The sequence below is a fragment of the Nerophis ophidion genome, linkage group LG16, assembly GCF_033978795.1.
Source record: "Nerophis ophidion isolate RoL-2023_Sa linkage group LG16, RoL_Noph_v1.0, whole genome shotgun sequence".
In the NCBI taxonomy this organism is placed as follows: Eukaryota; Metazoa; Chordata; class Actinopteri; order Syngnathiformes; family Syngnathidae; genus Nerophis; species Nerophis ophidion.
In genome coordinates, this window is record NC_084626.1 from 8,210,348 (window position 1) to 8,264,823 (window position 54,476).

General features: G+C 40.3%; 2 protein-coding genes across 5 annotated transcripts; both read left to right on the forward strand.

Annotated features, from left to right (window-relative positions):
- The first annotated feature begins 6,763 nt into the window (after positions 1 to 6,763).
- emc3 (ER membrane protein complex subunit 3) lies at positions 6,764 to 20,479 on the forward strand. Of its 3 annotated transcripts, none has more exons than XM_061922674.1 (10): positions 6,764 to 6,919; positions 7,148 to 7,231; positions 7,389 to 7,561; positions 14,369 to 14,426; positions 14,765 to 14,858; positions 16,888 to 16,992; positions 17,071 to 17,152; positions 17,216 to 17,295; positions 17,368 to 17,450; positions 19,954 to 20,479. In XM_061922674.1, exons 3-10 carry the CDS (start codon positions 7,407 to 7,409, stop codon positions 20,080 to 20,082), a joined length of 786 nt encoding a protein of 261 aa, XP_061778658.1. In that variant the 5' UTR covers positions 6,764 to 6,919; positions 7,148 to 7,231; positions 7,389 to 7,406; the 3' UTR covers positions 20,083 to 20,479. The 3 variants fall into 3 exon arrangements, with proteins under 3 accessions (XP_061778658.1, XP_061778660.1, XP_061778659.1); XM_061922676.1 differs by having other exon boundaries at positions 7,148 to 7,222; XM_061922675.1 differs by lacking the exon at positions 7,148 to 7,231 and having other exon boundaries at positions 6,768 to 6,919.
- Positions 20,480 to 21,172: 693 nt separating this feature from the next.
- Positions 21,173 to 38,161, forward strand: LOC133570040 (uncharacterized). 2 transcript variants are annotated; one of them, XR_009810033.1, is made up of 3 exons: positions 21,173 to 21,444; positions 25,782 to 25,928; positions 34,561 to 38,161. XR_009810033.1 is itself a non-coding variant. In XM_061922677.1 (2 exons), the coding sequence occupies exon 2, from the start codon at positions 23,183 to 23,185 to the stop codon at positions 24,359 to 24,361; it is 1,179 nt and encodes a 392-aa protein (XP_061778661.1). In that variant the 5' UTR covers positions 21,173 to 21,444; positions 22,421 to 23,182; the 3' UTR covers positions 24,362 to 24,480. The 2 variants fall into 2 exon arrangements, 1 of the variants encoding a protein (XP_061778661.1); XM_061922677.1 differs by lacking the exons at positions 25,782 to 25,928; positions 34,561 to 38,161 and adding an exon at positions 22,421 to 24,480.
- The last annotated feature ends 16,315 nt before the right edge of the window (positions 38,162 to 54,476 follow it).

Genomic DNA, 54,476 nt, shown 5'->3' on the forward strand with positions numbered 1-54,476 from the left:
CGGCAGCATGTATATGCTGAATAGTGCAGGGCCAAGGACCAAAACACTGGGGAACTCCACACAGTACCTTAACATAGTCCGAGGTCACATTGTTTTTGGAGACGCACTGCATCATGTTAGTAAGATAAGAGTTAAACCAAGACAGGGCCAAGTCTGACATACCAATTCGTGTTTTGATACGCTCTAATAAAATATTATGATCGACGGTATCGAAAGCAGCGCTATAATCGAGGAGCAGCAATATAGATGACGCATCAGAATCCATCATTAGCAATAGATCATTAGTCATTTTTGCGAGGGTTGTCTCTGTAGAGTGATTTGCCCTGAAACTGGATTGAAAGGTTTCACATAGATTGGTAGACGTTAAGTGTTCATTTAGCTGCTCTGCAACAATTTTTTCGAGGATTTTTGAAATACAGGGAAGGTAGTTTAACATGAGGTCAGGATCGAGGTTAGGTCTTTTAAGGAGAGGATGAATAACCGCTTTTTTGAATGCTAGGGGAACAGTGCCAGAGGAAAGTGATACGTTTATAATATTTAGCACTGATGGACCTAATAATACAAAGAGCTCCTTGATAAGTTTCCCAGGAAGTTGGTCAAGTAAACATGTTGTTTGTTTTATTCCATTTACACGTTGTAACAATTCCTCTAATGTTATTTCCTCAAAACGAGAGCAACTATTTTGGAGGGCAGTATCCGCCGTATATACAATCTAATCTGTGTTAATAGAACCCAGTTGTAGCTGGGACGCATTATCTTTAATCTCCTTTCTAAAGACCCAGTATAACCATTGCACTAGCAATGGTTAAACTGATGAAAATGAGTAAAGCATGCATATGAGCCTAATGTACACCAAAAACTAAAGAGGAGACATTTTACCAAGGTATGCCTATAGGCTACTCGAATGAGGAATTACTTTATCATTTATTTTGGATGTCTCCATACGTTTCACATTGCCATGACAGCTGTGCTAATGTTGGAATCCATTTCCTCAGCGTATCAGCATACTGATACTAGCCACATCCACATCGCTTTTATTTGTGGAAAATATATTTTTGCCCTGTCAATTGGATTACACATCAATTTACAGTCTAACCGGCATATATTTCCCCCATGAGCCTAAATGTCGATGAGTCATTGACTGGACTAACATACTAGGCATAGGAACTATGCACCATCACACTATGCATTCGTTGCACGAACATGCTATCTTTGTTAGACAAGATCATAGACTATATTGGACAATAAAGTTTACATACGAAATGTCCATTTATATTTATTACAATTAATAAACGTAAATGTCTGACTTACCTATCAAGGAGGAAAAATAGCAAGTTTGGCGTCAGATGAAAAAATCTTCTCTGCCTTTAATCGTCTCCATCTTTCGAAGGCATCTCCGATACATATCCTTTTTTTGTTCCTGGCTTTGTCATGAATAAATATAGAATCATAGCAACTCCTTTTAGATTTACTAAGGTCTGTCATGTTTAGTAACTTTACTAGTGGCAGTAGCTTGACCAAGATGGTGGTGTGTAACTGGCAACCTGTCATGATCCGCTACTTGGATCATGTCATATTCTGGTTTATGGTTCCATTTTGTATCACATCTGGTTAGTTTGTCATCCTAAGTTTCTGGTGGCACTTCCTGTTTGTTCCGTTTCCATAGTTACGCATTTGTGTCACCTGCATTTTGTTTTTCACGCTCACCTGCTTTGTGATTATCCCCTCTATTTAAGCCTGCCCTTTTTGTTCATTCGACCTCGGATTCTAGTTTGCTGATCGATGCAACAGGTGACGTCGCTGATTCCTATTGTGGTAAACTTATTTTTGTATTCGTTAGCTTCCACGCTATTCCTTCGTTTGTGTCCCTAGCTCACATGCTAGCGCTTTCAGTTCTTTCTAGCTCCCATGCTAGTTCTGTTGGTTTTGTCTTCAGTGCCTTGTGCGAGTCTTTTTGTTCTTAGTCTGTTTTATAGTAGAAATAAATCATAATATCTTACCTTCACGCTGTGTCCAGTCCGCCTGCATTATAGAGAGAACGCACCCGCATAACCACAATGCCAGCTAAGCGTCACACAACCTGGATGTGAAGTGAAGTGAAGTATATTAATATAGCGTTTTTTTGTAGTGACTCAAAGCGCATAAATGATATAGTGAAACCCAATATTTAAATTACATTTAAACCAGTGTGGGTGGCACTGGGAGCAGGTGGGTAAAGTGTCTTGCCCAAGGACACAATGGCAGTGACTTGGATGGCGGAAGCGGGGATCAAAACTACAACCCTCAAGTAGCTGGCACGGCCACTCTACCAACCGAGCTATACCACCTCTTTGACACACTCACAAACTTTCTAATTGGTCAAACGGTAGAGGGCGGGATATCCGGATTAAAACAATAACAACTACATTAGTTCTGCCTTTCGTGTTGACTGCGATGAGGTTGCAACTTGTCCAGGGTGTACCCCACCTTCTGCCCGATTGTAGCTGGGATAGGCACCAGCGCCCCCCGCGACCCCAGAGGGAGTAAGCCGTAGAAAAACGAATAGATGGATGGTTGCCAGTATGTTTATCCTTTGAAGTCGCTGGATGCCACCTGTTGGTTTATGGGTACAAATCTCCAGTACCCGAATATAAGACGACTATATTTTTCTTGACTAGTTTTTTGAAAATATTCTTAGCGACAAAATCAAAGTGAGTGTTTTTGTGTGAGTGACAGGAAGACAAGCTATTGCTTACTTAAGAAGTCATTTGTTGCAACCATACAGTTGTAAAACCAAAAATACCAGACGCCCTCTTTTTTCATATACTCTTTTTGGGGGCGTGGGGAAATATTTTTTGAAACAATAATAACGACAACAATGGAACATGTACATGTGTTTGTTCACCAGAGAGACGGAATAAAAGCACTGACTTGAGAAATATTTTGTCGCTAACTCCTGGTCTACATCTCTACACCCTGAATTTAAAGTGAACTTCATTTTGGGTGAAACATTTTTAAAAGAAAATATTTAAACCAACACTTTTCTGTGTTAGTGAGAAAAAAAAAAGCTATGACTCGATTGAGAAGAAGCCCTTTGGCGCCACATGTATGAATTTTCAGACCTCCATAGTCCTATATAGTCAAAGTCATCATTTTCAGAGTGTTTTCTAGGGAAAAAATACTGTGTATTTTGGTAATTGTCAGGAACGCCAACGATTTTGTACAAGCAGGTACTCCAAGCATTGGTTTCTAAAATACTTTGTAAACATAAGGGTGATAAAGTTACTGAGATTTAATGACATACTACTTAGGAATTGTCTGTGCAAACGGTATACAAAATGTACATTCTCGAGACAATACTTAAATACCATCCATCCATCTATTTTTCTACTGCTTTTCCCAATTGGGTTGTGGGGGGCTGGAGCCTATCCCAGGAGGAAAGGCAGTGTACAGCCTGGACAAGTTAAGACTTGAATGTTTGTGAGAAAATATATATAATCTCTGGAGCAGGGGTGCCCAAACTTTTTGACTTGGATATATATATGAGCACCATGCCTCCCAATAAGAAGATTCTGGGTTCGATCCACAGCCATATTTCTGTGTGGAGTTTGCATGTTCTCCCCGTGCTGCTTGGGTTCCCTCCGGGTAGGCCGGCTTCCTTCTACTTCTAAAGACATGTACCTGGAGATAGGTTGATTGGTTGATTTTTTTTTTCAAAGCGTGCAAACATTGCCTTACTGACCGCATCCTCAAGTAGGCACGATAATTGTGTTGTGAGTGAATGAGAAGAGGCTGACGTGCACACCCATCATCTAAGCAGAGAGGTGATATGGATGGACCCACCCAGATGGGAACAGTTATGCTCTGTTGGTGGCGTCCCACACCTTCCTATTCCTGTCAGCCCGTGGCTTGCAACATTTTGTTGCCAATGTTGTCATTGGTCCAGTCGTCTTTGGTGTGCTGTTCAGAGTTTCTGCTAGAGATTGAACAATTTCATTAAAATAGTACAAACCCTAAAACCACTGAAGTTGGCACGTTGTGTATATTGTAAATAAAAGCAAATTACAATGATCTGCAAATCCTTTTCAACCTATATTCAATTGAAAAGATTGCAAAGACAAGATACTTAACGTTCAAACTGGAAAACGTAATTTTTTTTTTTAAATATTACCTCATTTGGAATTTGATGACTTCAACATGTTTCATGGCACAAGTGGCAAAAAAGACTGACGAAGTTGAGGAATGCTCATCAAACACTTATTTGGAACATTTTTGTACAATTCAGGATGGATCTGCAATGTGAGATAACTACTTTTTGTACTTGTATTATGTTGTACTTACACTGTTGGTGTAGCCACCTTAAATAATGTATTTTGGTATTTTCCCTAGCCTCACCAACTTGGTCTCTGTATTTCAACAATGACCATTGACAAGGGTCACTTACTCAGTATTACAAGAAGTCAAAGTGAAGCACTTCTTCACCATGAGCACATAAACATAAATCACATATTTGGACGAAAATTCACACGTTTCCAGGTCACAAGCTTCCAAAATGGACATAACTTGCAGTGTTTCCCTCAGGACCGCCATGTGTTTGTTTCTATTGTTGATTTGTCGCTCAGGTTATGACATGATGAAGGAAATGGACATGACATGATGTGCCCCTTAAAATGTGCCCAACATGCATAAATATGATAAATGATAAATAAATGGGTTGTACTTGTATAGCGCTTTTCTACCTTCAAGGTACTCAAAGCGCTTTGACACTACTTCCACATTTACCCATTCACACACACATTCACACACTGATGGAGGGAGCTGCCATGCAAGGCGCCAACCAGCACCCATCAGGAGCAAGGGTGAAGTGTCTTGCTCAGGACACAACGGACGTGACGAGGTTGGTACTAGGTGGGATTTGAAACAGGGACACTCGGGTTGCACACGGCCACTCTTCCACTGCGCCACGCCGTCCCACGAAGAGAGCGTTTTGTATTTTTTCCATTACGCATTGCTGTGGATTTAAATGGGTGTCATTTTACTTATGGTAGTTACTTGGGTGTTTTTTTTTATAATATCCACAAAGTTCAGTGAGCAAGTTGTGTTAATTGTGACTATGTGTTGGTCGCAGTTTGCGCCATGAGTGAGAAAAGTTGTTTGAATTGGGTCATAAAGTAATAGTTGTGCTATGTATATTTCAAAATAAACCTCACGGTCATTGACTTGCTTAATTTTACATTTTTAATTATCTAAATTGAACCTGATTGTAACCCGGGGGGTTAGAAAAATGAGAATCTCATCAAGGGAGACAAATACAAAACAATTCAGCATTTCCCTAATTTACAAGACCCTGAAGAACAGCTGGTGCATTAGTCAGTCCAAAAGGCAAACCTAAATACTCATAATGTCCGGTGAGCGTGTTGAAGGCTGCATTTGAACAACTGTAACACCCAAGAACAGAACAGAAATACGACATTGTCTGATCAAACGCTACAGTCACTCTCATTTGTTTTAATGCTACACTCTAACTCGGGGCTGTCAAACTTGTTTTCATTGAGGGCCACATCGCAGTAATGGCTGCAGCCTTCAGAGGGTCACTTTTTAAAAACGTATTTAAATTGTGCATGCGGGCAATAACCTGGGATAATCATAAAAAGAAAAATAAACTATTATTTGACAGCATTGTTATAAATGTGTACCAGTGATCACCTCATATTACTACATTATTGCTTATGCACTTGTGCTTAAAACAAAGTTGTGTTGTACTTGTGCAATAACAATAAACACCTACCTACCTACCAGTTGATTATTCGATTTTTTTCATGTACAAATTAATGTATACATCATACGTAAAGGTGACAAGCAAATATTCAACTGTTTATTTTTATCTTTACTAACCTATTTGTGTAGGTTAGTAATATTTGGCATGATTAGATAAGAACATTTAGAATATACTCATGTTTTCCTGTCAAAATCAAAATAATTATTTGCATTTAGAAAAAAAAAAAGTATTTTATTAACACACCTGTCTTCGCAGGCCTTCCCGGGTCACATACAATGATGTGGCGGGCCAGATCTGCCCCCCGGGCCTTAAATTTAGCACTTGGTCGAGCTGGTTGGCCGAGCTGTTTGGCCGTCGTGTGAGGAAAAGGAAAAACGGATGTGACGTCATATGCAACCCTCCTATTGGCCTGACTTAGACAAACATTTTAATGGTTGAACGGTTGAAAGACGCGAAAACAGAAGCAGAAATAAAAAAAATGGGACACAATACTCGAAACATTATCAATTACAGTATTTTTTTTTAAATGTTTGAAAGAGCACATCACATAAAGTGAATGCGCTGAACGGTTTGAACGGGATCGATCTGATGAACGATGGGGGAGTGACGGACAATCGCAGACCGGAGCAGGAAGGGAAAAATAATAAAAATAGATTAAAAATGGTGCGGAATAACAATGCCAATAGGCATTCAAGCAAATATAACAGAGCTTTCAAGATCAGTTTTACTTTCGTTCTGAAGGGCAAAGGTCTACTTCGCTTGTGAAACTGATTGTATACGTGCTATCGCCATCTATTGGCCTGGATAATATTACAGTGAATTAGGCTGACACGCCATACACTAAAGTACAACAAAATGGGTACATAAATCTCTTTAACATTTTTGCACTTATTTCGGACAAAAAATGCTAATTTTCTCATAAATCAGTGTTACTGCGGATTCAAAGCTCATACGACCGGGGGGCACATTTCTCCCATCACCGCCGAGGGTCGCTGTGTTCCGGCTGGTAAAACGAGGGAGGGCTTTGCACAGTGGTGCCAGACGATGTTATTTCACACTCAATATAATCAGTATTCCAATCTTTCCAAACTACACGATCATTTGACCCCTTCAGAACATGACCACCAGCAAACACAAAATACAGATGTAAAGTAAAAAAGGGTATGTACGGTACTTTTTTATCAATATACGACAATTGTAAGAATGCAAAAAAAAAAGGTCATTTCACATTGTCTGGCAACGGTGAGTACAGCTAGCAACTAGCAAGATGCGGATGGGCTTTGCGAGGAGAAACCTGTCATCAGCTGCAATTCCATTGGGAGGAGTCGGGCGAAGCTTGTAATTGTTTAGAAAAATATATTTGCCTTCTTAATGCTTTATATTCTTCAGAGCCGAGAAACGTCTCTTGTCGTGGAATTCGCCGCGTCAACGTCACTCGACAATAACGCAACCGTCACCGGGAAGGTTAGAAAGGTAGCCGGCTGGCTAATGCTAGCACATTATTTACGATGCGCTTGCTAGGTTGATGTTCTAGTTCTGCTGTTGCTCCATCAGTTAAACCCAACATTTGTGAGAAACGGCTTCTACATTTCGATTGTGACATCACTGCTTTGTCTTCCGTTCACTATAGTGTCAGGAAACAGACTGAATGGCTGAGCCGGAGCTCCTCCTGGACTCCAACATTCGACTCTGGGTGGTGTTGCCCATTGTCTTCATCACCTTCCTCGTTGGAGTCATTCGTCATTATGTATCCATTCTTCTTCAAAGTGACAAGAAGTTGACTTTAGAGCAGGTGTCGGACAGGTAAGTAAACGTGCACTACTTTAAACACCTGCTGTTCATTTCAGTAGATGCAGAATAGGGCTGCACGGTTTTGAGAAAAACCTGATTGCGAGTTTTTTCTCTCCAAAGTTGCCATTCGATTTGCGAGTTTTATATTTTATTCATATAAATGCATAAAACTGTAATTCAAATAAAGTGAGTGAAGGAAGACATGGTACTTTTAGACTGCCAATCAACATATTGTCTCAAGATACCGCACATTAGAACAATAGGCACTAAATTATTTGAGAAAATATTTGTCTTTTTAGGGGAACTGCAGGGTTTTTGGGAATTCTGTCTTATCGTTTACAATCATAATGAGAGACAAGAAGACAAAAGGTTGATTATTTTCGCTTTCTAACAATAAAAAATCACCTAGTTGTAGGTGGCTAAAAATGCAACTACTGGGAGCAATCAATTCTACCTCTAAATAACTTTAAAATGCATTCCAAAACTGTCATCAATACATTAGTCATGTTTTTTTTAACCTGTACAATAACCAAACTGTATTGACATTGTTATTGTAAGAGCGAACACTGAGGAACTCTTTTTCTAGCGTAGTAACACGTCGGCTTGCTTCTGTAAAAGCTAACTATGGCAAGAGATAAGCTCGCTTCTACGTCAACACAAAACACGTTTGGGTTCGTAATGCACAACACAATGCTATGTGTTGCCAATGTGTACTGACTGAAAAACATGAACAAACATAATAGAGTATCTGTAAATAGGGCTGGGCGATATGGCCTTTTTTTAATATCTCAATATTTTTATACCATATCACGATACACGATATATATCTCAATATTTTGCCTTAGACGTGAATGAACACTTGATGCATATAATCACAGCAGTATGATGAGTCTATGTGTCTACATCAAAACATTCTTGTTCATACTGCATTAATATATGCTCATTTTAAACTTTCATGCAGAGAAGGAAGTCACAACTAAGTAAATTGACCAATACTGTAGTTATGAAACAGTTATTAAGCAGTGGCATAAACACTCATGTCATTTCCAAAACAGAAAGTGCAAGATTGTCAGAGACATTTTAAAAGCCTACTGAAATGAGATTTGCTTATTTAAACAGGGATAGCAGGTCCATTCTGTGTGTCATACTAGATCATTTCGCGATATCGCCATATTTTTGCTGAAAGGAGTTAGTAGAGAACATCGACGATAAAGTTCGCAACTTTTGGTCGCTAATAAAAAAAGCCTTGCCTGTACCGGAAGTAGCAGTGGATGTGCGCGTGATATCACAGTTGTGGAGCTCCGCACATCCTCACATTGTTTACAATCATGGCCACCAGCAGCGAGAGCGATTTGGACTGAGAAAGCAAAGATTTCCTCATTAATTTGAGCGAGGATGAAAGATTCGTGGATGAAGATAAAGAGAGTGAAGGACTAGAAAGAAAAAAAAGACAGGGCAGTGGTAGCGATTCAGATGTTATTAGACACATTTACTAGGATATTTCTGGAAAATCACTTATCTGCTTATAGTGTTACTAGTGTTTTAGTGAGATTATATAGTCGTACCTGAAAGTCGGAGGGGTGTGGCCACGGGTGTGGTGACCGCCAGTGTCTCTGAGGGAAGCCACGTTTCTCGACGAGGCGAAACGAAGGCAGCCGGTCGGGCCGGGCTGAGCTTTTTTCCCCCCTGCTCCACGGTGGGAGCATCCCACGTTCGAGGGCGGCCGGTCCGAGGAGGCAAGAGAGTCTGCAGCTGCCTCTTTGACAGGTGCACGAGGAACGACGCAAGCTCCGCTCATGTCTACGGTAAGAGCCGACTTATTACCAAAATTTACTCACCGAAACCTGCCGGTTGACATGTGGTAGAGAACCATGTTCGCTTGACCGCTCTGTTCCACAGTAAAGCTTCACCTTCGGGAATGTAAACAAGGAAACACCGGCTGTGTTTGTGTTGCTAAAGGCAGCCGCAATACACCGCTTCCCACTGACATCTTTCTTCTTGGACGTCTCCATTATTAATTGAACAAATTGCAAAAGATTCAGCAACACAGATGTCCAGAACACTGTGTAATTATGCGATTAAAGCAGACGACTTATAGCTGGGATCGGGCTGGAACAAAATGTCCGCTAAAATCCGTGACGTCACGTGCACGCGTCATCATACGCGTCATCATATCGCAACGTTTTCAACAGGATACTTTGCGCGAAATTTAAAATTGCAATTTAGTAAACTGAAAAGGCCGTATTGGCATGTGTTGCAATGTTAAGATTTCATCATTGATTTCTAAACTATCAGACTGCGTGGTCGGTAGTAATGGGTTTCAGTAGGCCTTTAAAACAAGCTATTAGTGCACTTATGTGCTTGATGTCATTAAGATGACATATCAAAACAAAACTATATTAAAGTGCACCTTGTGTACAGAACACCACTACAATAGTTTAAAACAAATAAAGTGCACTTTTGTGCATGATTTTGTGGGCGTGTGGCGCCGAATGGAGATGTTGAAATGCGGAATAAGCACTTTTCATTCTCTTATCAGGTGACTTTTCAAATGATGCTACATATTAGCAGTAATGCTACTTTTTGTAACAACGCTTTAGCACCACGCTTGACAAATTACGGTTGTCTGTTCGTCATGTTCCCACTTGAAGGCAAACCACCACCAGACAATGTTTTTCTTGGGAATTGATTCTTCCTTCATTTGTTACCAGACTTGCACCTTCTTTCTCTCGTATTACCACTCCACTAGCATCACAACTAACGTTACCCATGCTGCTACCTCTCCGCTCTGCGAGGGCGTATACGTATGTGACGTTTGACATGACAGTATGTGACATGTGTAAAAAGGTGCGCTTGCTGTCTGTGAGAAGGAGACACAAGAAGGAATGGGAAGAGCCTATAGTGTAATGCGTGAGAACATATACTCGAATATCACGGTATAGTAATTTTCTATATTGCACATAGAGAAACCCGCGATATATCGAGTATATCGATATATCTATCGCCCAGCACTATCTGTAAAGTAGTGGCCCATGTTTCATGTTTTGTTTGTACACAGCTGAGCTAGCCAGACAGCGTATGTTTGAGGGATGGCATGGTATATACATTTCTTATCACAGTTATTGTGACCAAAATTATAAGGGTTATCATTATTATTGTGGTATTTTTACATATGCTCAGCGTTTTTAAAAAGTACTTATACTGAAATATTTTACCAAACACATTCAAAATGATTTCCTTTGTAGAAGAAACCTTATTGAATTGAATGTTCTTATAAAAGAGACACATCCATCCATCCATTTTCTACCGCTTATTCCCTTTCGGGGTCGCGGGGGGCGCTGGCGCCTATCTCAGCTACAATCGGGCGGAAGGCGGGGTACACCCTGGACAAGTCGCCACCTCATCGCAGGGCCAACACAGATAGACAGACAACATTCACACTCACATTCACACACTAGGGCCAATTTAGTGTTGCCAATCAACCTATCCCCAGGTGCATGTCTTTGGAAGTGGGAGGAAGCCGGAGTACCCGGAGGGAACCCACGCATTCACGGGGAGAACATGCAAACTCCACACAGAAAGATCCCGAGCCTGGATTTGAACCCAGGACTGCAGGACCTTCGTATTGTGAGGCAGACGCACTAACCCCTCTGCCACCGTGAAGCCCATAAAAGCAACACAAATATTTTAAATGAAGTAACATGTAAAAAAAAAAAAAAAAAAAAAAAAAAAAAAAACATTTTTAAAGAATTTAAATTACAAAATTAAATTGTGCAAAAAAGCACTTTATGGACATATTTACATTTATTGATTTACTTAACTTTTATTTATCCATCCATCCATCCATTTTCTACCGCTTATTCCCTTTTGAGGTCGCGGGGGGTGCTGGCGCCTATCTCAGCTACAATCGGGCGGAAGGCGGGGTACACCCTGGACAAGTCGCCACCTCATCGCAGGGCCTTTTATTTATCCAAGATAAGAAAATGTTTGTTGGCTCTCTTGAAGTCTGCAGTTAGTAATAATCAATGATAAAGAAAAAAAAAAGCAAACATGATGTGTTTTTGAAATTAATGCACTCCATCTCCATCGTTGGGGTCCCTACGGGTGGGGTGGGTGGTCCCCGCGTCCCTGCGCTGGGTGGTCCTGTGGCGGCCGGCTCTGGTGGGGTGGCCTGGTGTGGGCCGCGCCGTGCTCCCCAGGGGTGAGGGTGGGGCCGGGGGGCCCCGGGTGCTGGTAGGGCGGGGGCGGTCTTCCCGTGCGGCTGCGGGGAGTCTCTGGGTTCCCCCGGGCGGGGCGTCCCGTCTTTCTGACCGTGTGGGGGGTTCTCTCTCGCTGGCTTGGGGTCTGGCCGTCCGCTGCTTCTCTCGTGTCCTGTCCTCTGCCGGGTGCGTCTGTCTGCGGCCTGCTGCCGGCTCTTCCGGGCGGCGCGGTGGGTGTGTGGGGCCGGTGGTCCCCGGTTCCCTGGGCGCCACACCTGCTGTTTGGGTTGGGCTCTCTGGGCTGCTGGGGCCGCACTCTGGCTCCCACGTGCACCGGGAGTCAAATATATTGTAAATACAAACACACATATACTCACAAACACACACACCGTTATTCATACATACAAACGTCCATACATTGGTACCTACGCTCCCACATACATACACAAATACATTACATACCTACATACTCCAAGTCCGTCCATCCACACACACATTCACGGTACAAACATACACATACTGTACATATACATTCACTGTACAAACAAACATACATATACTGTACATATACATTTACTCTACAAACATTCATATACACATTCTGTTCATATACAAGTACATATACATACATATATTCATGCACATAATCATGTTTCATCAAACATATATCAACGTTGTTGCCCTAGGGTAAACTGGGTAACACAAGGCATATTGACAGCGCTTAACCCATTGTTACTATAACAATCTACAAGATTAATATAGGATGGCTCTCTCTTCCCTTTCATCTTTCGGTATTCCTTTTTTTTTTTTTTTTTTTTTTCATTTATTTATTTTTTTTAATTATCTTTCTAGCTATCATTATGTATATGTATTGTTGCATTTGAACAACTGTATTGTTGATAATAGAGGTAAACTATTGGTTTTGTTCATCATAAATAGCGCTTTTTCTATTGGTATTTGTATTGCTCCAGTTTCAGTGTAAAAATGCTCATTGTCATTACTATATTATTATTTATTTCACTAACTGCTTATTTGTTATCACTTTTACGATCGTATTTGTACATATTGTATGTGGTGGTGTTGTTCTATTGTTGTTGTTGTTATTGTTGTATTTGCTGTTGTTGTTTTTGTCTCTCTGTCTAATCCCCCTCCTATCCCCACAATTTCCCCCTGTCTTCCTTTTTTTCTCTTTCTATCCCCTCCTGCTCCGGCCCGGCTGCACCAAATGATAATATAAATACATTTAATAAAGTCAAATTCAAATAAGGCAACAAGAGAAGTATCCTACACTTCTCTTTTGTAAAGTAAATCTGAACAGCCGATATGGGCATCTACATCAACTATATGATTTGCCTGAGAAGCTGGACAGGACAAAAAAAGAAATTAATGCACTGTGTATGCTTAAAATGGCCACAGTACGTAAATATTTTATTTTATTAGAAATGTGGCCGTTGGTACATTACATATATACTTACACCGTGTATATAAGCGCTCCTGTAGGCTCCATTATAAGCAAACTCTTAACCGCATTTATTTAATAATTAAAATGCTAAAAAGATTATAACATCCATTGTCATGTCTCATATAATGGTTGTGAACGATTAACCTTTAAAGCGTTGCAGTTGTTTGACAATGAGCTCTAAGTACCGTATTTCCTTGAATTGCCGCAGAGCATATAGTATGCGCCTGCCTTGAATTACTGCCGTGTCAAACTCGCTTCCCAAAATAATTAGCCCATGCTTAGTATTACCGCCTGGTCAAACTCATGACACTTCCCCTGTCATCATTTTCAAAATTGAGGAGGCTGATTTCAATACCGGTAATTTGAAATCGCATATAGGGAAGAAAGATTAAGAGTTATTCATTATGATTTAAGGTCAAAGCTTACATCACACTCAAATGTTTACTGCATACCTTTGGTAAGTGCCGGAGTGAGAAGAGGTTTTAAAATAATTAGCGCATGCTTACTTTTACCGCATGCCTTTGGTAAGCGCAGGAGTGAGAAGAGGTTTTAAATTAATTAGCACCCTGGCGACAATTCAGGGAAATACGGTATGTGTTTTTACTGCCATCTATTGTCTATTTTTAAATATGTGGTATAAAATGACTAATCATAATTTGTTTTCCAATTTTTGATAAAATAATGTTTTTTATTAAGTCACGGTTACAAAAATCGCTTCAAAAAATGGTGAGGAATTCATATAATCACAATTTGATTCAAGGTTACTAAAAAGCCTCAAAACATTGCAACTATTGCAGCAACACTCCAAAAAAGGAGGCTTTTGAAGACTTAATAATCAGAATGGAATAAAATGGTATGCCAGGGGTGCCAGACTTGATGGGTATTTCTCTTTTAATATGTAATATGTTACAGTATTATAGAGGAACACATACTTATAAACAAGTATTTAGCAAAGACATAAAGAAATATGTACCTTTTCATTCGGCTAACTTTCTGTTAATGTCTATAAAGATGGATATCCCTCAGGTCTGACAGCCATGGTAACCTCATAACTCCCCCTTTACTCTGTGAATTTTAATTTTTCTACTGCAGTTTTCTTTGGGGTTTCTTTGCAGTTGATATCTACTGCAGTATGTGATGATGCACCTCTCATTACAGCCAGGTTCTCCTTCGGAGCAGAATCCTCAGAGAAAATGGCAAATACATTCCGAAACAAGTAAGTAATTTTCATTTGTGCTCCACATAAAGCATGACTAGGCACAGTATAATGATATCAAACCATGCATTTTAGAAGCTATTAATGTACATATTTAACAGTGTAGTTGGAACTATAATATTAACAATTATCTGCCTACATTGTTGCAAATTAAAACTACAATAATCAACCTATTGGTGTTGAGTTTAAACTGCTCAAAAGTGAGAGCAATGTGTGAGGGCTGCATTTTGTGTTGCAATGACTTCTGCAAATGTACCTACTATAATCACAGAAACTTCACTTTGTTGCTGATAATAATAATAACTATTATTATTATTATTTCTCTTTCATTTCCTCAGTCCTTTTTAATGAGGAAGTTTTACTTCAATAATCAAGAAGACGGCTTTTTCAAGAAAACAAAAAGAAAGGTCGTACCACCCTCTCCAATGACTGGTAATTAATATTTAAGTTTATTGAGTGTTGTTGCTTTACTACTGCTATTGCATTCCTCTGATAAAATTGGCCAATAGAACAGTAGACTTGTGTACAATTAGCATATATTAAGTATTAATACCTTATCGACCCAAATACAAGTATTCTCCACCCCTAGAAAAATAAAGCCTGAAAAAGAGTAATCCGCTCACTCACACATATACTGTACACTTTAAAAAATGTTACTTTGATGCAACTTTTAAAAAATCCATCCATCATCTTCCGCTTATCCGAGGCCGGGTCGCGGGGGCAACAGCCTAAGCAGGGAAACCCAGACTTCCCTTTCCCCAGCCACTTCGTCTAGCTCTTCCCGGGGGATCCCGAGGCGTTCCCAGGCCAGCCGGGAGACATAGTCTTCCCAACGTGTCCTGGGTCTTCCCCATGGCCTCCTACCGGTTGGACGTGCCCTAAACACCTCCCTATGGAGGCGTTCGGGTGGCATCCTGACCAGATGCCCGAACCACCTCATCCGGCTCCTCGATGTGAAGGAGCAGCGGCTTTACTTTGAGTTCCTCCCGGATGGCAGAGCTTCTCACCCTATCTCTAAGGGAGATAGGGTGAGACACACGGCGGAGGAAACTCATTTCGGCCGCTTGTACCCGTGATCTTATCCTTTTGGTCATGACCCAAAGCTCATGACCATAGGTGAGGATGGGAACGTAGATCGACCGGTAAATTGAGAGCTTTGCCTTCCGGCTCAGCTCCTTCTTCACCACAACGGATCGGTACAACATCCGCATTACTGAAGACGCCGCACCGATCCGCCTGTCGATCTCACGATCCACTCTTCCCTCACTCGTGAACAAGACTCCTAGGTACTTGAACTCCTCCACTTGGGGCAGGGTCTCCTCCCCAACCCCGAGATGGCATTCCACCCTTTTCCGGGCGAGAACCATGGACTCGGACTTGGAGGTGCTGATTCTCTTTCCGGTCGCTTCACACTTGGCTGCGAACCGATCCAGCGAGAGCTGAAGATCCCGGTCAGATGAAGCCATCAGGACCACATCATCTGCAAAAAGCAGAGACCTAATCCTGCGGTTACCAAACCGGAACCCCTCAACGCCTTGACTGCGCCTAGGAATTCTGTCCATAAAAGTTATGAACAGAATATGTGACAAAGGACAGCCTTTGTCACTGGAAATGTGTTCGACTTACTGCCGGCAATGCGGCCCAAGCTCTGGCACTGATCGTACAGGGAACGGACCGCCACAATAAGACAGTCCGATACCCCATACTCTCTGAGCACTCCCGACAGGACTTCCCGAGGGACACAGTCGAATGCCTTCTCCAAGTCCACAAAGCACATGTAGACTGGTTGGGCAAACTCCCATGCACCCTCAAGAACCCCGCCGAGAGCACAGAGCTGGTCCACAGCTCCACGACCAGGACGAAAACCACACTGTTCCTCCTGAATCCGAGGCTCGACCATCCGGCGCAGCCTCCTCTCCAGCACACCTGAAAAAACCCTACCGGGTTTAAAAAAATGTTGCAACATTTTCCAACTTAGTTTTTTTGATTTTATAAAAATGTGTATAATTAAGTGGGTGATAAGTTGAAGAATGTAGGTTTAATAAACATGAAAGAAGGCAGCAAATTAATTACACCGGACCTAATTAAATGTATTTTACAGGTTGGTAAAACTCAGAATAATTAAGTTGGTGATAAGTTGAAGATGTAACATTTGAAATTTTTTTTCCAAAAATTAGGTTGGAAAAAACTGAAAGAAGACAGCAAATCAAGTACACCACACCTAAATAAAATAAAATAAAATAAGTTGAAAAATGTTACTTTGATTCAAATTAAAACATTGTCGCAACAATGTCCAATAATTTTTCACATTTTTATAAATTTGAAAAAAAAATTAAGTTGGTAATAAGTTAAAGATGAAACCTTGAGAAGCGTGTGATTAAGAGTTATACAAAGAGTTATTTGAATACATTTTGATTGATTGATTGACTGAAGTGCATCTGCTGCTGATTGACTCTGGCAGACCCAAGCATGTTGACGGACATGATGAAAGGAAACGTGACCAACGTGCTTCCCATGATCATGATCGGGGGCTGGATAAACTGGACCTTTTCAGGATTTGTAACAAGTAATGACATGAAATCATTTGACATTCTCAACCATTTCCATATAGGTGTCTACTAAATTTAATGGTTTGTTTATGCAGCTAAGGTCCCCTTTCCTCTCACTCTGCGCTTCAAGCCCATGCTACAACAAGGAATAGAGCTGCTCTCTTTGGATGCTTCATGGTAAGATAAGAAGTATTGTCTTTGCTATTTGTACTACTAACGTGTCTAACGTGTACCGTCCAGGGTGAGCTCAGCATCATGGTACTTCCTGAATGTCTTCGGACTGCGAAGCATGTACTCATTAATCCTCGGCCAAGACAACGGTAATTAGTCTACTTTGGTTGTGTTGTAATGTGACACAAGTGATTGTTTATGTGTTGCTGTCCTAATAATAGGTGCAGACCAGTCAAGGATCATGCAAGAGCAGATGAGTGGAGCTGCCATGGCCATGCCGGCAGATACAAATAAAGCTTTCAAGGTAGACTAAGTTGTTATAGCTGTGTTTGGACATCTTCAAAATTACATTAAAAGCTTGAATATGTAACATGTTTTTCTCTCGGCCCCAAAGGTTAAGCCTTGAGTTTGACACCTGTAAGCTTAACAGGTGTCAAACTCAAGGCCTGGCGGCCACATCATTTTACATACTCTGCAAAAATCTGGAAATGTGTGTCAACAAGGCATTTTGGCTAAAGTGTTTATATTTTGTGAGAAAACATTTTACCGGTGCAACTGCAGTTATACTTAACTCAATGTTATTTGATGCAAAAAGCTATTCCAAGCATTTTTTGTTTTGTCATTGGAATATTTTTTCAATGAATTCTACAATAGCTGAACTAGGGCTGGGCGATGTGGCCTTTTTTTATTATCTCGATATTTTTATCTCGATATTTATATCTCGGTATTTTGCCTTGGCCTTAAATTAACACTTGATGCATATAATCACAGCAGTATGATGATTCTATGTGTCTACATTAAAATATTCTTCTTCATACTGCATTAATATATGCTACTTTTAAGCTTTCATGCAAAGAAAGAAATCACAACTAAGTCAATTGACCAAAACTGTATTTATTAAAGAGTTATTAAGCAATGGCACAAAGGTTCATGTCATTTCCAAAACAGAAAGTGCAAGATTGTCAGAGACATTTTAAATGTCAAATATAATTGAGCTGCATAATAAGAAATCAAATAGTGTCCGTCCTTCGCTATGTGGTAGGTTGCTGCGGACGTTATTAAATTCTGTTGTTGACTTTTTTTCATACAGTGTTGATCTGGAAATGTTTGCTTCGGCATTTTGATGGTGTGGGCGTGTGGCACCAAACGGAGATGTTGACACGCAGAGTTAACACTCCTCATTCTCTAGCAGGTGACTTTTCAAACGATGCTACGTATTAGCAGTAATGCTACTTTTTGTAGCAACACTTTTGGCCCACACCTGACAAATTACGGTTGTCTGTTCGACGTATTCCCACTTGAAGCAAAACTACCACCAGATGATGGACCCCCTGCTGTTTTTCTTGGGAATTAATTTTTCCTTCATTCGCACCTTCTTTCTCTCGTATTACCACTCGCACGGCTCTGCTAGCATCACAGCTAACATTACCCATGCTGCTAACTCTCTGCTCCGCGAGGGTTGTATACGTATGTGATGTATGACCTGACAGTATGTGACATTTGATAGAAGGTGCGCTTGTCTGTGAGAAGGAGACACAGGAAAGACTGAGAAGAGCCTGTAATGTAATGCACGCAGCAAAAAGCAACTGCGTGAGAACGTATACTCGAATATCACGATATAGTCATTTTCTATATCGCACAGAGACAAACCCGCGATATATCGTGTTTATCGATATATCGCCCAGCCCTAAACTGAACTTTAATTTGGTCACCTTTACTTCTGATTGAAAAGCATTTTTTCCATCAGTTTGTTGGCAGAAAACATGCTGATAATCAGATGAACGGGGCATTTGTGTTATAATATAATGTGACAATTATACATTTATCCGTTTCTCATTTACAAGTCGCCCAGTGTGGGCAGCTGTAACTGCGATGTAGCCCAAAATGAAAATGACCTTAATCACTGATGTAATTCCTTTTAGAAGAGCCCAGATTAACACCAAAAAAGTTGTGTAAATTTATGTAAAGATTTGAGAACAGACCTTAAGTTCGATAATACAGTTGAGCCTCCAAAACGGCAGAAAATTGCTCCTGGGATGGTAACTGACCTCAAATTTAGAAAAAAATAATCTCGTAGGAGAGCATAGAAAAAAAATACCTGTACACGCTTTATTTTAAGTAACAGTCTTTACAGTAATACAATTGTAAAGCAGTCAACCACTGTCTAATTATTCTTATTGAAACAAAGACAATAAAATACTTGATCATAGAAGGAAAGCGTTATGCCAAGATAGTGTTGCTGATGCGCCTTACACATTTGACTTGTCTTAATTGGCATTAAGATAAGTTAACCACTGTTAGAATACTATTTTAGGGAAATTAAAAATACACAACTTTAGGCATTCAAAAGTAATTTCCATCAGGGACACACTTCTTAAATGTCGTACAAGTGTAACAAGAAGTTAACTAATGTTACCTTATTTTTCACATTCTTCTTTTAACAACCCTTGAAGGCCTGTAAAGCTTAGCCTCAATTATTTGGTTTAATTCCGACAGGTACAACTTCAGATCTCCTTTATGTAAACGTAGTCCTTGGTTTTTTTCAAGAGTGAAGTGAATTATATTTATATAGCGCTTTTCTCTAGTGACTCAAAGCGCTTTACATAGTGAAACCCAATATCTAAGTAACATTTAAACCAGTGTGGGTGGCACTGGGAGCAGGTGGGTAAAGTGTTTTGCCCAAGGACACAAGGGCAGTGACTAGGATGGCAGAAGCAGGGTCGAACCTGGAACCCTCAGGTTGCTGGCACGGCCACTCTTACCAACCAAGCTATACCGCCCCTGAGATGGTTGTCCTTTCTTTTCAGGCGGAATGGGAAGCCCTGGAACTGACTGACCACCAGTGGGCGCTGGAGAGTGTGGAAGAGGAGCTGATGAGTCTGGAGCTGGACTTTGATGGCATATTTAGCAAGGAGCTGCCAACTGGGATCTTCTGATGCTTAAGCTAGTTGGAGTAGTCTTTAAATGCAGGGATTTGTTTTCTACATTGAACAAACCCATCCATAATATGCAATGTTTACATTATTTCCCCCCGAACGTGTACTAACTTCATTGTTGTTTGAGAGGAAACATTTGCATTATAGCTTGCTGAATAGTCAATAGGTGCAAATAATGTGACCAATTTACATGTTTTTGCTGTATTTTATTTGTACCATTATGTTCAATAAATAAGGATAGATGAGCATTTGAATACCTGAATGATGTTTACCTTAATCTATTTTCTGTTTGGTAGTGTTGCTTTGTCATTTAATTTTGATGTAAACAATTTATTTTTAAATTGCAACACCCTCTTCTGTTTGTTTTGTACAATAAAACATGTTTGGATGAAAACAACCCGTTTCGTCTTTTGCAATACGCATTGATTTTTTGTCCAGTTACGTGATTGAGGTCGATGGCTGCCCACTACCTGTTTTGGTTCTGATCAAGGTTTATGTTCATTTCTATGGGGCCTGTAGAAGTTTTATCACTTGATGGTCACAATCCATCATTTGTGACCATTAAGGTGATAGCCAATTTTGGTATCAATATGACAGCAAGTAAATACAGGGACAGTAATGCCGATAAATATTCAGGATATCGTTTTATATTTAACTGTTTTTTTCCTCTAACATTTTTTTTTTGAGCGGCACCCATTCCAATTTTTTTTAACACTTTTTCTTTTTTTCTTTTTTGTAATGTGAAACGATATATATCTTTAATCAAACTTTAATTTAAAGTGACGTCTGTTCTGAACTAAAATGAATTCATGTGAAAGAAATACAAAATATACGGATGATAAAAAACGATTCAAAGATGTGGCTCATGGGAGTCGCCGAAGTAGCCTTCTAAGCCCTCTTAAGACAACTTTAGAACCCCCAGCAACTTTTTGCATACACACTGCAAGTCGATTGTATATATAATGTAGAAACAGACACGTTCATAACAAAATGTCACACGTACAATATTTACCATAGTTTGATCATTTTAATCATTTCCGGGACTGATTTCTTCCGCGGAGTGATTTCTGTTTCCATAGCAGCACACGTCTGACTTCTGACAACGTGTGTTCCGAATCAAACACGCTCTTGCGTTTTAATCATGGCAGACTTGTTAACAGGCAATGAGGACGACTATTTTTGGACAAATAAGGATAAACTGAGGATGAACTACTGCCTTTAAAAGCGTGTACAAAGAAGAAGGTGAGACGTTGGAGCAGACGGAAGCCAGGGGAGTGATGTGAAAGCGACTTTGACGGTATAAATTTGGAACTTGAAGACAAGCTATTTCGACATACCCCGCCTACCGCCCGAATGCAGTGGGTAAGGCTCCAATGACCACAACTCCGAAAGGGACAAGCGGTAGGAAATGGATTGATGGATGGATCGATCATCCCAAAATAAACACGAAACGGTCTGTGTATGTTTTTGTATTTTAATTAAATGTTTTCATTAAAAAAAGACATTGTTTTATTTTGTTTAAAAATACCAAATAGAATGATGAAAAACAAAGCTTTTTTGTGTTTGTTTTGAAAAGAAAATTTAAGATCCACAGCGGTCCGTGTACCTTTTATTCATTCGATTTCCAATTCTGAAACGTAATTAAAGAAATTATATATATGTGTGTGTATATATATATATATATATATATATATATATATATATATATATATATATATATATATATATATATATACATATATATATATCTATATATATATGTGTATATATATATATATATATGCACGTATATATATATGTATGTGTATATACATATATATATATGTGTGTATATATACACACACATATATATATATGTATATATGTGTATATATATACACATATATATACACATATATATATATATATACATATATATATATATGTATGTACGTATTTATATATATATATATATATATGTCTTGATTGGATTATCCAGAGAATAGTGCTCGATACCGTGGTAGAGCGCAATATGTAGGTGTGGGAAAAATCACAAGACTACTTCATCTCAGAGATGAAGTAGTCTTGTGATTTTTCCCACACCTACATATATATATATATATATATATATATATATATATATATATATATACATACATACATATATCCATCCATCCATTTCCTACCGCTTATTCCCTTTGGTGTCGCGGGCATATATATATATATATATACATATGTATGTATATGTATATAATATACTGTGTACATACATCTACTGATGCCTCTGGACACATCTTCAGTGGTGTGCCTGGAATCATCGGGTGTTTCGGGTCTTTCAACATCATACGCCCTCCCCCAGGTGACCCGGCCGGGGCTGATCAGACCCTAGCTTGTGTCCAGATGGCTAGCTAGCTACCATGACTCCATAGGTCTCCTCTTTTGAGCCACAGCCATCTTGAGGCCTTCTCTGCCGCATCGGTGGTACTGCGGATGGCTCTCCTCCTTCTCTCTCCCTTGATGCCCAAAGTGCCGAAGGCTCTGGTCAGGGAGAATGGACATACCAGAACATAACTCTTTACTGGACAAAAGCATCACCAAATCATACAAAAAAGCGCAACCCAACACTTTACAGAACATCCACCTGGAAAACAAGCGGATCGCAACCGAACTGGACATTGAGGACAGGGTGGACGCCACAGCCAACAAAGAAGCCTTCATCACATTGAAGGACCACAAACCCAACTTCGCAAATAACCCAACATGCCGACTAATAAACCCAACTAAATCCGAAATAGGAAAAATCAGCAAAATAATCCTGGACAGAATCAACGCAAAAATCAAGGACAAAACACCACTCAACCAATGGAGAAATACAGCAGCAGTAATCAAATGGTTTAACAACATCCAAGACAAACAACAACACAACTTTATCTCCTTCGACATCGAATAATTTTACCCTTCCATCACGCAAGACCTACTGACCCAAGCACTAAACTTCGCCTCGGACTACGACTCAATCACAGGCAACGAACGAAACATCATCATCCACGCAAAGAACTCCATACTCATCCACAACAGTACACCATGGCAAAAAAAGAACAATTCAACATTTGACGTTACTATGGGGAGTTTTGACGGAGCAGAAACGTGCGAACTCGTTGGGAGTTTCCTCCTATCCCAGCTTGCTAGCCTCAACCTGAACCTTGGTATTTACCGTGATGACGGACTGGCAGTGTGCCGCGCCTCGCCAAGGAGCAGCGAGAACACCAAGAAGCGCATATGCCAAATCTTCAAAGAAAACGGCCTACGGATCACGGTTGAAGCCAACAAGCAAACCGTCAACTTCCTCGACGTCACTTTCAACCTGAGAAATAACAGCTACCAACCATTCACAAAACCCAACACAACACTCCAATACGTGCACCATGACAGCAACCACCCACCCACCACCACGAAAAGAATACCTACCGGAATTAATAAAAGGCTATCGATGCTGTCATCTAGCAAAGCTGAATTCGACCAAGCAATCCCCCCGTACCAGAAAGCACTTGATGAAAGCGGATACAACTTCACCCTCAACTATGAACCCACTCCAGGAAACCAACCAAAAAAGAGCAGAAAACGAAACAACATCATCTGGTACAATCCGCCATTCAGCAAAGACGTCTCAACCAACATCGGCCGCAAGTTCCTCACCCTGATCGACAAACACTTCCCCAAAGGCAACACCCTAAGAAAAATATTCAACAAGAACAACATTAAATTGAGCTACAGCTGTATGAATAACATGCAACAAATCATTTCAAACCACAACAAAGCAATTGCAAAAGGACTGCATACTCCCAGACTAAACGACTCTGAAACCAATAATGAATGTAACTGTCGCAAGAAACCTGATTGCCCTCTCAACGGAAGGTGCTTACAGACATCAGTCGTTTACCAAGCAAAGGTAATACGCAAGGACATTAACACATCCGACACATACGTAGGATTAACCAAAGGAGCGTTCAAAACAAGATGGAATAATCACAACGCCTCCTTTAGAAACCAGACTTTGCGGAATTCTACAGAACTCAGCAAACACATTTGGAACCTCAAAGACAATAATGTTGAATATTCAATAACATGGCAAATTCTTGCATGCAGCACACCTTACAACAGTGGTAATAAAAGATGCAACCTATGCTTAAAAGAGAAACTGTTTATTATATATCATCCAGATCTATCATCCCTCAACAAGCGCAGTGAAATCATTTCAACATGCCGCCACAGACGGAAACACCTCCTAGGTAACACATGAGCCAATCACCACACCACGCCTGCTTGTACCCACCCACTCTGTGCCCTATATAAACCATTGTATGTGAATGCTTCCATTAAAATCTCCTGATGATTGAGGGAACCCCTCATGAAAGAGTTCTGTAGAGATGAAGTAGTCTTGTGATTTTTTTCCCACACCTACATATTGCGCTCTACCACGGTTTCGAGCACTATTCTCTGGATAATCCAATCAAGACATATATATATATATATATATAAATACGTACATACATATATATATATATGTATATATATATATATATATATATATATATATATATATATATATATATATATATATATATGTGTATATATATTTATATATATATATGTATGTGTGTGTGTGTGTGTGTATATATATATATATATATATATATATATATATATATATATATATATATATCAGGGGTGTGGGAAAAATCGATTCGAATTCGAATCGCGATTCTCGCGTTGTGCGATTCAGAATCGATTCTCTTTTTTTTTTTTTTTAAATATGGATACATTTTTTTTGTTTTATTAATCCAACAAAACAATACACAGCAGCACCATAACATTGCAATCCAATTCCAAAACCAAACCTGACCCAGCATCACTCAGAACTGCAATAAACGAGAGGAGACACAAACACGACACAGAACAAACCAAAAGTAATGAAACAAAAATGAATATTATCAACAACAGTATCAATATTAATTATAATTTCAGCATAGCAGTGATTAAAAATCCCTCACTGACATTACCATTAGACATTTATAAAAATATTAAAAAAGAACAATAGTGTCACAGTGGCTTACACCTGCATCGCATCTCATAAGCTTGACAACACACTGTATCCAATGTTTTCACAAAGATAAAATAAGTCATATTTTTGTTTCGTTTAATAGTTAAAACAAATTTACATTATTGCAATCAGTTGATAAAACATTGTCCTTTACAATTATAAAAGCTTTTTTTTTTTTAAATCTACTACTCTGCTAGCATGTCAGCAGACTGGGGTAGATCCTGCTGAAATCCTATGTATTGAATGAATACAGAATCGTTTTGAATTGGAAAAATATCGTTTTTGAATCGAGAATCGAATCGAATCGAAAAAATCGATATATTATCAAATCGTGACCCCAAGAATCGATATTGAATCGAATCGTGGGACACCCAAAGATATATATATATATATATCCATCCATCCATTTTCTACCGCTTATTCCCTTTTGGGGTTGCGGGGGGCGCTGGCGCCTATATATGTATGTATGTATATGTGTGTGTAGTCGAGTGTCCTGGGTTCGCCTATACGGTGTACTTATTTAATAAAATAATAAACGGGAGACATTAGAGCATGCCCAGTCGCCACCACTTCTTCAATGTTAACCTTTCCACACCTTCTTTCACAACCACACTCATAGACCTTTTACGTCAACTCTGGAGGAACAAAACTCCCCATCCTTACCTCACACCAGGGGTAGGGAACCTATGGCTCTAGATCCAGATGTGGCTCTTTTGATGACTGCACCTGGCTCTCAGATAAATCTTACCTGACATTGGTTAACACGGTAAGTAATGAATAATTCCGCTGATCGAACATTCTCATGCATTTTGATCCATCCATCCGGTTTCTACCGCACCTGTTCAAGAAGTCGCATTAATGGTAAGAAGTATTTTATTTATTGTTGGTTAGCTTCAGAATAACAATGTTATTAAAAAGAACAAGAGACTTATTATACTCTAAAAATGTTGGTCTTACTTAAAAATGCACGGATTAGTTGTATTCAGTCTTAAAAAAAATATCATATGGCTCTCACGGAATTACGTTTTAAAATATTTGGCTTGTATGGTTCTCTCAGCTAAAAAGGTTCCCGACCCCTGCCTCACACTCTGGTAACTTGGGACACCCTGAACTGTTTGTTACACACTAACACACACACACACACACACACACGCACACACACACACACACACACACACACACACACACACACATATATATATATATATATATATATATATATATATATATATGGCAGATTTTAAAACGAACAAAAATGGTTGATTTTCAATCTAATATTGCCATGAAATTGGATTGTGTGCCGTTTTCTTTTTATTGATTTTATTTTTTTCCAGATGAATACAGAATTGAATAAAATGTTCATCCAAAATGCTAAAGTGCTTGGTTATCGTTGTGATGACAAATTGAACCGAAACCAGTATTTTAGCTTTTCCTTTGCGTTTAGAATGTTTTTGGAATAACTGTAACATGTCTATCTGTGTTGGCCCTGCGATGAGGTGGCGACTTGTCCAGGGTGTACCCTGCCTTCCGCCCGATTGTAGCTGAGATAGGCGCCAGCGCCCCCCGCGACCCCGAAAGGGAATAAGCGGTAGAAAATGGATGGATGGATGGGTAACATCTTTGTTCAGCAGCCGTCGTACTGTCGTTTAAAAAAAGTGTAATTAAATAGTTGTCCAACTTTTGTTTCAGAAATGAAAATAGAAAAAATGGTCCGAAATTTGTTTTTGATTTGCTTTTAAGAATCTGAAATATAATGAAAGGAAGGTACACGGGACCTAACCTGACTCTCACCAGACCTGATCAGATCTAGCGAGTAAACAGTAAACAAAAACGGAAAAACAGACCAAAATGGATGTTTTTTTGAAGTTTGACACCGGAAGTTTTTATTTTGAAAATAAAAGTAGGGATAAACATTACCCGTGTGTCTGGCTAAAATGTCTTTGAAATTCTAAACACCAAGGTCTGATGTCAATATCAGTTTCAGTTTCTGTTGATATGTGTGTAGCTATTTCTGTAGAAGTCATTGACCTTTGTGCCATGTCTAAAGATTTTTTTTTACATGTTAGCCAGTGTCACAGGTACACGGTACAATATTAATGATCACAGTTTGTTTGTTTTAAACAATCTGGATTCTTCCATGGACGCTCCATTCAGAACATAAGACTGTCATGGACATTATTGAATTCAGGGATTTAATTACACTTAATGGTCTAATGCTCTTTGGACTTTTATAAAATGTTGACTCACTGGAACATTACTTTCTTTTTGTAGTGCTGGAAAACACTGGATTTAATTTGTATTAGGTTTCGGAAGATAAATAGAGGACTTTGTGATAATATTAGTAGTTGTGTCTTTCTAGTAAGTTTCCTCATCAAGGTGAGCATTCCCCAATGATGCCTGTTATCACTGGAAATAGTAATCATTTGGGGGGGGTTCTTTTTTCTTTTTTTTTTGTTATGAAAAAGGGAGGTTTTTTGAGTTGGTGCACTAATTGGAAGTGTATCTTGTGTTTTTATGTTGATTTAATAACAAATTAAAAAAAATGTTAAATAAAAAATAAAAATAAATTAATAACAAAAAATTCTGCAGCCTGGTACTAATCAAGTGGTTGGGGTCCACTGATTTAGCAGATTAAACAATTATTTTTCGTAAAAATGAAGACAACATTCCAACTATTATTTAAAAGATTAAAGAATGATCTAATGCAGGTGTCAAACAAATTTTAGCTCAGGGCCCGCATGGAGGAAAGTATGTGCACATGAGGGCCGGACTATTAAAATCATGACATTAAAAATTAAGACTAAAGACAAGTTCAGATTGTTTTCTTGGTCAAAAAATAGAACAACCACATTCTGAAAATATTACAATGAAAATATAGAAAAAAATACGGACAGCGGTAAAGTTTAGATCCACGAAGGAAATAAAAAAGTTAATGAATGTTTATAACTGAATACATTTACATATGCATTAACATTTTTCTTTTGTATACATTTTTTCATGAATTAAGTAAAGTTTATGACAACCTTTTTCTAAAACACATAATGGAATGTGAGATATAACATTTGTTTTCTTTTTTTAGGTAATTTGTTTTCAAAACGGTTACAAGAAAGGGGGACCCCAAAATTTTACTGTGGGACACCCACTTTTATGACTTAATGGGGTCACTGGGCCTTGACTTTGACACATAGGATCTAACGTATCAGGACTTTGCCTAGGCCTTTAAAAATGTTTATTGTTTCTGACGGAGATAGATATCTATATATATCCATATGTAGAGTTATTTCTTTCTATAGTCATATTTGAAATAGCTAGTGTTTTCCATTTTTAGTCTTTCTATTTTATAATCTCAGGTCCATGGTACACTGCCATTTAGCCTTGGCTTTAGGAATGTGAGGAGTAGCAATACTCCCTTCTTATCTCATCCTCAGACAGCTAAGAAGAACAATAAGACGTGTATTCGGCCTGGAGGGTGGGGGCCGGTGAGAGTGAGAAAAGAGGAGAAACTTCGGTAGTAGAGTTAGATGAATTTGGGCAATGCGATGGACTGTTGTATCTAGATTGGTCTCATCCAAAGCTTTGGATTAAAGTATCATATATCATACTCGTTGTCTGGGATTCATTGAGAATCAGCTTTTGTGTCATAAAAAGAACTTGGGAACAGACCGGCAGTTTAGATTCCCAACAGAGGAACGCCTGGTCAAACCCAACAATTTGGGGGCTCGTCCGGGATGACACGCTGAGGATTGGACATTTCTTACAAACTCTCGGACAGACTCACTTGGCCAACACAAAAAAGATAAGCAGAGCCTCTTTCTAAAAATCTGCATTACGAGTCTGTCCTTAAGTCTGTAAGTTAAAAACCGGTTTATACCCCAGACACGGAGTAGTGATTTTGATAGATTGGTTGCATTTTTGCCTTGTCCGCCATTACATAACAGTTGTAAATAAGTGGTCAACTCAAGGCCACTTGATTACCGTGACGGGCTGCTTCACTGACGAGTAAGAAAATAGTCGGGTGTGACTCACCCTGGAGAATTGGTCTCCCCTAAAAGAGTAACGGTTGCGAGATCCGGGCGACAGAAGTGTGCGCTAAAATTAAGGAAATGGTTGCGAGATCCGGGCGACACAGAAGTGTGCGCTAAAATTAAGGAAATGGTCACGAGATCCGGGCGACATGGAAGTGTGCGCTAATCCATCCATCCATCATCTTCCGCTTATCCGAGGCCGGGTCGCGGGGGCAACAGCCTAAGCAGGGAAACCCAGACTTCCCTCTCCCCAGCCACTTCGTCTATCTCTTCCCGGGGGATCCCGAGGCGTTCCCAGGCCAGCCGGGAGACATAGTCTTCCCAACGTGTCCTGGGTCTTCCCCGTGGCCTCCTACCGGTTGGACGTGCCCTAAACACCTCCCTAGGGAGGCGTTCGGGTGGCATCCTGACCAGATGCCCGAACCACCTCATCTGGCTCCTCTCGATGTGAAGGAGCAGCGGCTTTACTTTGAGTCCCTCCCGGATGGCAGAGCTTCTCACCCTATCTCTACGGGAGAGCCCCGCCACACGGCGGAGGAAACTCATTTCGGCCGCTTGTACCCGTGATCTTATCCTTTCGGTCATGACCCAAAGCTCATGACCATAGGTGAGGATGGGAACGTAGATCGACCGGTAAATTGAGAGCTTTGCCTTCCGGCTCAGCTCCTTCTTCACCACAACGGATCGGTACAACGTCCGCATTACTGAAGACGCCGCACCGATCCGCCTGTCGATCTCACGATCCACTCTTCCCTCACTCGTGAACAAGACTCCTAGGTACTTGAACTCCTCCACTTGGGGCAGGGTCTCCTCCCCAACCCGGAGATGGCATTCCGCCCTTTTCCGGGCGAGAACCATGGACTCGGACTTGGAGGTGCTGATTCTCATTCCGGTCGCTTCACACTCGGCTGCGAACCGATCCAGCGAGAGCTGAAGATCCCGGTCAGATGAAGCCATCAGGACCACATCATCTGCAAAAAGCAGAGACCTAATCCTGCGGTTACCAAACCGGAACCCCTCAACGCCTTGACTGCGCCTAGAAATTCTGTCCATAAAAGTTATGAACAGAATCGGTGACAAAGGACAGCCTTGGCGGAGTCCAACCCTCACTGGAAATGTGTTCGACTTACTGCCGGCAATGCGGACCAAGCTCTGGCACTGATCGTACAGGGAACGGACCGCCACAATAAGACAGTCCGATACACCATACTCTCTGAGCACTCCCCACAGGACTTCCCGAGGGACACGGTCGAATGCCTTCTCCAAGTCCACAAAGCACATGTAGACTGGTTGGGCAAACTCCCATGCACCCTCAAGAACCCTGCCGAGAGTATAGAGCTAGTCCACAGTTCCACGACCAGGACGAAAACCACACTGTTCCTCCTGAATCCGAGGTTCGACTATCCGACGTAGCCTCCTCTCCAGTACACCTGAATAAACCTTACCGGGAAGGCTGAGGAGTGTGATCCCACGATAGTTGGAACACACCCTCCGGTCCCCCTTCTTAAAGAGAGGAACCACCACCCCGGTCTGCCAATCCAGAGGTACCGCCCCCGATGTCCACGCGATGCTGCAAAGTCTTGTCAACCAAGACAGCCCCACAGCATCCAGAGCCTTAAGGAACTCCGGGCGGATCTCGTCCACCCCTGGGGCCTTGCCACCGAGGAGCTTTTTAACTACCTCAGTGACCTCAGCCCCAGAAATAGGAGAGTCCACCACAGATTCCCCAGGCACTGCTTCCTCATAGGAAGACGTGTTGGTGGGATTGAGGAGGTCTTCGAAGTATTCCTTCCACCTATCCACAACATCCGCAGTTGAGGTCAGCAGAAAACCATCCGCACCATACACCATACAGTGTGCGCTAAAATTAAGGAAAAAAGACACAATAGCCAAGGAGTGTGACAAATAGGAACGTGATGGCGGCTGGGAAAATGTGATCAATCGTTAGTTTAATGATCAATTGAATGTACCATGTCGACAATAAAATTTACAAGTAAAGTTTAAAAAATAAAAATAAAAAGGCAACGTTTCTTGAACGGGTTAAGAGGGAGTTTACAACACTCATGAAATAGTGAACTCAAAAGTTTGGTGAATTAAGAAAAGTGACATGAGGTTTTATGGAAAAGTGAAATGTAGAGAAAAAGAGAGCAGGAGAGGTTTGTAGGGAAGGTGAAGAGAATGGATGGTTATAACCTTATGTAAATGGTTATTTGGAGAGCAGAATAGAAATAGAAACACGTTGTGAAGTATAAGGAAGAGAATGTGACAAACGAAGGTATTTGTAAATGGTGTTCGTGTGTCAGCCTATGCTGTTGGGGTTCGCTGCATTTGTTTGTTTGTTTTTTTGGTTGGTGGTTAACTCCTAAAACTGAAATACATTTGTGTTTTAGAGTTGTTCTTATAATACCTAGTTCAGAAATCGTATGAGTGAATGATCCATCTATTTAGTTATCTTCCTCCGCTTTTCGGAGGTCGGGTCGCGGGGGCAGCAACCGAAGCAGGAAGGCCCAGTGACTTCACTTACACAGGACCATCTTATGAAGGTCAGAGTGAATGATAAATGTTGTTTGCAGTTACTAAGGTTTGAAATTATACAATGATATGGGTGAGCCTTTTGAGATAAGAGTTGTCTTAGAAACAAGGGCCTCTTTGAGCGTGTTCCGCCTTATCTCTTGGAATGTGCATTTGCGCACACACATAGTGTGTGTGTGTGTGTGTGTGTGTGTGTGTGTGTGTGTGTGTGTGTGTCACATTGATAGTTTTAGACGAATGAGAATAACCACATGCCCTTATTTTGTACAATAGCACACAACAGGAAGTCTGAATACACAACTAACTAACTGATAGACACAAAGGATAGTCTCATTAATTTAAAGATAATCCAAAACTTGTGCAGTTCAAAGGATTCATAAATAATCTTTAGTTGATTTAAAAAGTTACTTAAATATACATAAGGATAGTGCATATAATCATTGAAATAGGGGTATTGATTGACATTTAATGGGACAATTAATTTTGTGGTTTTAAACGTGATATGCATAATTGGGCTAAGCAGGATGACGATGATAAGGCGGATGACAGAGTAACAAGGAAACGACTCCTTAATTTTCAAATTCTGAAGAAAACATGTCAAAAGAACCGAAAGGTCAAAAATCAGCTAAAGTATATTCACCAGTGGGTGACCTTCCTTTTGAGTTCCAGCAGGTGAAGAAAAGAATCCGCAACAGATGTGAGACCAGACACATGGACTCGGATGGTGGACAACGCGGTGCTTCGAGGCTAGTCCGGGGTGGAAACTGTTTTGCCTGTGACCAACCCGGTCACTGGGTTCAAGACTGTCCCAACATTTCCGAACAGGAAAGGTCCCGTCATGCCGCCAGACAAACACCAAGGCGTGGCAGAGGGCGCCCACAGCAGAAGCCCCAGCAGGAAATGCAGACAGGCCCCATGCTGGACATGTGTCAATGGACAATGTTATCAGTTCGTGATTGACACAGGTGCCACCCACTCATCTCTGAATGCTGAGGTACCAAAGAGACTGTGTGCTTCCCTTTTGAAGGTTAAAGGCTTCGCTGAGGTCACAAGAATGTTACCTGTCACCAAACCGGTTCAAATTGCTGGACACACACTGAAGCAGCCCTTCGTGGTGGACCTGAATACACCGTGCCTGCTTGGTAATGACCTGCTTTACAAACTGTGCCCTGATATTCAATATCGCACAGACGGGACCTTCCTGGTGTTACCTGACGGTACGGCCACCAAGCTGCGGCACCACTATCAAGGCACCTCCATGAGCATGAGCTCATACCACAGCCTGGAGCACCAAACATGGCTGACACCTGCTGAGTACCCCAACTCCTGCTGCAACTGTTCTTATATATATATATATATATATATATATATATACTGTATATGTTGGAACTCAGGGTGTGGCTACTCATGTTGACATATCTTTGCAACAACTAGCATGGTATAAGATGGACACAAATGCTGTCCCACATTGTTCCCTTGCTCTCTGTCCCGCCTACGAAAACCAAAGACTTAGGTCCAATGGTGAAACCACACAAATACCACATTTTTAACTGTTTCAGTTGTCTGTTAAACACATAGCTATGGGCTGCACTTTGGACACCCCGGTTGTAGGCTACGAGTAGCTAGCAGCTACACAACAGCTGAGCTAAAACTACACATGACATTTAAGCACATCAAATAATCATAGTTGCTTATTACATGCACAAAGTCGTCAAGACAGAAGTCTGATAGAAAGTATTCTGTAACAAATTTGTCCGCATCATTCAACTTTTTACAACATGAGCTTGACTTAACAAATTAATGTGGCCACAAGGTGTGGTAGAATGTCTAATTACTATTGCAAAAGCTTTCGCCAATCGCCATAAGTTTGGTCTTTTTCTAGCATTTTATGTCAATATAAATATAAGCATATTTTGTCGCTTTCACCATATTGAATAATTTACTTGACTATCAGCTAAACTTTTTCTTAGATGTTTCTGAAAGTGATAGTACTACAAACACAGTCCCTTTTTCAGAAACAGAAGGGGGAGGTGTTGAGGGTGGAGTTAGACAATCATTCGACTCTGACAATTTCCATAGTTTTAACATTTTTCAGTTAAAAACATGAAGTAAAATTTAGAAGTGGTAATTAAATCAGTGACTAAAAATTATTTGTTATTCAGAGATCAGACATTCAACAGACCCATCCTGATGATGTTATTGACAGGCTTCGATGTTGGCTTTGATCAGGAGAAGACAGGAATGAGATTGTTTAGGTAAGCAGGGTGGCTAAGTTTCCCAATGTTTACTCACTTGGTTGTCACAACAGGAAGGTAGAAGGTTCCATGATTGGATGTAGGCATGACTGTTGTCAGGGCGAGGCAGGGTATGCCGTGAGGGGGAAGTGGAGTAGTTTTAACCTTTTTTTCAGTGGGTAAAAAGTTGTAACTAAATTTAATTTGAAAATAACGATGTTGCACATCGACAATGGTTTAGTAGAATAATTTGGAATATGGAGGAGGTGAGAAAACATATGTGTAAAGTTTGCGATTTCATTGGTGTGATCACTCAGGTACAGGTTCGGTTCGGTGTACCATCCTCAGTCCCAAGGTAAGGTCGAGAGAATGAACAAGGATCAAAACAAATTGGCTAAAATCTGTGCACAGACCAAATTGAAGTGGGTTGGCTTTACCATTGGCTTTAATGACCACTCGAATGTCCATGAACAAAATTGGTTTTTCACCCTATGAACTGCACACAGATCAGCCCTTCCAGGTCGAGCCGCCCCCTGGGAGCAATCAGCGTAAAACCAAAATGGTAAGTTAAGCAAATTCAGAATTGTGTGCCTGTTCCTCTGTGCAGAGTTTGAGGATGACAGCCCGCCACTCCAAATTCCCTTCCGCCCGCCGAGAGGGTCAAGGTCAAGGTCATTAAGCGCAAGTGGACGGAGCCCAGGTGGACCGGTCCCTTTAAGGTCGTGGAACGGACGTCCCACGCCCTTCGACTGGCTGGTAAAAGGGACACCTGGTACCACCTCTCCCTTTGCACTCCTGCTGAAGGACCTGACAGATCTCCAGCAGATGTCACTGCCGACATCGCCACATTACCTGCCCCTCTCGACCCTCTAGCAGCGCCTTTTGAGCCTGAGGAATCTGAAGAACGGGAGCAGGCAGAAGACTCACTGTTAGACACCAAAGGGGGTGATGTGCTGTTAACCTCTCCACCCAGGTCATAGAAGAACGAGGCTTGAGTAACTTACACACATAGTCTAACAGCCCAGAAGAAGACGCAGAGAGAAAGATCTCCCCAAGTTGAGCTGCCGTCTACCAGACCTGCTCAACTGCTGTTTCATATATCCAAAGCTATCATTACTTGAGATCAACCTATGTACTCGATGTTATATAACTTCTCTGACTTGTTTTCAGCATAACTATTGGTGTCGCTACAATAAGTGAAAAGTTTGATGTTTATCCCCGTTTAATTACCTAAATTACTCAGATTTTAATAGACGAAAGGCAGGATGTTACACCCAGCAGTATTCACTGGTGGACTGGTACTTAGGCTTGTTCTACTGTCCTTGTGCCTCAGTCCTTCCTTCCTGACGACAGTGACTGACAAGTGTCTTAGAACATATGGCGTACTTGAAATAGACTGGATCAGGGGGGACCGCAAGACTTATTTTTTTGACCTATGCAGTGTGATTGATTGCGGGGGACATAGTAGCTATTACTGTGGTTGTAACGTCTATCTTTGTTACGACTCAACCGTGGACTATTGGTGTCGGAAGCAGACAACATACTCTATTGGGTGGACTCAGGTAACCCACTACACAGGGCATTGGAATCCCACTGGCCCCTATTCTTACATCAAAACTACTCAGGAAGGGATGACCTTCATTGAGGAACTTTGATCGTTTCCAGAACCCCATTGCCCTTACAAATGCCCACGTGGGTGTCATGCCCAATTGGACCAGTCCGTTTTATGTTGTGTTAGGGGTTGACCAGACTGGTACAGAATCGAAAGGGATTATCAAAAATAATGTCCTCGAGAGGGCACCAAAATATTGGTGACTATGTGGCTTGTTCCGCTGGGCGTCCTTTTCCCCACACTTACCCCGCCCCTTTTAAGTTGACTGACACAAATGGCTCAAACTGTCTTATCTCCTTGTTTTCTGAACCCACGCCGCCAGGGTGCGATTCGTTGGCTAGTGTGTACCCTCCTGTTGGCAATTTCACCCAACTTCTTCCCTTTGTGGCCCAAAAGATGAATTACACGTGTTTTCAATTCACAGGACCCTCTTCTTCCCCCCAACAAATTGGGTGACAGTGACCCTTCCTGAGTGCACCACACTGATAGATGGCTCCAAAATAGGCCCTTGGGCACGGGCTGACTTGTTCTGGTATTGTGGGGAACACAGATTGTACTATAGAATCCCGATGTCAGCCATCCGGGCTTTGTGCTAAGGTTAGACTAGTGACCCCTCTCAACCTAGTGGGTACCAAATTAACACCCCTTGGAACTCCTGTTTCCACGGCCTCTTTAACTTCCCGCCAACACCGTCATGTTCTATCTAGGAGGAGTGTAACGGGCTCCTTTGATTTGATGAGAAACCCTGATGGTGTTTACTTTGATGCGATAGGGCAACCTAGAGGGATCCCCTCACAACATAAAGTGTGGTGTGAATCCTGTGCAGGTTTCGAGAACCTTCTTAACATTGGTGCTATTTTCCCTGTGACTGCTACTAAAAATGTAGAATGCATTAACTATGGTTTTTATAATCTAATGAGACTGACCAACATGACTCGTGATGATATTGAGGAACAATTTGCCCCGACCTCCCTCAGGCGATCCATTGCTTTGTCTCTGAAGGGGGTCGAGTAAAGTGGTGACTTTCGAGAATTGCTAGTTTCCCTCACTGACCCTGACAACTTTGACGTGGACTCCCTCCATCCGTCTCCTATGTAACTATTTTATTTTAGTGCGAGCTTGCTAAAACTTTAAGGTGGGGTGTGCTTTAGAAGTTTTGTATTTGTGTTAGACATCTTTTGTAGAAGATCTGAAGGGGGATTGACGGAGATAGATATCTATATATAGCCATATGTAGGGTTATTTCTTTCTATAGTCATATTTGAAATAGCTAGTGTTTTCCATTTGTAGTCTTTTTATTTTATAATATCAGGTCCATGGTACATTGCAAGTTAGCCTTGGCTTTAGGAATGTGAGGAGTAGCAATACTCCCTTCTTATCTCATCCTCAGACGGCTAAGGAGAACAATAAGACGTGTATTCGGCCCGGAGGGTGGGGGCCGGTGAGAGTAAGAAAAGAAGCGAAACTTCGGTAGTAGAGTTAGATCAATTTGGGCAATGCGATGGACTGTTATATCTAGATTGGTATCATCCATAGCTTTGGATTAAAGTATCATATACTCATTGTCTGGGATTCATTGAGAATCAGCTTTTGTGTCATAAAAAGAATTTGGGTCAAGCCTGGTCAAACGCAACAATTCCTATCCATGAATATGTGAATCAAAATATTCGCAATGTCCCTTAAAGTCTGAGGTAATATATTTAGGTATTAACCTATCAAAAAAAAAAAAGACTCTAAGAAAACAGACATAGAAAATAAAATTGAAGAATGCCAAACTAAGCTACATTAATGCAGGTATTTGTCAATAGTTGGACATATTTACTTAACCAAAAATATGGGTAAATGTTGTTTGTGGATATAAAGTGACTTTATTTCACTATGGCTAGTAATGGAAGAAATACATTAATGTTGTCTTCCTCAAATGTAGTAAACATGTAATTGTTTGGTTTGCCTGGATTGAAATGTACTGTTAGACATGATCAAATAAAATAGTTAGTGCATTAATGAAATCTTGTGTAACAATAGTTATGGGAGTAATAACGGGTAGTGTGACAAACTATTTGGAGCAGAAATAAGATTTGTTTTGGCAATGCTCTGTACGATTGTTTCAATTCAGAAAGAGGTGGGTGAAAGTGAAATGTTGCTTTTTCCAAGCAAGTTGGTTTGTGCATCCATAATATCTACAACCCACCAAATAGTTTTCTGCACACAGCCATCGTAATACAACTATTTGATTGTGTGTCAAATAAATATGTTATTCCATATTGGAATGTGATGAGAGGACACGTGTGTGTACTTCATCTTCCAGTAAGCTACATCTGCTTGTGAAAGTCTGAGAATTTAACAGGAAGCGTTTAGAAAGAATCACCTTTTTTAATCCATGACTTCCACCAGTTAAATTTCAGAGTATCATTTAAACCAGGTGGTACTAGGGCTTCATCAAGTGGTTAGTTCGCCAAAGAATCACTTGATTAAAGCAAAGTGTTTTATTTTCCTATATTCTGTCAGGAAGTGTTGGTGACACACCCCAAGATGCAGAGATGGCAAGCTTGTTGCAGGAAAATATGACTTTTATTGTCAATAAAAACATGCAGGAATCAGGAACCAGGCGAACTGGAAATAGCAAACAGGAGCCAGGAAACAGCTAACATTACTCCAGCACTGACTAGTTGGGGAGGCATGTATAAATAGCAGTCGACTGATTGACACCAGGTGTGGCTAGGCTGCCAATCGGCCCCAGATGAGGTGACACAGCACTCAGGGAGACAAGCAGGAAACTGAACCAAAAAATAAGAGCGCTGACAGTAAATAAAACACAAGCACAGAGGAAAAACTAAAACATAACCAACCTGTCAGTGACAAGCCTGATATATTCAAACAAAGTGTTACTTTTGAAACTGTGTGTAATGCTAAAGTGGTAGAACAATATTAAATAAACTTGCTCAATAAAACGTCTGCCTTGTACAAACCCTCTTTCCATATGAGTTGGGAAGTTGTGTTAGATGTAAATATAAACGGAATACAATGATTTGCAAATCATTTTCAACCCATATTCAGTTGAATATGCTACAAAGACAAGATATTTAATGTTCCAATTGATAAAAACAATTTTTTAAATAATCATTAACTTTAGAATTTGATGCCAGCAATATGTGACAAAGAAGTTCGGAAAGGTGGCAATACATACTGATAAAGTTGAGAAATTCTCATCAAACACTTATTTGGAACAACCCACAGGTGTGCCGGCTAATTGGGAACAGATGAGTGCCATGGTTGGGTATAAAAGCAGCTTCCATGAAATGCTAAGTAATTCACAAACAAGGATGGGGCGAGGGTCACCAATTTGTAAGCAAATTGTCAAACCGTTTTAGAACAACATTTCTCAATGAGCTATTGCAATGAATTTAGGGATTTTACCATCTACGTCTGTAAAATCATGAAAAGGTTCAGAGAATCTGGAGAAATTACTGCACGTAAGCGATGATATTACGGACCGTTGATCCTTCAGGAGGTACTGCATCAAAAACAGACATCAGTGTGTAAAGGATATCACCACATGCGCTCAGGAACACTTCATAAAACCACTGTCAGTAACTACAGTTGGTTGCTACATCTGTAAGTGCAAGTTAAAACTCTGCTGTGGAAAGCAAAACCCATTTATTAACAACACCAAGGAACGCCGCTGGCTTCGCTGGGCCCGAGCTCATCTAAGATGGACTGATGCAAAGTGGAAAAGTGTTCTGTGGTCTGACGAGTCCACATGTCAAATTATATTTTGAAACTGTGGACGTGGCGTCCTCCGGAACAAAGACGAAAATAACCATCCGGATTGTTTTAAGCGCGGAGTTAAAGAGCCAGCATCTGTGATGGTATGGGGGTGTATTAGTGCCCAAGGCATGGATAACTTACATATCTGTGAAGACACCATTATTGCTGAATGGTCCATTACAGATTTTGGGGCAACATATGATGTCATCCAAGCAACGTTATAATGCTTATTTCAGCAAGACAATGCCAAGCCACGAGTTACAACAGCGTGGTTTTGTAGTAAAAGAGTGCGGGTGCTTTCCTGGCCCGCCTGCAGTCCAGACCTGTCTCCCATCGAAAATGTGTTGCGCATTATGAAGCGTAAAATCCGACAGCGGAGCTGTTGAACGACTGAAGCTCTACATAAAACAAGAATGGGAAATAATTCCACTTTAGGGACGGCGTGGGGCAATGGGAGAGTGGCCGTGCGCAACCTGAGGGTCCCTGGTTCAATCCCCACCTAGTACCAACCTCATCACGTTCGTTGTGTCCTGAGCAAGACACTTCACCCTTGCTCCTGATGGGTGCTGGTTAACGCCTTGCATGGCAGCTCCCTCCATCAGTGTGTGAATGGGTAAATGTGGAAGTAGTGTCAAAAGCGCTTTGAGTACCTTAAAGGTAGAAAAGCGCTATACAAGTACAACCCATTTGTTTACTTTTAAAGCTTCAACAATTAGTTTCCTCAGTTCCCAAACGTTTATTGAGTGTTGTTAAAAGAAAAGGTGATGTAACACAGTGGTGAACATGCCCTTTCCCAACTACTTTGGCACGTGTTGTAACCATGAAATTCTAAGTTAATTATTATTTGCCAAAAGAAATAAAGTTTATAAGTTTGAACATCAAATATCTTGTCTTTGTAGTGCATTCAACTGAATATAGGTTGAAAAGGAATTGCAAGTCATTGTATTCTGTTTATATTTACATCTAACACAATTTCCCAACTCATATGGGAACGGGGTTTGTATTTACTGAATATGTAGGCTTTCAACGCTACTGTATTTTAATGTTGGTCCCTGTGGTGGTACTTGGCGAGCAAAGTTCTGTCTGAGGTGGAATTTGGTGAAAATAGTTTGAGAACCTTTGATTTAAACAATCAAAATCTATAACTTTTAGTACTCAATTTTTATATTATTTTACTATGTTGCCCTTTTCATATAGACTGAGTCCTATTTCTCCAAAATTTGAGTTGGTTTATGTTTGTTTTTTTATCATTCTAGTAGGTATGGAGTGAGGATAATTGTTTTTATGTTTTTTTTTCATTAAAAAACTTTAATATTAATTTATATTATTACATTTATTTTCATTTACAAGTTAGAAAGCATTAAAAAAAAATCCATGCGTTGTCATGTTTTTCATAAGGATAGTGAATGATAGGCAAAATTTCCCTATAGAGATGTGCCCACAGGGATGACAACAACGGAGGTGAAACGAGAGAGACAATGACTGCTGGGGTGGGGGGTGTTGTGGTTTGTGGCAGCGCGTTCATGTGGTGGTTGTCGGGGCTGGCAAACTTGCCGGCTTCCTTCTCGTTTATTGTCGTGTTTGCTGGCTTGTTGCCTGTCGGCCCGGGCCTGCCCTTGCGCTCTGCTGTGCCGTCCTTCACGCCGAGTGTCGTGCCAATGTCAGGGTGCGGACTTGTTGGGGGTTGTCACAAGGGGGAGGGACTGTGGGAGGAAGTAAGGTGATCGGCTGGGAGAGTGGGTTCCGGGGCTGGATCGCTGCCCTGCCGGACTGTGTATGGATTTGTTTATATATGTGTGTATGTACATGTATGTCTGTAATCACTATTGTTATATTTACACCATATTGCCAAAAGTATTTGGCCACCTGGCTTGACTCCCATATGAACTTGAAGTGCCATCCAAATCATAACCCATAGGGTTCAATATGATATGGGTACACTTTTTGCAGCTATTATAGCTTCAACTTTTCTGGGAAGGCTGTCCGCTATGTTGTTGAGTGTGTTTATAGGAATTTTGGACCATTCTCCCAAAAGCGCAATGGTGAGGTCACACACTGATGTTGGTTGAGAAGACCTGGCTCTCAGACTTTGTTCTAATTCATCCCAAAGGTGTTCTATCGGGTTTAGGTCAGGACTCTGTGCAGGCCAGTCAAGTTCATCCACACAGTTTATGGACCTTGCTTTGTGCATTGGTGCACCGTCATGTTGGAAGAGGAAGGGACCTGCTCCAAACTGTTCCACACAAGGTTGGGGGCATGGAATTGTCCAAAATGTTTTGGTATCCTGGAGCATTCAAATTTCCTTTCACCGGAACAAAGGAACGAAGCCCAACTCCTGAAAAACAACCCCTCACCCTAACTCTTCCACCAAATTTCACACTCTGCACAATGCAGTCCGAAATGTACCGTTTTCTCGGAAACCTCCAAATCCAGACTCGTCCATCAGATAGCCAGATGGAAAAGCGTGATTCATCACTCCAGAGAAGGCGTCTCCACTGCTCTAGAGTCCAGTGGCGACGTACTTTACACCACTGCATCCGGCACTCTGCATTGGACTTGGTGATGTATGGCTTGCATGCAGCTGCTCGACCTTGGAAACCCATTCCATAAAGCTCTCTGCGTACTGAAGGTCACATGAAATTTGGAGCTCTGTAGCAACCGGACTGTGCAGAAAGTCGGCAACCTCTTTGCACTATGCGCTTCAGCATCCGCTGACCTCTCTCTGTCAGTTTACGTGGCCTACTACTTTGTGGCTGAGTTTTTGTAGTTACCAAACTCTTCCATTTTCTTATAATGAAGCCAACAGTTGACTTTGGAATATTTAGGAGTGAAGACATTTCACAACTGGATGTGTTGTACAGGTGGCATCCTATGACAGTTCCACGCTGGAAAACACTGAGCTCAAGAGCGGCCCATTCTTTCACAAATGTTTGTAGAAACAGTCTTCATAAGTGCTTGATTTTATACACCTTTGGCCAGGCCAAGTAATTAGGACACCTGATTGTGATTCTTTGGATGGGTGGCCATGGTGGAGGGGCTGGATGACATTAATTGTCAGAACATTTGTTTTAGAATAACTTAAAAAACAGTGGTGGGCCATGCGTTTCCCACCTAGGCCTTCAGTGATGTCCTACTCAGTTCGACTTAAATAAATACCCCTCAAAATACAATAATTAATGTCGCCACATGACCACGGCTTGAAAAATGCTATACAGAAACACACTTGCGCACTACTGGGCATAGAATCGCTTCAATTTGACACGAGTGTACCAAACGGGCTATTTTTTCTGCGCATTTAAAAATCAATAAACCCGCATTGGGGACTGCCTGGCGCAGTTGGGACAGTGTCCGTGCCAGCAATTTGAGGGTTCCTGGTTAAATCCCCAGCTTCTACCAACCAAGTCACGTCCGTTGTATACTTGAGCAAGACACTTCACCCTTGCTTCTGATGGGTCGTGGTTAGGGCATTGCATGGCAGCTCCCACCATCAGTGTGTGAATGTGTGTGAATGGGTGAATGTGGAAATAGTGTCAAAGCGCTTTGAGTACCTTAAAGGTTGAAAAGCGCTATACAAGTATAACACGTTTACGTTTGGACGTGATACTGTCAAAACTAAAAAAATTCTAAAAACGTTGAATATGAAAAAATATATTTGAAATGACCATTTTTAACAGGTATTTGATGCCGTATATGCCATTGGTACCGCTCGTAGTTGGTTGATTTGAGTGGAAGAGGCATTTCACTGCCAGGACAGCTTAACTCGTTTCCGGGCTCGGCTGCCCTTGTCTCACAAGATCTAGTCTCTCTTTAAATATCCTTCCTGAAAGTGCCCTTGCAAATATATGTCTGCCATCTAATCAAGGTTGTGTTCTGCTTCTCTGTTGGTTAAAAAAGTGAGTACCGCTGATTTCTCTGCTGGCCGGGTATGGCTCCGGTGCCACTTACTGCTTTCGTAAATCACAACTTGTGAGAAGGATACTTGGGAGTGACAAGTGAGTGTCCAATCACAGTCATGTTCAATTAAAACGAATGTGTTGGAAATAACACAATTTGTGTTGTTTTTTTACACATCTCTATGTCCAGAGGGGGACAACTCAATTTTTGTTAATTTTAACACATTAACTTTGTTACTTATATTAACACAGTAAATGTGTAGGTTTTAGTAACAAATGTTTGTGTTACTTACTCAAATTAACACATATTTGTGTATATTGGCAACACGTGTTTGTGTGTGAGCATTCTATGCTATATAAAAAACAACATTAATTGCAATTTAATTGGCATTTAATTCAATAATTCCTTGTGTTCATTACATTTACTATTTACACAAGTCACAACATTTAGGAAATAAGTCTGTATCTTGTCAGTAAGTGCAATTCAGAATCTCTCAGTTCAAATACATCAAGTGGCAAAGCATCAGATGAATCTTTCATATTAATCACTTAAAATTAATTTGTGTTTTCAATCACATAAGTGTGAAGGTGGTCATCAAAATACTTAAGTCAGAACTCTCAACAATATGAACACCTCATCACGGTCAGAAAAGGGAACAATATACACTGTCTCTCCAAAGATGCAAACGTGTTGAGCACAGACAGTCTTTTCTTGTAAACAATCCAGTGTTTTCTCAAGTAACTCTTTTGTGCAAGTGATACTTTTCTAAACATCACTGAAAGTGGTATTGTATTTGATGCAGAATACATTTTGGCAACAAAAGCTGCTGCACAGTTCTTAAGGTCTTGGAAATCAACATCAGTAGAACTGTCAAAACCATATCAGTCTCTGAAGCACCTGAGAAGGTGGGGATTGATGAATTTTGAGAGCTGGTAATATTTTCTGCCTCTGTTCCAAATGGAACGACATTAGTAGGGGAATGGACTCTTTTCAGATGTTTTGCATACTAATTTACCCTGCGGTAAGTTCTTTGGCATTGGTCTTGACTGCACACTAAGAAGTCGTCCTGCCCATCGGAGAGTGCATGGACATGTCTGAGATGATAAATAAGCCTTCGTGCATCTCCAGATATTTGTCTTTTGCACTTTGGGAAGATGTACTTGGTCACCTAACTTAGAGGACCTGGAGCTTTGCAGCAAGATCCACAATTTTGGATAGATAGATAGATAGATGGATAGTACTTTATTGATTCCTTCAGGAAAATTAAAATTCCAGCAGCAGTGTACAGAGTTGAGATCAATTTAAATAAAAGTAAAAATTAAATAATGGGGTTTGAATGGAAACAAAATAGAGAATATTGCAATAAGAATAAAAACTAAAAAGCAACAATGGGAATAAAAATATAACAGTAAAATAAGAATATAACAAGACAAAGTAAGCAGTAGTGGCCATGTTATGAAAACGTATTGCACTGTTATTGTTTTGCATCCCGTCATCCTAGTACCCCCCGCCCCCTGCCCCAGCGAGGAGTTGTACAGTCTAATGGCGTGTGGGACAAAGGAGTTTTTGAGTCTATTAGTCCTGCACTTGGGATGAAGCAGTCTAGAACTGAACAGGCTCCTCTGGCTACTGATAACGTTATGCAGAGGGTGACTGGCATCGTCCAGGATGCTCACTAGTTTGTAAACAGTCCTCTTCTCTGCCACCGTCACCAGTGTGTCCAGTTTCATTCAGATTGTAGAACCGGCCCGCCTGATCAGTTTCTCAAGTCTGGAGCTGTCCTTCTTAGATGTACTGCCCCCCCCCAGCACACTACCATGTAGAACAGAACACTGGCAACCACAGACTGGTAGTACATCCACAGGAGTTTTTTGCATCTCTTCCCACCAGAGATCTGCAGGCCATAGATGTGCTCAATGAACCCGAAGCCTGATGTAATTTGAACAGGATAGGCAAGGTTACAAATCCAATACAACTTGAACAGTTTGTCCAGACTGCTGGTGAGGCCCTCTTCCTGGAGTGGAATGACTACGTAGTCATTGGCAGCCACGATGACATAATTGTGTTGATGTTGTGCGGGGATGTCCAATGCTCACAAGACGAGGTTGCATCACTGGAGCAGTCAGTGGTTTTTAGGAGGTCATGGAAGCTTGTTCCTGGCTAAAACACACAGTGTATGCAAAACATTTTATTACATCATGCACACAGATGATCTTCACAAGTTATGAATAATTTACTTATTAAGATATCTCACTTGGTATATATTCTTATCACAAATTAAGATATTCTTTGTCAAGTCAACCAGCGCAGTTTTGTCAAACAGTTTAATTGATACTGTGGATACCTTCTTACTATCAAGCCTTACCTTAGTAATGTTAGCTAACTTGCGGAAACAAACTTGCAAAATAAAAAGCCAAAATTAATGTAGTCATTAATCAACATGGATTAATCAACATTATGTACACACAGCATAACCATTTGAAAGAGTCCTAAAAAATACTCAAGGTTTAGTATAGTTACACAGCAAAAATGTTAAATCAACACCTAGGGAGCGGTTTTCAACACTTTTTTGGTGTTCTATTAGGTCCACACCAGATTGTGTTAAACCAACACCTTTGGTAAGGGTCAACACCATACTTGCCAATCCTCCCGGATTTTCCGGGAGACTCCCGAAATTCAGCGCCTCTCCCGAAATTCAGGCGGAGCTGGAGGCCACGCCCCCTTCAGCTCCATGAGGACCTGAGTGATGTGTCTGAGAGTGTGTCTGCCCAATGACGTTATAACTGTAGAATGATCAAGGGCGAGTTCTTGGTTTCTTATGTGGGTTTATTGTTAGGCAGTTTCATTAAGTCCTCCCAGCGCAGTAACAACACACAACAGCAGTCACATTTACGTCTACCATTCTACCGTAAGCCAGTTCTCTGCCGTAAACACCATGTGACACTCTTTAACAGGACAATACTGCCATCTACTGTACATGCACCACAACACCTCCAGCTAACTTCAACCCTTTACTAATCCTCCTCATTCACATCCCATCTCCCCGGATTGTAAATAACCTAATGTAAATAATCAAATTTATTTCTAATGTATATACTTGTTATTATGCTATCTGAACTCTCTATGTTTTCTGCTCGCTGTACATATCCTACTAAGTAAGACCTACACTGTTTCAATGTCCATTTCTCTGTTGATGCAATTGTTGATGACTGAAGTACTGCTATCAACCAAAGCTCCTCATCCCACCCCCCGGATTGTAAAAAATTCAATGTATATACTATGATGATTAACTTGTGTGATGACTGTATTATGCTGATAGTATATATTTGTACCATGAATTGATTAACGTGGACCCCGACTTAAACAAGTTGAAAAACTTATTGCGGTGTTACCATTTAGTGGTCAATTGTACGGAATATGTACTGTACTGTGCAATCTACTAATAAAAGTTTCAATCAATCAATCATGCAAATCTGACAATAACATCTACTTTACAAAGTGCAGTGCACAACTGCGCACACAACAGCTGTAAATATACTCCTCCCCTCTTAACCACAAATCTTTGGGTGTCCCACGATTTGATTCAATATCGATTCTTGGGGTCACGATTAGATAATATATCGATTTTTTCCATTCGATTAGATTCTCGATTCAAAAACGATATTTTTCCATTTCAAAACGATTCTGTATTCATTCAATACATAGTATTTCAGCAGGATCTACCCCAGTCTGCTGACATGCAAGCAGAGTAGTAGATTTTTTGGAAAAAGCTTTTATAATTGTAAAGGACAATGTTTTATCAACTGATTGCAATAATGTAAATGTGTGTATACTATTAAACAAACCAAAATTATGACTTATTTTATCTTTGTGAAAATATTGGTCACAATGTGTTGTCAAGCTTATGAGATGTGATGCAAGTGTAAGCCACTGTGACACTATTGTTCTTTTTTTTAATATTTATAAATGTCTAATGATAAGGTAAATGAGGGATTTTTAATCACTGCTATGCTGAAATTATAACTAATATTGAAACTGTTGTTGATAATATTCATTTTTGTTTCACTACTTTTGGTTTGTTCTGTGTCGTGTTTGTGTCTTCTCAATTGCTCTGTTTATTGCACTTCTGAGTGTTGCTAGGTCAGGTTTGGTTTTGGAATTGGATTGCATTATTATGGTATTGCTGTGTAGTGGTTTGTTGAATTGATTAAAAAATAATAATAATAATAGAATAAAATAAAATGTAAAAAAATTGTTTTAAAAATGAGAAGATTCTGAATCGCACAACGTATTCGAATCGATTTTTTTCCCACACCCCTAATGTATATATAAGAACATTGTGTGAAATTATAAAATACAACAAAATTCAGTTGATTGTCAACTTTATTTGCACACTTTACAGCAACAGCCGCATTAAAATCCAGGTTATACAATATGGCAATAAGGTACAGCATGTATTTTTTTCATCCTTTGCATTGTAAAACTGCTTATCCTATTACCTGCGGATATCTTACAAGAAGGTTTACAGCTTGAGTGGAGCTAATTTTTGCTCTCTTATGTCCTTTGGAAGTAGGCGGAAGTATGTGAAAGTAGAATGCTGGAGAGGTCACTGTCCCAGCCTAAAAGAAAACCAGAAACTATAAGATGGCAGAATATTGAGCAATACATTTGAATTGAACAAGTAAAGTTCAACTTAGCAAGTCCTTCAGAGTTTTTTGCAACCAGGAGCTCTTCTACGTGATTATTAAACACTTGATTTTTACACTCCGTCAGGATCCTGGGTTTGAAGAAAGTGGGCCACTTTTGACAAAAATCTGCCGAAAACATCCTCTTGAAACATCATGGCAAAATCTTGTTCAAATCTAAAATAAATAAAAACACAAAAGTACTATCGCTGACTTGATTAACTTTTAAGTACACCTTAAAATAATTAAGTGTCATACCAAACCAGGGATGTTAAGAAATCGAGGGAACACATCCAAGATAGAGGAGGACGCCTGATCTTGAACCAGTGACTGACAATATTGAAAGGTGGCCCTCTCATTTTGTCTTTTACAACTAATCCATCAGTTGAATGTTTCAGCATTGATATTGCTTCACGGCACTCCTCACCAACTAACTGCTTGTCACTTGCAACAGCCTGCCTCTTTCTCTTTGGGCTAAATTCATCAGTTGAGGTTGAAAAGGACCTCCGAGGCTAAATGTTTTTTATTCTGAGCAACCATGCAGGTCATAGAAGTGCTCCTGGAAAAACATACAATGCACAGTTCTATCAGTAACAAGACATGCAATATAAGTCCTTTAAATCAATGTACAGTACGCATACATTCTCAGAGAAGGGATCTTTAAGTGCAGGAAAAAGTGTGATAATACCAAGCACATATTTGGTCCGCACAAAAATGAGTGGAATTCTCCTTTAAGGGAAGTGGAAAAGTGTAAAAATTTAGTTTTGCATTTGATAACTACATCTTAACTACGTTTTATTTCCCAACTACAACAGGTTACTTACCTGTGCCTTCCAGTCATGTTGGTCACCAAAGATTCACAAGTTGTTTTCGTGTTGTATCGTTTATTGTCTTTGATTTGTTGTAATACTCTGTGATCGTCTGTCCGAGTGGCTTGGACAGGAGGACATCTTTCACCATCTAGGAAAACATTAATTTGTCAATTTACGCAATAAGTCAGGTCAGCTTTTCATAACAGTAAAAGGCTTTACTTGTTTGGCAGATTCATATTCACTGTCATTTCGGTTCCCTTCGTTATGTCTAACAACTGCAGTGGTATCAGATTCAGAGAATACGAATGATAAAGGTGATGGAGATGATGCGTCTAATGGATCACTGATTGGAATGTCTGTCTCAGGTGACCAATGAAAATCAACTAGAAGACAAAAGGAAAGTGTATATACTGATACATTTTAACAGCAGTTGTCAGGAGTATATAACTAGACCTCAGCTCACCTGTTGACCTTTCTGCAGACACATTTGTGGTAAGGTTGGCTGTTTTTAACAGGTCCTCAAATACATCAGCATCTACTTCTGTTCCCGTCCCATTGGTCAATAAAAGCTGAGTCTCAGGTGGAAGACCCAGCTTATCTATGACTAAAACATATTGTAAAATAAAGACAATTGTGCTTCCTTTTAAAAATATAAATCCAAACATTCTCAGTTGCATAGTTTTGCGTTAGTGCTAATCTACTTCGAGTTTAGTTCCAGTGTAGATCTTGTTAAAAAATGGTCCAGAACTTTATTCGTCATGATTTATTCATGTTTCTAGTTTATTCCAAGAGTAACACCAAATTTAGTCTTTGGTCACCTGTGTGTTAGCACTTGGTTGTACTTGAGACTTAATATTTTCTGGATATACCGAAAAGTCTGGACAATAAACCACTACTTTTTTCCTACGCTTTGAACCCTGTTAACTTGGATTTTTCTTCACTTACAGCCATAAAGCAAATAATTTTCAGTCAACACATGCAAAGACAATTGAATGGTGTGTTATTGTTAGTGCTGTGGCGCCATCTTTTCGTCGAGTCCGCCCATTGCAGGTGCGGCTAATGTAGGTGAATGTGAATTCCCACTGTTTAAAGCTTTGAACCGAAATATAATCTCTGTAGGAGTGTTTTCATGCATATTTGTACGTGCTATCTTAAGGAAGCGAGCGTCGTTACACATTAGCTAATATGCTAACACGTTTACGAGTGTCCGTGTCAGTATTAATAACTTACAACTTCATTATTTTTGTATTGTTTTAGTTTCATAAATTCACGAAAACGTCTCCATGGAGCTATTGAGTCTGTTCAGCTAATTGGAGAGCTAGATTCTGAGGCTAGTGGGTCCATGACCATGACTTCTGTTTTGTTTGATCAGCCATTTTTTTACCGAGTTACAGACACCGTTTGGAAACAATGAAGATATGTAAATAAACATTTACAAAATACTACTGTGTAAATAACTAATTTCACAACATATACATCTGCGGTTTATAATCCGGTGCGGCTAATATATGGGAAAACATCCTAAAATGGAGTGGGCGTGGCGGCATGGCGTAGTGGGTAGAGCGGCCGTGCCAGAAACCTTTTGGGTTGCAGGTTCGCTTCCCACCTATTGACATCCAAATCGCTGCCGTTGTGTCCTTGGGCAGGACACTTCACCCTTGCCCCCGGTGCCGCTCACACTGGTGAATGAATGATGAATGAACGATTGGTGGTGGTCGGAGGGGCCGTAGGCGCAAAGTGGCAGCCACGCTTCCGTCAGTCTACCCCAGGGCAGCTGTGGCTACTGATGTAGCTTACCACCACCAGGTGTGAATGAATGGTGGGTTCCCACTTCTCTGTGAGCGCTTTGAGTATCTAACAATAGAAAAGCGCGATATAAATCTAATCCATTATCATTATTATTATTATTATTATTATTATACTGTATACTGGTGCACTCTATAGTCCAGAAAATATGGTAGTACTTAGTTCGAAAAGTTTGAGAACCACTGGTGTTTAAAAGCCATTCTGGTATACAATTGGGTTCTGTATTTACGCATTTTCGGTACTGCTATGTTACTGCTTTCACTGAGAAGATCAAATGTTTACCTGATGCTACCAAAAAGCTAAATTAAAGGAGTACGAATAAAATGGTGTTGACTCACCCTTCTGAATAAACGTGCCAAAATCGTCCAAGCCCCCTTCAGTTTCAGCCACTCTTACGTATCTCTGGGTTTGACCACATTTTATTGGAACCAACATTGTGTTCTATAACAGACAACAAACTTTATTTGTCAACACATTATAACTTTTGTCTTTTGAGCTTTCTTCTTCTAGGGTCACCAAAGCAAATGATCTGCCTTTTCGAGTGCAGTGATTTACATTATTTTGGCAGATGTTTTATACCACTGGCTTTGTCCAAAATAGAATATTTCAGCAGTTTTTAAAAATGTATTCGAGATAATGTGTACATTATATAAAACACCAACAATTTTTAATAAAACAAGTTCACATTGTTTTTATTTGTAGTGTATCTGCATCAAGAACTATAATATACAGTATGTAGTAGTGTTGTACTGTTTTCTATGAGAGTATATACAGGTTTACAAGTCGTCATTTTTTTGTTTTGTTTTTAGTGGTCTTATAATTTATTTTCTCCCATAAATATTGTCAGGTGGTGTCAATTGAGGACTACAGATGGAAATTAATTGATAACTAAATCTTGGTCCACCCATCCAATCCTTGCGAATAATGCGTAGTATACATTGTCCACAAATCAGCTGATTTTGAGATATCCGCGCATACATATTAGAAGATTGGCTCAAAGCAGTTCAAAGATAAATGTAATCAAAATCAGCCTCGTAAGCAGAGCTATTTAACACAATGAAGTTTGAACTAACAAAATCTTAAAACACTTTTAAGTCCTGGGTGTCATGTGTTAAACCAAATGAAAATATTACATCAATACCAATTCTAAATTTAAATTTTCAAATGTTACAGTAACAATATATTTTAAACAATGCAATGAGGAAATTTTTTCACCGACATCTCTGTAGAAAATGGATGAATGGATGGATGTCGCAACAGTTTTAAAGGCATACCTTTTTGGGAGCTATCTGTACAGCGTCACTTTGTTGCATCCCATTGTTCCTTTCTGTGGTACGTAAATCAGAGACCAAAGATGATGAATCTGTGTCTGATGGTTCACTGGATGGAATATCTGACTCTGGCATTAGACCAAGTTCAACTGAAGGATAAATCAATCACATGTTAGGAATATTTCAAAAGAAATCAGTGTCTATCATGCCCTGAGCTCACCTGTTGACCTTTTTGCAGACACATTTATAGTAAAGTTGCCCGTTTTTAACATGTCCTCAGACACATGAGCATCCACTTGTGTCCCCGTCCCATTGGTCAAGTAAAGCTGAGTCTCAAGTGGTAGACTTACCTTTAATATGACTGAAATTGAGATGATGAATTTTGCATGTCTTTTGTATTAAAATTCAGCTTTTCTCAACCACCTACAATGGCATTGAGTTATCGGCAAATCCTTAGACAGCTATTTATTGGGCTTGTGTGACCTCTGACATGTACACTGTGCAGGGATAGAGGCCGAAGGAAGTGTGAGCTCCACGTGTGGTGAGATAAGATGGTCATATGTAGCAGGTGGTTAAAGAAGTAACGTGAACAAGGGAAAGTGTGGCCAATACTGTATATGTGTGCTTTAAATAATAGTAAACAAATTAATGACTATTTCAACGTTCACAAGGTTGTATTGCACTAAACTACTAAAGTCATGTAACTCACCCCTGTAAAGAAATGTACTAAAATACTTACAAACTTCTTCAGTTTCGTCAATTTTGACATATCTTTGGTCTTCACCAAATTTTACAGGAACCAACATTGCACTATGAAAGAAAAGCAGAAAACACATCCATGTTTGATTATTAACAGTGAAAAACTGTAAATGTATATAGATCAAAAGATACTTCTCGCAGGTTGCAATTAAAATGAGCAGTAGTTGAATTGCAAATATTTTTTTACAATTTTGTCTTTACAGGCCGCATCACCCCACAATGTCCTCTCAGTTTACTCATTAAATAATTAGCATAAAAACCATTTACAAATAAATGCTTTCATTTAATCAATTTATTTAATACATTGTTGCAAACCTAGTTGCAAGATGAGCTAATATGCTGCTAACCGAAGCAATAGTGGGTTTATAGGTGAGAGACGCAAGCTAATGCTAAGAATTAGCTAGCATTAGCTACTAACTTCAGGCTATAATAAGACAAGTTAATTACTAGTAAACATACTCTGCTCACTCCAACATAACACACATAGCTACGGTATTTTTAATTTTAGAAGCAGCAACAACACAAGAAACAGGTACTTGCATGAAGTGTCTTCTTTGCCTGCCTGCCTCCAGTGATGCCTCCATTTGACTCTCCCGCTCTTTTGAGGGCAACACGTCACAAGTTCCGTTGCAAATGTTTACTCTGTCGTGATTAGTATGATTTTTTTTAAATATACACCTTTTAAGTTTTTTGGTCTAACACTATGAATTAACATTAACTCATTAGACAAAATAAGACTGCCATTGTTAAAATAAATCAAGTGTCATTTTTTAACACTCAACACCAACACTTATAATTCAACACTTTTGAATTTGCTGTGTAGCAATATGGCTCGCTGTTCGTCAGCAGTTCATTTGCACATAGATAGATAGATAGATAGTACTTTATTGATTCCTTCAGGAGAGTTCCTTCAGGAAAATTAAAATTCCAGCAGCAGTGTACAGAGTTGAGATCAATTTAAAAAAAAGTAAAAATAAATGATGGGGGTTTAAAAGGAAACAAAATAGAGAAATATTACAAAAAGAATAAAAACAATGGGAATAACAATATAACAGTAAAATAAGAATATAACAAGACAAAGTAGGCAGTAGTGACCATGTTATGAAAACGTATTGCACTGTTAATGTTTTGCATCCCCTGTCATCCTAATACCCCCCGTCCCCCGTCTCAGAGAGGAGTTGTACAGTCTAATGGCGTGTGGGACAAAGGAGTTCTTGAGTCTATTAGTCCTGCACTTGGGATGAAGCAGTCTAGCACTGAACAGGCTCCTCTGGCTACTGATAACGCAATGCAGAGGGTGACTGGCATCATCCAGGATGCTCACTAGTTTGTCCACAGTCCTCTTCTCTGCCACCGTCACCAGTGAGTCCAGTTTAATTCCCATTGTAGAACCGGCCCGCCTGATCAGTTTCTCAAGTCTGGAGCTGTCCTTCTTAAATGTACTGCCCCCCCAGCACACTACCATGTAGAACAGAACACTAGCAACCACAGACTGGTAGTACATCCACAGGAGTTTTCTACAAATGTTGAAGGAGTGCAGTCTCCTGAGGAAGTACAGCCTGCTCTGTCCTTTCTTGTACTGGTGGTCCGTGTTAACAGTCCAGTCCAGCTTATTGTCCACCCAAACCCCGAGGTACTTGAATGAGTCCACTGTCTGTACCTCAACTCCCTCGATCACAATAGGTTGTGACCGTGGACTCGACCTCCCAAAGTCAATGACCAGCTCCTTGGTCTTTGACGGATTGAGCTGCAAGACGTTCGTGTGGCACCAGACAACAAAGTCCCTCACCAGGTTCCGAAACTCCTCCTCTCTGCCGTCCCTGATGCACCCGACGATGGCTGTGTCATCCGCGTACTTCTGGATGTGACACAGCTCTGAGTTGTAGCAGAAGTCAGCGGTGTACAGGGTGAAGAGA

Excerpts from the sequence above, each read along its gene's own strand:
- emc3 (XM_061922674.1), top strand. The coding sequence starts at position 7,407 with ATGGCTGAGCCGGAGCTCCTCCTGGACTCCAACATTCGACTCTGGGTG. Across the intron at positions 14,427-14,764 it reads GCAAATACATTCCGAAACAA|TCCTTTTTAATGAGGAAGTT; the intron begins GTAAGTAATTTT and ends TCATTTCCTCAG. Across the intron at positions 16,993-17,070 it reads CTTTTCAGGATTTGTAACAA|CTAAGGTCCCCTTTCCTCTC; the intron begins GTAATGACATGA and ends TTGTTTATGCAG.
- LOC133570040 (XM_061922677.1), top strand. The coding sequence starts at position 23,183 with ATGGGGAGTTTTGACGGAGCAGAAACGTGCGAACTCGTTGGGAGTTTC.